The 72089-nt window shown below is 35.1% G+C and overlaps 1 long non-coding RNA gene across 2 annotated transcripts; it reads right to left on the bottom strand.

Moving 5' to 3' along the window:
- Positions 1-36207: 36207 nt before the first annotated feature.
- LOC141422559 (uncharacterized) lies at positions 36208-53296 on the bottom strand. Of its 2 annotated transcripts, XR_012447191.1 has the most exons (4): positions 51336-53296; positions 50706-50829; positions 45424-45537; positions 36208-44827 (listed from the first exon to the last, which is right to left on the bottom strand). It is a non-coding gene; the product is annotated as an uncharacterized lncRNA (long non-coding RNA). The 2 variants fall into 2 exon arrangements; XR_012447190.1 differs by having other exon boundaries at positions 50706-53296.
- Positions 53297-72089: the final 18793 nt, after the last annotated feature.

Raw genomic sequence — 72089 nt, 5'->3', positions numbered from 1 at the left:
GCCATATGACTCAATTATTTTAAATGTGTTAAAATTTGTTTATGAACCAGTATATGCCCATTTTTGTACATGTTGTATGTATACTTGAAAAGAATGTGTATTATTCTGTTGGTTATGGGGAGTGCTCTGCTTGTTGTTTAGACCAAGGATGTTTGTAATGAAAATTCCTGCTGATTTTCTATTAGTTCTTCTTAACCAAGAAGTGCTGAAATCTCCATTATACTTGCAAATTTGTTTATTTCCCCTTTCAATTCTGTCAATTTGCTTATGTCTTTTGAAATTCTGTTGTTTGATAACATACTTTTCAGATGACCCTGTTTTCTAAGCTAATTTACTTTTGTGCCATCATGTAATCCTAAGGGTTTTTTTGTTTTTGTTTTGTTTGTTTGTTTGTTTGTTTTGCTCTGAAGTATAAATGAATTTTTATGGTAGTATCGCTGCAACTACTGCTTTCTTTCCCTTCTTTTTATTAGCGTTTCCTGGTGTATCTTTTCTTATCCTGCTAATTTTCCTCTACTAATTTACATTTGACACAAGGATTTGCACATTTAATTTTTATCTACTTACTTAGAATCAGTACTTTGCAACTTGAAATATAATGTAGCTACCAGATCTTGTTTGGTTGTAACTGGTCTTCAGGACTTTAGTTGAAAAACCTGTATTTACCTGAATATCCTGTAAGAAAAGCATCATTTTTCTCTGAAAGCTTTTCATATTCATATTCTTTCCTGTTAATGCTATAATGTTTCTATGTTTGATTTTCTCTGAATTTGTCATACTAAGAGCTTACCAAACTTCTTGAATCTATAGATTTATGTCTTTTACTATATTTGAGAAATTCTTTGCTATTATTACTTCAAATATTTATATACTGAAATTTCCAAATCTTTTGGTATTCATATTACTTAAATATTAGGCCTGTTGGTATAGTCCAATTGTTTCCTGAGTTTCTGCTTATTTTCTTCTGTTCTTTGATTATATAATTTCTATTCATTTACCCTCAAATTCATTGACTTTTCGCTCTCACTTCTAGTCTGCTAGTAAGCCTATCTAATGAAGTTTTTATTTGTTTGCTTCTTTGTGGTTTTTTCCTTTTGCTTGTTTATTTTGAAGTGGGGGGGTATGTTTTTAGTACAAACTTTCCATTTGACATTTCTTTGTATTTTCTGGTTATTTTCTTAGACTTTCTTTGCATTTGTTTCAAGAATATTCACCCACCTTTACTTTGAATATTTTTACAATAGCTTCTGTAAAGACTTTGTCAGACAATTCTAAAAGTGTTAACATTTCGGCATTGGTGTTTACACTTTCTCTTTACCCATGTGAGCTGAGGTTGTCTTGGGTTCTTGTTTATAAATTATTTATGTATTTTATTCTGGACCCTTTGAATACTACCTTTTGAAGTTTGGGTCATAGTTAAATTCCAAAGAAAATGTTACAGTTTTGTCTTAACAGGCAGTTCACCCAGTTGCATTCAAGCCTCACAAGCCTTCTATGGTTTGTGGTTTTCATGTACATCCCAGTCTCCAATGCTGTTGCAGAGTTTCTCACATCTATCTTCTCTATTTGCAACCCAGAGGCCAGGGCATGGGCAGTTTTCCATCTCTTAGTTCCCTTCTCAAAATATGTGATATAATTTTGGGGATTAGATCTGTGTACATGCAGATAACAGTGAGTCCAGATGTTCTAAACTATTTTATGGAATTGCTTTACAAAGTTCCCATGTCTTGAAGATTTCCCTGCTACTCTCTGGTTTCCTAAAACTCCACCTTCACTGCCCCAGAAGCTAGCAGCTTTATACCCATGACTATACCTGCATCAAGAGCCAAGCAGAAGGAGGACAGAGAAAAGGACATTTCATTCCTACTTTCAGCTTTGCTACTGCTTGAAGAATCTTTTCCTGCTCCTGGAACTATAATCAGGACTTGGGTAGAACTTTTCCCCAAATTCTACCGTAGTGCTGATGCTTACATCCATGTTTGAGATACTTCTGTCAAGGGAGAAAAATGATCAATTCACTGTTCAGTGATGTTTCAAATTCCAGTCAGAGTCCTTGGATATCTGCCCAGCATTCTGTCAAGGTTCTTTAGCTACATTTAGTAATTTTGTAAGAGTAACAGTTTAGATTGTGCTTACTCCATTTTACTCAGAGCTATAATCCCTAAGTGATATTTGCAGTTGTTTCCCTTTGTTTTGGGTTTTTTTTTTTATTTTTATTATTTTTGTACTGAGGGTACATTGTGACATTTACAAAAGTTCTTACAATATATTATAGTTGAATTCATTCCCTCCATCATTCTTCTTTATTCCCCACTCCACCTCCATTCTTGGAAAAGTTTCAGCAGGTCTCATTTTTCCATTTTCATACATGAGTACCTAATATTTCCCCCATATTCGCCCTCCTACACCCTTTCCTTATGTCCCCCACCTCCCACTGGTACCAACCCCCAGCCAGGATGCTTATATATATCGTAGTTATGTCTAAATTAATTTCTATCAAAAGATTATCAGGAGAAATACTAGAAACAGAAAGAAAAAGAGGGAAGGAGGGGATGAAGGAAATCCAAGAAAGAGAAAGGAAGAGAGGGCTCATAGAAAAAAGTAAACATTAATCCCAAACACCTGAGTGAAGACAGATAAAGACAACATCCTTAAAATATGACATTTTTTTCTTTTGTCTGTGAAAGAAGCTGCAACATGAGAGAAGTTATAGTCCTCACCATACATAAGAAGTTATACTCCTTGCCACAAATTGGGGTAGAAATACTACTTTTTTTTTTTAAAAAAAGCTACAATTTAATGAAATGCTTATCCTGAGGGTTTGGTGGAAATATGTCTTTTTTAAAAACCTTTCAAGCAATAAAATCCCAGGGGTTATTAAATCAAAGAATGAAGCATAGCAGAGCCTCAGGGAAGGCGGACAGTTTGCAGACACAGCTTCAAAAGGGCTCCCCAGATTTTTCTTAATTTCTAATTGGCTGAGGATAGAAGAGTTTCAAATTTGAGAAAAATTCAATGTAAGTGTGAATGAGAGGATATCAAATATTTCTAAGTGTTTATACACTTAAATCTCATCCTATAATTTTATATAGAGATTAGAACATTTATTTTGAATTATTTTGATCTTAAATCATATTCAAATAGTAATATCCAAAGCCCCATTCATGCTTATGGGATCACTCTGAATAAATTTTCATTCTGACTTAATTTTCAAATTCACAACTTATCATTTGTGCACATTGTTCCTGTTCTATTGTGTCTTTCTTAGAATGGGCAAGAAAAACTAATGTCCACAGTGTTCAGCATTAGAAATTGAATAGGGATAAAGCAAGTTTTTCATTTGGTATATCATCTTTAGATGTTGTATGGTGTGGGGGCTTTTAAGAAATGGTGTTGTTGGGTATATGGTGGTTCATACTTATAATCCCAGCTACTGGGGAGGCACATATTAGGAGAATCACAGTTCAAGGCCAGTCCAGGCAAAAGGTCAGTAAGTCCCCATCTGAATCAATAAGCCAGGTCCAGTGGTGGCTATAGTACCAGTCATACCAGCTACAGGGGAAGCTTAGGAGGATCAAGGGGTCGGAAGCCTGACCACAGTAAAAACACATGACCCTATTCAAAAATAACTAAAGAAAAAAATAAGCTGTGGGTATGGCTCAAGTGGTGTGGTGCCTGCCTAGCAAGTGTGCAGCCAATCAAAAAAGAAAAAAAATGATGTTAACATGGAAACATAAAAAATATAAATCTTGTCTTGGTATTGCCACCTCTTTTCTCCACGAAATCCCCATGAAAATACATGTATAATTTTAAGTGAAAGAGAAAGGCAAATTAACCTATCATTAACTGATACTTTGGTCCCAGTATCTAAGAAGAAACAAAATTCTAGTCAGCTGGGATAAACATGTAGAAAACTCCCTTTTCCTAATTAGAAGCTAAATAGAAGCATGAATAAAAGCACGATGACTGACAGACCTAGAAGTTATCTAAGACCACACTAAAATCTCAGATTTTATCACTGATTCAACATGGACTTCTTGAAAGCCGTAACATCATTTCTGAAAGCAAACATGAGTGTATCTGCCCCAAGACTTCACTTCATATCTTAGCTCCTCAGCATCCATAAAGGATGCAGGTTTAAGTTCTTAAAACTGACTAGACTTTGCAAAGAGTAAAGACTGATTTTAAAAAAAAAAGCCAACAAAGAAGACATTCTTTCTCTTGCTGAACACACTATTTTCCATCAATCGGCCCAGTATTCTTTTATGTTTTTAAAACACAGGTGGCTAACTTATCCTTCAAGAAGTGTCACAGCATCAATTCTCAGATCCCTGCTCTTAATTGTAACTGAATGCCCCACATTTTATGGGTTTTAAATGATGTATATACCCTTGTTCCTTTTTATGGCAAATTTAATGTCATTTTTATACCAGTTTACATAATCATTTATCTTTATAACTTTGCATTTGTCCACTGTGTAAGTTTCTTATTGATGTTGTTAACAAACTCCCTCAAACTGTTTAAGAATTGCTATTATTATCATTTATTAACTGTGCAAAGTTAGAGTTTCATTGTGATATTCCCATACATGCATATAATATACTTTGATCATATTCATCTCTTCTACTACTCTTTCTTATCACCATCCTCCAAATCCCCACCTTTTTTCAACTTTCTTACAGATTTTTAAATGGGTTTCATTATGACCTTTTCATAGTGTACACAATATACTTTGATCATATTCTCCCCAAACTTTTCCCTTGGTTCACCTTCCTCCTTATATGTCAGTGTCCTTTTTTATAGATCTGCATTCCCTATGTGAGAGAAAACATGTTATATATCTTTCTGGGTCTGGTTCATTTCTGGTTCCATCCATTTTCCTGCAAATGACATAATTTTATTCATCTTTATGACTGAATAATACTCTGGAGTGTAGATATACCATAATGTCTTCATCCATTCATTGGTTGATGAGTACCTAGGCTGATTCCATGACTTGGCTATTGTGGATAGTGCTGCAATAAACATGGGTGTGCAGATATCTCTATTCTATGTTGTTACATTCCCTCAAGTTTATGTCCAGAATAGTGTAGTAGAGTCATATGGTACTTCTATGTTTCGTTTTTTGAGGAACCTCCATTGTAATTTCCTTAGTGGCTTCACTGATTTATATTCCCATCACAGTGTATGAGGATTCCTTTTTCTTCACTTCTTCACCAGCATTTTTTAAAGTGTAAAGTGAGAGAGTTTATTGAGATACAAAAGTGTAAAGTGAGAGAGTAGAAACCCCAGAGTTTGGGGGGAGTCCCAAGAGAGGGTACCCCTTGCTATTTGTTTTCTTGAGGATAGCCATTCTGGCTGGAATGAAATAGACTCTAAATGATGTTTTGATTTGCATTTCCCTGATGACTAAAGATGTGGAACAGTTCTTTATACCTTTATTTGCCATTTGTACTTCTGAAAACTGTTCAATTCATTAGCTGATTAATTCATTTGGGTTTCTTGTTCTTTGGCATTTAATTTTTTGAGCTCTTTACATATTCTAGATATTAGTCCCTTATCAGATGAATAGCTGGTAAAAATTTATTCCTATGTGTAGGCTGTCTCTTTACTCTGATAATTGTTTCCATTGATGTGCAGAAGCTTTTTAATCTGATACAATCCCATTTACCAGTCTTGCTCTTTTTTCTTGAGCTGTTGAAGTCTTATTCAGAAAGTCATTGCTTATGTCTGTATCTTAAGTGTTTGTCCTATGTTTTCCAATAGTAGTTTCAAAGTTCTGGGTATCACATTAAGGCCTTTGATCCATTTTGATTTGATTTTTTATAGGGTGAAAATAGGGATCTAGATTTGGTCTTATACATATAAATTCCCATCAACTTAATGGTTTAAAACAACACACATTTATTATCTGAAAATTCTGAATGTTAGAAATCCAAAAATCTGTCTCACTAAACTAAAATCACAGTGTCAAAAGGACTTGTCTGTTCCTTCTGGAAGTTCTGGGAAGAAGAAGGAGGATTCATTTTCTTACCTTTTCTACCTTTATGAGCCATACTTCCATTTTCAAAGTGCAGTGCTCCATCTTCTGCTTCCATGGTCACGTTCCCTTCCACCTTAGTTTTACAATGATCTTTGCAGTTACACTGATCTACCTAGATGTTTCAAGGTATTCTCCCCTATTCAAGATCCTTAACTTAATCATCCTACCTTTGCCATGTAACAGGACATATCCACAGGTTCCAGCAAGTAGAGTGTGCTAGCATTAGGTGGCCTTATTCAACCTACAACAGCAACTTTAAAGTTTGCTATCATAAGCATATTTGGAGAACTTTACTTTGTGTGCCCCTTATCAGATAATTTCTCAAAAGTTTAGGTAACATTGATTCTAGTTGTATGGGTCAGTGATATCACAAAGGGTAAATGAAAGAGTTTAACAGGGATTATTTATAAATATATGAGCAAGGTTGAGAGAAACCCATAAAAGATAGGAAAACACTCCTAGAGTAGCAATGATTCAAAGCCCTGAAACTGAATGGTCAAAAGGAAAAAGTAATTTCTGGAGCCCTAAAATACCTTTGTATTTAAGATAATAACTTCACTTTAGGAGAACAACCTCTTTAGAAGTTCTCCCTCTACATAGCTTAGTAGTGAAGAGTATATCCATTTCTATTCATCAGATAAACAAGGAGAAAACCTTAACCTTTCTCCTCCTGGCCACAGAGTGACTGAAGCCAGCTAGAAGTGAGAAGACAAGAGAGCCTGATTAATGCAACCCACTGAGTTTAGCCTCTGGGGCACCAAATAAGTTGAAGATGAGTAAAGGACAAATATGGAAGGACAAACAAAATAGCCAGTAAAATCCTATTGTTTGCACTTCACTCTTATTCTTCGTCCAAATGAAAAGTACATGTCACTAACATAGAGAACACACAGAGTCCCATCTGTTGCCATATTATCACAAAATCATGTCAAGTCAGCCATATGCCCAACAAAAACCTGAAACACATAAGATAAATCAGAAGAATGACAGAGAGTTGGAGGGAGAAATAATTGACAGAAAATATAGTTACTGCTACAGCTTTATGACAAAGTTTATAATTGTATCTTCACTTGTCACTATTGTTCTTTACCTTCTGCCAGCACCTGGACCATTTCAGAATTTTCTTGATGGGAACTCAAGCTTTTATTCCTATAAGACATGTGTTCTTAATACTACTGTCTTTACTGAACACATAATTTCCCATTGACCATTATTATCGGACACAGGAAGGCCATGAGGCATTCTAATGAGATGTCTGATATAGACACTTTTCATCTTTATGTATCAGCAACCTGATTTTCCCTGGGTGACCAAGTTTGGTCCACTTAACTATACACTGACTGTATTCTTTGCCAAAATGTCAATTTAATAGCATATGACTCTGATCCTTGGTAAGAACCTTCCTTCCATGAAGATTAGAATTTCCAATGCTACCAAAAGCTCATGAAACATTAACAGAACATTAACAAAAATTTGTTAGGTGGTTTTATTAGGTACAATAGAAAGAGAGAGCACTCTTTCTTTTTATTCCTTCATTCTTGGAAATGTGTTTTGTGGTCATTGGGAAGGCAACATCATGTATGGGTTACAACTTTTAAGCATACATCACATTTTTTAGGATAGTACTCCTACCTCAAAGAGTGAAGAAGACACAGAGGTAGAAAAATAGTATACCCTTCTGTCAACATTGTAGTTTACTTTCTTCAAGCGCTGTTCCCCCATCTTCAGTCAAGAGTCACAGTCTCTGGATCTATGAGCTGGATTAGTTCCAGGAATTGACTATGAGGCTGTATCTAATAACCTGGGCAATTCAAGTCGAATTTCTGCCCACCAGACATATACATTTTCCACACCTAAGAAACAACACCTTAACAAAGTGTATGTTTTCATCCTTAGAGATTCCATGATCAACAAATGATTGCCACAAGTCTCCATGACTCAAACAGTTATTATCACTTCATCTTTGCAGTATATTAAAATAAACTTGTCTCTGTTAAGTAGTGACATGTGGCTCCTTCCACTCTGTGATTCCAGTATTTCACTGAAGTCCCAGAGTCCAATGCCAGCACATTCTCTCCTCCTACTGTGATCTCTAGCCTGCAGAGAACAACTACAGCAGGTGGCTTTTTTTTTCTTGTCAGAACATTTCTGAATGCCCAGGTGAAGGGACTTTCTTCTCAGAAACATATTTAGTAGGTGGCTGAGTGAATTTTACATAAAGTTTCATCCCAGTGTTCACACCTCCCTAATCCTATAGACTCCTTTCACTACAATATTTTAAGAAGTCTGCTGCATTTTATTTCATTGACTCTAGACCACCATTGAGTCTAGTCCCCAATTCACCATATGTACATCATCCTTGTTAACCCAATACATTAAAATCCCAAAACTCAAGTGAAGTCAACTGTATAGGTAAATTTTGCCCAATCTAATCCTATTCTGTTCTTCCTGGTTGTCTTAACACCCTTAGACACTAAACACACATGCTACGTAGACTCCTACTACATAACTTAGCAAGGTCCTAAAACCCTCTTAGTCTACTTCCTTCCTAACCACACATTGTACTTCTCTGTCCACTCTTTCCTTTTTACCCCTTCTATTATTGATGACTCCATGGCCTTGAGCAAGTCACTCCATGTATTTGAGTCTCTCTCTCTCTCTCTCTCCCTCTCTCTCTCTCTCTCTCTCTCTCTCTCTCTCTCTCTCTCTCCCTCTCTCTCTCTCTCTCTCTCCTTTTTTTGTACTGGGACTTGAACCCAGGGCTTCATGGTTGCTAGGCAGGCCCTCTATCACTTGAGCCACTCCTCCAGCTCTTATTGCTCTGGTTATTTTGGAGATAGGGTCTCACTTTTTGCCCAGACTAGACTGCACTGACAGGTACAAGCCACCACACCCAGTTTTTTTCTATTGAGATGGAGTCCCACAAACCTTTTGCCTAGGCTAGCCTGGAACCATGATCTTCCCTCACCTTCCTGTGTAGCTTGGAATGACAGGCTTATATGACCATGCCCAGCTGTTGGTTGAGGTAGTCTTGGCTAACTTTTTCCACAGGCTGGCCTCCAACTGTGATCCTCCTGATCTCAACCTCCCAGGTGGCTAGGATTACAGGCATGAGTTACTGATGCCTGGCTGAGTCTCATCTTTTAAATGAAGGAAACAATATCTATTTAATAGGTTTGGTGCATGGAATAAATAGGCAATATAAGCAAAAATCTACCAGCACAGATTCTAGGATGTAAGAAGCACACAAAACATGGTAGCATTTTCCTCCTTTAAGTCATGTCATGTCTGAGTCATGTCCCCAAATACGAGTGAAAGTATCAATAAAAGAACAAACCCAGTACACATTGCAAAATTCTTTTACTTAGAGTTGAAATCTTAAATATTTAAAAATTAGTTTGTGTTAAATTAGACTCTCTCACATAATAGGCACTCCAAAATATTATTTGTGGAATTAAATCTTAATCCAAAATCTGAGTCTCTTTAACTATCCTTGGAGTTTATTCTCCTTCGAGCATCTATTACTGAAGAAAAAAAAATCCATAGGACTTCCAGATTTACTAGTAAAAGACAAATGCATCATAAATTGATATTTTAATTACTCATGAGTGGGATTGATGCTGAGCCTTGAGTATATTTAACAAGTTTTGTTTTTCATGAAAGCCTTCATTCCGTTGACATTGGCAATCAGATAATGGATCTTAGCTCCAGTGCAGTAATTATGTCAGACTCAGCCTGGGAGGGTAAAAGTGTTCAGTAGAGAGCAGTTGCCCTTGTTCAGAAGGAAAAAGCACAGAAAGGATAAATGATTACTTACTAAACTCATCCTACTTGGGGAAATGACAAAGTTCTTATAGAAGCATAGCAATAAAAGTACTGTTAGAAACCTACTTTTCACCTAGCGTGGAAGAATTAAATGGAAAGACAGTAAAAGTGGACCACAGAAAATTCTTTTATTCACTAGCATATTTTATTTTCCCGTTGCCTGGGAAGAAAATGTAGGCATATTGTCTCTCCACATGTTTTAATTTATACTAATACTTTCACCAATTAAGTTGTTGGGGAACACCCTTTTAAAAGCTAATGCATTTTCAACTAGCTTGCCATCTACTTGTGATGTCAATGCTAATTGTTTTAAGAACCTACAGTTCAGGGACATGACCATATGTATGTGTTGCAAGGCTATAGCCATTCTTTTGAGAAGCAACTTTCTTAATAGCAAAAAGGTGCAATGTATAAACTCATAACTTACCATAATCTATTAGAAATTCTTTTTTTCCAAATACTTCCCCAATGTGTAAAATTGAGATACAAAACCATTCCATGACATGTTCAAAAATGTATTTCTCCATTCTTATGGGAGCCTGTGGATTAGCCTTCCCACATGAATAATCCCTAGGCAGGAAGATCATTTCCTCCTACTTTTCCCACCAACTCTGTTGCAATTTGCAGGACATTATGGGAAAGTTTCCACAATATGTGGGATACTTTGTTCTCTCACTGAAATTTTGCAAACATGCATTGCCAAAGTTTGAAGCAGAACTCAAGATATTTGTTTCATTCACATGGTGAGATCTAACATAACATAACACTTCAGGAGGGGAACAGGAGCTTGCCTCCTTTTCCTAAGTCATTACAACTGACAGTATATCCCATTCATTTAGTCAAGCTGCAGAATAGAAAGGCATAACCATTAGCTACAGATATCCCTGCTGGTTTAACAGTGCTGGAGATTGCAACATCGTATCATGGTGCTGGCAGGGAGCAAAAGAAGCTGGCAAACCCATCCAAAAATGGGTTCTCCTCCTAAAAGAACTTAAGCAACAGAAGTTTGAACAATCAAAAACTATTGTTCTTATATTTTATTCCCTTGGAAGGCCTGATAGAACCAGAAGCAGGGAAATGATTACTTCTCAACAAGAACCCACTATTTATATAATGCAGGTTTTTATTTTATCAAGGAGGAAACCTATTTTTAAAACAATTTTCCTGAGGAACAATGATTCAATTTAGTGGTTAAATGCTTTCTAAGCACAAAAATATAAAAATCTCAGTTTTGTAAATCCCCAAATTTGAATAAAAAATTGTTTTTAGAAGTTTTTAAAAAACATTCATTCACTTCAAATACTTCTATCATTTTTGTTTATTTCTTCATTTTTTGCAGAATATACTATGAAATACATAAAGCATAAGAGACTGCAGAATGCATCTAAAAGGAAGTGTTCCAATACCCAACTTCAAACTATACTACAGAGCCATAGCAGTAAAAACAGCATGGTACTGGGACAAAATTCCAGTGGAACAGCATAGAGGACCCAGATATGAATCCACACAGCTATGCCCACCTAATTTCTGACAAAAGTGCCAAAAACATAAGATGGAGAAAAGACAGCCTCTTCAACAAATGTTGCTCGGAAAAGTGGTTATATGCTAGCAGAAAACTGAAACTAGATCCACGCCTATCACACTGTACTAGTATCAACTCAAAGTGAATTAAGGACCTTACTATCAGACTCAAAACCTTAAAGTTAGAACAGGAAAGAGCAGGGAATATTCTGGAAGCTATAGGTATAGGCAAGGACTTCCTCAGTAGAACTCAAGCAACTCAGCAACTAAGAGAAAGGATTGACAAATGAGACTACATGAAATGAAAAAGCTTCTGCACAACAAAAGGAATGGTCTCTAAATTGAAGAGACCACCCACAGAGTGGGAGAAAATATGTGCCAGTTATACATCAGACAAAGGACTGATAAGCAGAATATACAGGGAACTTAAGAAACTAAACTCCCAAAACTCCATGACCCAATAAAGAAATGGGCAACTGAAGTAAACAGAACTTTTTCAAAGGAAGAAGTCCAAATGGTCAAAAAACACATGAAAAAATGCTCACCATTCCCGGCCATAAAGGAAATGCAAATGAAAACCTCACTCCTGTTAGAATCACAAGAACATCAACAACAAATGTTGGTGAGGATGCAGGGGAAAAGGAACCCTCATACACTGCTGGTGGGAATGTAAACTAGTACAACCACTGTGGAAAATAATATGGAGGCTACTTAAAAAAATTAAACATAGGTCTGCCATATGATCTAGCAATACTACTCCTAGTGATATTCCTGAAGAAATGTGACTCAGGTTACTACAAAGGCACCTGCATACCTGCAAAAGTTTATTGCAGCACTATTCACAATAGCTAAGCTATAGAAACACTAAGATGCCCCACTACTGACAAATGGATTAAGAAAATGTGGTATTCATACACAATGAAATTTTTTTCAGCCACAAAGAAGAATGAAATTTTGTCATTCTCAAGAAAATGGATGGAACTAGAGAACATCATCTTAAGTGAAGTTAGCAGGGCTCAGAAGGCCAAAAATCGCATGTTCTCCCACATATGTGGATTATAGACCTAAAACAAATGCAGTATTATTGGATATGAGTCACACACAAAGGGAAGACAGCTCATAGGAGGGATAGGGAAAGGGAAGAAAATCTAAAACTTGAATGTGGTTGATGTGCTCACTGTATAAAAGCAAATATAGTAATCTTAAACTAGCAAAGGTCACTATGGGAAGGGGAGTAAGAAGTAGTAAAGAGATCTGGTAGAGGTGAATCAGTTTGGGCTGTAATATGCACATACATGGAAGCAGTGCTAGGAATCTCTGTGTATAGCTATTTTTATCTCAAACTAGCAAAAATGTCATGTTTTTCTTATATGTCTTTTCTTCAACAAAATCAGAGAACAAGAGGGTGGAACAGGTTCTGCCTGGAGGTGGGGGGATGGGGGTAAGATATACACATGTAAGTAAATGTAAAAATGATAAAATTTTAAAAAATCAAAACCTGGAAAAAAATATCTCAGAGGAAAGAAAATATAAGGAAGTGCTCAATAAAAATGGTTGATTAGTCAAATTTCAAGTCATTGCCTTGGCTCCATACATTAACTAAAACTGTGAGTCACCAAAACCTGTAGGTTATATCCCTGTTATTAAAGTGAGCACATAGACTCCCAAATGGATAGCTAGTTATGTTGAACTATAGTTGATCTAACAATGAATGGGATTAACTATTAATATGGAAGATGGATAATTCAGTTTGCATATGATAAATTTAGTGACAATTCTAGTAACATGTCCATTATCAGAGATAATAGGATTTAAAAACTAGTCCTGGCAAATTAGCACAGTCGTCTTCACTATAGGAATCCTTTTCAAAAGAGAAAAAACTTAATAAGTTCTAACATATTTTTTAATCTCAATTGTAAAGAACACCCTGAAGTCAACTCCAAATTTCTCTAAACAGTTGTATAAGACAGTTATTTCTCTTTTCTCACTTCCTCCTCAGCCATCAACCCAGCCCACTCTGTCTTTTGTATCTCTTCTTCCCCACAAATACACACACACACACACACACACACACACACACAAATTAGGTGGAAATGGCTTCCACTGAGGTTACCAAAAATAAAAATGACACTAAACATAACAAATATATTTTTAGTCCTCATCTTACTTGACTTCTAAAAAAAATATGTAGGCAACTCTGCTACTATCTCCTTGAAGCACTCATTTCCCTTGGCTTTTATAACCTGTCACAATCCTGGTTCCCCTTCAGCTCTGGCCACATTTTGTACAAATTCCACTTTCTGCTCCCCCTGGGCATTGGTGTTGGTGTTAAGTCAGGTTTTCTTTCACTATCCACTCTCTTCCTAGACAATCTCACTGAAGCTCACTCTGGTTTGAATGTGCCCTCATTTTTCCACTATTGGAAACTTAATCTCCAAAGTCATGTATTAATGATATTCAAAAGGTAGAAACTTTAGTTGGTGATCTCATGAATGGCTTAATTCAGTCATGGACTAACGGATTAATGCCATCATTGGAGTGTTTTTGTATAAAAGGCATCTCTCTGTAGACTTTTTGCTCTGCCTCTCCATGTGACACTCCACCATGTTATAATGCAGTAAGAAGGCCGACCAGTTGCTGAGCAGGTGTCAGAAACATGTTCTTGGACTTCCCAGCCTCCAAAACCATAAGCTAAATAAACTTCTATTCTTTATAAATTAACTATTCTCAGGTATTTTGTCTAAGAGGAGAAAATGAATTAAGACACCCATGCAATTTTTATGGAGATGAATCACAAACTGTGCAGTTCAGATGTCCAAATTCAGGCCACCAACTGCACTGAGAGGTTCACCTGACTGCTTTACACAATTGTATATTTAAGATATTCAGAACTGAACTCATCAGATCTCTTTTTATGATGACACTGAAATTCAGAGAAATGAAGGTGATTTGTATAATTACTATCATTAAAATTTGATGACTCTCCCAAGTATGTTTTTATTATTTTTACCTATGAGGTAGAAGAGTAGTTCCTACTCTTTTTTTAATCCAATAATGCCAAACATTATACATTTAGTGCCCTTGGAGGAAATTGCTGACCTTTAGTAATGAGCTTATTAGCAAACATTTCCAATAATTTAAGTCCTTTGTTGCTCAGCATCAGTAAGCAAAATGTAATGTTTCCAGAAAGTTAAGGTAGTCAGTTTACTCAAACTAACTTTTCCCTTTTTACTATGGTGTTCTTACTATAGTATTCTCTCTAATTTTTTGTTCAATTTAAATAGCAAAAAAAAAAGTTTAACTTTTTGTAACATTAAAATAGAAATTCTGTTCCTGGTATGAAAGTAGGACTACACAACTTTAATAATACATGTTCTGGAAAGAAAAAGTGGATTTATTGTGACTCTATTTTACTTGTCTCTGAAAAATGTTTTCATATTTGTTATTCCAAATAAACTGTAAGGATGTAACTACAAAAAATACCAATACAATAAATAATCATAAATACAATTATTCTTTTCTTGAATAGTCACCTTCACAGAGCTCTTAACACTTTCTGTAGCATAACTTCCATACAGTAAAGCTGAATAAAGTACTAATAAGCTGAAGCCAGAACTTCTTGATATAAAATAAACTTTAATGGCTGCTAAACTTTTAAGTGTCAGCTTCCCCTAGTCCTACCAGCATTTGCTGTATATAAATTATCTTACACGAACCTTCTGTCACCTAAATTTTTAAAATATATAATTAAAATAATATAGACTATTTGGATAAACCTGTGAAAATGACAGCTGATCCTGTTTTAAGAAACGTGACACTCTGTCTCACAAGAAGTCGCACAATACTGAGACCTAATGATGGTTTTACAACTGTTTTCCAGCATATTTTTACATTGCATGCATTTTCACTTCCAGCCATGAATCCAGTACTTAACAAGACAAAATTAATAATTCAGCTGAACATGTTTAACCAGGTATGCAATCACATGCTAACTCCCCAGATGAATGAGCTTTCTTTTATTTTCTACATGGATTTTAAGTCATCTGATACTATGACCAAAGCAACTGAAATTGCAATGCACCAAAAAGTACGTGCCACATGTACCTCTCAAAAGTGTTTTCCTTCCATTTTCAAGAAACAGAGAAGAAGGAAGAGTTTGGGGAGGAGGATGGCAAGCTGACACTCCATGCATAACTTGATCCATTGTATTTTCTTATTACAGCACATATGGCTGGTACCATACTGATCTGAGATCCCCCAACACATAGGAATAAGCAGAAAAAGTGAGGAATTAAGTGTTAGGCTTCACTTTGAGTTTCCCCAACTTCTGAGATTTTTCTCTAAGAGTATTATTTAAAAGTTGTTAATTTCCTTTTATAACAGTTTTTTTTAATGGAAGACATTCCTCATAGAAGTGTAAAGGAGATGGCGTGATAGACTGCAGAGGTTCTAAAGATGCGTAAATACTTATTTGTGGACTTTTTGAAGTCCACAGATTATGCATCAAAGACTTTAAGCACATTGTTGATCCCACTGACTAGTTTTATTTTGGACTATTAGAATCTCCCTTTAAAACACAAATTGACTATTTCTATTTGCCTAGTAGATTATAATGATTCTACCAAAGCTATTTTTTGTGTATAAATATTTAGGACATATTTTGACAAGACAAAATAAAACTCTTTAAGTAAAGCTCTTCCTCAGAATAGACAAATCAAACTAAAAACAAAAAAAAGCACATACACCTGTAGTGACCTAGCATAATATTTTGCACCATTAGATTTTCTCCAGTCTCTCAGAATATCAGGTCACTAGACAGCTTTCTCATCTGTGGTTTAAAAAACAAAAAAAAAAAAGAAAGAAAGGGAAAAAAAAAAAAAACAGTTTTGGACTCCTTCCCTGGAAAAGTTTTAAGCAGCAAAGCTCCTCTTAAGGGAGTGATGTTATTCAAAAGTCAGTTGCCTTTGAGACAATGTGCAGCTTAAAGAACACGTTGTCAAGATTAACTCAAAATGGATCAAGGATCTTAATATCAGACCCCAAACTCTTAAGCTGATACAGGAAAGAGTAGGAAATACTCTGGAGTTAGTAGGTATAGGTAAGAACTTTCTCAATGAAACCCCAGCAGCACAGCAACTAAGAGATAGCATAGATAAATGGGACCTCATAAAGCTAAAAAGCTTCTGTTCATCAAAAGAAATGGCCTCTAAACTGAAGAGAACACCCACAGAGTGGGAGAAAATATTTGCCAACTATACATCAGACAAAGGACTGATAACCAGAATATATAGGGAACTTAAAAAACTAAATCCTCCCAAAACTAATGAACCTATAAAGAAATGGGCAAGTGAACTAAACAGAACTTTCTCAAAAGAAGAAATTCAAATGGCCAGAAAACACATGAAAAAAGGCTCACCATCTCTAGCAATAAAGGAAATGCAAATTAAAACCACGCTAAGATTCCACCTCACCCCTGTTAGAATAGCCATCATCAACAACACCACCAACAACAGGTGTTGGCGAGGATGCGGGGAAAAAGGAACCCTCTTACACTGATGATGGGAATGTAGACTAGTACAACCACTCTGGAAAAAAATTTGGAGGCTACTTAAAAAGCTAGACATCGATCTACCATTTGATCCAGAAATACCACTCTTGGGGATATACCCAAAAGACTGTTACTCCAGAGGCACCTGCACACCCATGTTTATTGTGGCACTATTCACAATAGCCAAGTTATGGAAACAGCCAAGATACCCCACCACTGACGAATGGATTAAGAAAATGTGGTATCTATACACAATGGAATTTTATGCAGCCATCAAGAAGAACGAAATGTTATCATTTGCTGGTAAATGGATGGAATTGGAGAACATCATTCTGAGTGAGGTTAGCCTGGCCCAAAAGACCAAAAATCGTATGTTCTCCCTCATATGTGGACATTAGATCAAGGGCAAACACAACAATGGGATTGGACTTTGAGCACATGATAAAAGCGAGAGCACACAAGGGAGGGGTGAGGATAGGTAAGACACCTAAAAAATTAGCTAGCATTTGTTGCCCTTAACGCAGAGAAACTAAAGCAGATACCTTAAAGCAACTGAGGCCAATAGGAAAAGGGTACCAGGAACTAGAGAAAAGGTTAGATCAAGAAGAATTAACCTAGAAGGTAACACCCACGCACAGGAAATCAATGTGAGTCAATGCCCTGTATAGCTATCCTTATCTCAACCAGCAAAATCCCTTGTTCCTTCCTATTATTGCTTATACTCTCTCTACAACAAAATTAGAAATAAGGGCAAAATAGTTTCTGCTGGGTATTGAGGGGGTGGGTGGAGAGGGAGGGGGCCAAGTGGGTGGTAAGGGAGGGGGTGGGGGCAGGGGGGAGAAATGACCCAAGCCTTGTATGCACATATGAATAATAAAAGAAAAAGAGGAAAAAAAAATAAAGAACACGTTGTGACCAAGTTTGACAAGCTCCACAATCTTAAAATGCAAAACCCACTACATATATAACACTAAGCTTTTCTCTTTATTAAGCATGGATATCAGAAGAAAAATGTATTTTCAATAACTTATTTAGAAGTTAAAAGAGATGATCTTATTCACCTTAGAATAATGTAAGTGAATAACTAACCCTTACCTATAATGTACACAAACCAATTATCTTTCTCTGCTTTAATATATTTAAATAAAGGGAATTTATAATTTTATAAGAAATATATTTCACATTAAAAACCTCTCTCTCTTGCATTTTGCACAGTAACTATATAATAGATATGGTATGAAAACTCAAATGGAAAGTAGTTTAAAGATCTCAGTGCAGAGTAACCACTCTAAATAATTTATTTCTCACTCATTTACATTTTTCATGAGTTCTATATAATATTCTGTATAATATAATTCCTATGCCTGGCTAACTTGGCATAGGAATTTCAGGGAACCTCAACATAGAGGAATAAGCACTGAATTGTAAGGAATACTCTAGAAGCAATACTTACTCAGGTTATAAAAGACCTTGTAACTGCTAAGGAGAGTAAAATACTCAGAAGGAAGTGATTTAAGGCTATTCTTTATGTGAAAAGATTTCCAGTTGTATACTTCATGTATCTCCAGATGGAAGTTGCACAGAGGAATGAAGAAGAAATTCAAATCTGATTCAGAAGTGCTAGTTTTGACCATAACCCAAACTTTGGTTATAAGCGAGATTGTCCCGAACCAAACTTACCCTCTTATTAAACAGAGAAAGTACATTTTAAAAGCATATCTGAAGTTGGAGGATGTGACTCAAGTAGTAGAGCACTTGCCCAGCAACCACAAGACCATCAGTTCAAACTCCAGTACAATAAATAAATAAATAAAGCATATCTGCACCCCTGCTTTTAAATGGGGTCAACAGTATATCAACCTTCACAAAGAAAATACATATGGATGAAATTTCCTAATATCATTTAAAAATAATTAAGGGGAGGAAATACTTGTGATAGGAAGTAGTTGGAATTTTCTTGAAAACAACCCATTTGTAAATAACTAGACACACTTAATGAGCTTAAAATGTGGGTGTGCTGGCCATCTCACTTTTGGGTTAATAAACTTTTTATTAGTAGAACCTGAAGGGTATACATTCCTCAGATCTAGTGACAGCACTACTCTCCTTCAAGAAAGTACCCTTTCTTGGATGAAGCATTGACTACTTCTACTATATCCTCTGTTGCTGGAGAGCCCTAGGAAACAAGAGGTGGCAGGAGAAGGACCATAGGAAAAAAAACACTATAATGTGACTATCTTTCTCATGAGTTGACTCACATTTAGAAATAATTGGTATAAGAGAAATTACTTGAATTTATATTTTAAATCAAAGTAAAATTCTTTTTCTAGTGTTTTTGGATGATTTTTAAATTTATCCATTCTGTCAGGATAACACATAATCATTGGGAAATAGTTCAGGGATTTAAACACTGACACAGGAAAAAAAAGACCACAGGCTTTTGCTTACTTCTGTGCCAACAATATTCTGCCATGTGCTAGTGACTGTAGGCAACATTTTTTAGTATAGGGCCCAAGGAGTTTACCAAACAAAAGCTCACTAAAAAAAAGAAAGAAAATATAATGGATTCCAAGTACCAAGCATCTATAATATAATTCTTTATTTAGAATACATTAGATATCAAATTTTCCATACTCATACAGAAATACACACACACAAAAAAAAACCCACTTTGCAGGTCAGAAGGTACATCTGCAATAGTAATTGTTTGGGATAATACTTAGAAATAATTTGACATTTTACCTAATTTAATGCAACTTAAATCTTTTGACAATGCACACACATGTGAATAAATTAATAAAAAAACTTTTGAAATAATCAACTGTCCATTCCCAAGCAAGCACTGGATGTACTGAGTTCAGTTTTTTATAACTATAAGAAAAGCAAATGCACTTGAAAAGGAGAGCTTTGAAATATAGAAAGTAAGGTAAGTTATGGTTCAAAGCATGAAGAACAAGAATCAAAGCAAAGATTGAGTTTTCTGGTAAAAAAGAGATTAACCTGGTCAAAGTAAGGTGAGTGAAACCTAAGCTGACTATAAAACCTTTAACACTGAACAGAAAAGGTAGAGAATAAGGCAATGGGGGAAGGTTATAAGTTTTGAGTTCAGATATGCTATGATGGAATGGTTGTACAAGAATTATTAGTGTAGTAGTAAAAATATTAGAATGGATTAGAGTAGAGGCACTCAAAGAAGGAAAATGAACTGAAATATTGCTATAGAATTACAAGTTTAGGTTGATTAAGAACTGAAACAGTCTCCAAACAAGTCAAAGGCCATATATCACCAACTAATAGGGAGACATCAAAGCATGGTGATATAGGAACAGCATGGATTGAGATGTACGTTGAGTCTTCACTTTGTTATTTATTAATTCTGTGACCATATTCAAATCACATAATCCCTTCAAAGTCTTAATGTCCTTATCTATAAAATAGGTACAAAGACAGCACATAGAGTTATTCTGAGGAATAAATGAAAAGACATAAGTAGTAGTTTTTATTAAAATACCATATATTAATGAAATATAGATTTTTATAATTTTTCAACTTGACAAAAAAATATTTTTAAGTGACCCTTATTTGCTGACCCTAAAGCATATACTCTAAGGAAAGAACTGATGCTTGGGACCCCTTTTGGTGAATACTTTTAACCATCACTCGCAAAGATATTTTCTCTTCTCCCTCTTGCTTAGTCTTTTGCAAACAAATGACTGAGGAGAGAGCAAAAACTTGGCAGGACAAAGTCTTTAAAAAGAGATGGAATTTAAGGATGATCTGTAACACTAACACGAACAATGAAGAAAACTAAATTTCTAATATTGATTAGTTTTTCCTTCAAGAGCTTCAAGTGTTTATGTATTTTTTTATAAAGGTTATAGATGTTGGTTGAATTATTTTCTCTGTACACAACTATTTTCATGTAAATAAGTGTCTGAACATATACAAAGTAGCCTACTAGGAAAGCCAAGTTCCAGCATATCTTTCCTGTTGCCAGCATGTATCCCCCAATAAGTATTGGGGGACCAATACTTCAAGGTTCTACAGCTTCAACAGACAACTATTTTTACCTGAAAGGCACATAGCCACATTTCCAAGTCTGTGTGTTCTAGAAACCAATGCAGTAGTCTTCCAAAAACATAAATGGAAAAGGTGGATTTCACTGTGTCAACATTTCTATCTGAAAGACACAGTAGTATTCTCTCACAGAACTGATAGTTCATTCTTACCTGAATTTCAAGGAAAAGAGGAGAGAGAAAAGATGATATTGTGTGGGACAGTGCCTTATACTTGCTTAGAATCAAATCGGTTTGAAATTTTTAACTCGGATTGTACATTCAACTTCAGGATTTTAGTGCATACTTTCATGAGTTACAGTTAGGTAGCTACTAAAAGAACTGAAATACAAAATAATCTTATTACAGTCCCCTGGTACCCCTTCGCCTATTCCCAGCCCCAGCCAGCCATTATAATAATAGTTATCCCAATAGATTTCCCCCTTTCTGAATATCACGAAGAAGGAATAATACAATTTTTTTATTATTGTATCTGGCTTTTCTCACTTGCTTTGGGATTTATCTATGTTGTTGCATAAATCAGTAATTTGTTCCCTTTTTGTTGTTGAATACTTCATTGTATGAATATGGTACAGTTTATACGTTGAGCAGTGGATGAACATTTAAATCAGAGAGTTACGAATAAAGTATATAAATGTTCACAGAGTGTTGTTTAAACATGTTTTCATGTCTCTTAGGTAAATGCCTTTGGTAAGTCAAATAGCAAGTATAAATTTAATTTTATGGGAAATCCAAAGTGTCTATAACACTTTGCATTCCCATCAGCAATGCATGAGAGTTCTAATTACTCACATGACTGCCAGCACTTGGTGTCATACTTTAAAACAAAATCCTTTCACCTTCCTAATGGACATATTGTGGTATCTCACTACAGTTTGTTTGCATTTGCCAACTGACTAATGATTTTGGACATTTATTCATGTGCTTCTCTGCTTTGATGAACCATTCTAATTATTTGCCTGTTTTTATTACAGTACTATTGCTATTAGTATTACTATTACTAAAAATTACTAAGTTGTGAGAGTTCTTATATACAAGAATTGTGAACACAAGTCCACTCCAAAAACATTTTGAAACATTTCTCTATTTTCATTTTCTTAACATATTTTTGAACAGCAAAATTTTAAATTTTAATGAAATTGAAATTATAACTTTTTATGGTATCTGTTTTTTGCCTTACCCAAGATCACAAAGATTTTTTTCATTATGTTTTTTTCTAGAAATTTTGTGGTTTAGGTTTGTACCTTTAGATGTAAGACAGATTTCTAGTTAACTTTTATAAATGAGGTGAGGAATAGGCCAACTTTAATTTCCAGAACTCTATAGGGTCTAGTACCATATACTGAAAAGACTATCTTTTCTCTATTGCATTATCTTACACCTATATCTGTAAGCAATTAACCATATATGTTAAGGTCTATTCCTGAAGTCTCCATCATGTTCCCTTGATCTATGTCTGAACTTTCACCAAAACCATGCTTGTTTATTTCTATAGTGTTACAGCTAGATCTTAAAGTAGAAAGTCTGAGTTATTCATTTTCTTATTGAAAACTGCTTCCACTGTTCTAGGTCCTTTGCTTCTTTACATGGTTTTAGAATCAACTCGTTGATCTCTACACAAACCACTGTCCAAGTTTTGGTTGGTACTACAGAAAGTTTGAGAGAAAAGGTATCTTAATATTGTCTTCCATCTATGAACATGGTATAGCTTTCCATTTATTTCAGTGTTCATTGATTTTTCTAAACTATATTGTAATTTTCAGCATGGAAAAATAGAATTTTTTATTTTATACACAAAATTAGTTTCATGATTGCCAAAATTATTATAAATGGCACTGCTATTATAAATTTTAATTTCTGACTTTTCCTTGTTAGTAAATAGAAATACAATAAGTTTTTACAAACTGATATCTTGCTAAGTTCATGTATTAGTTTTGTAGGGTTTTTAAATTTTTATAATTGGGTTTTTCTTTGTGGATAAGTTTTCAAATAGGAATAGCTTTATTTCTTCTTGTGTAGGGTTTTTTTTTTTTTAATCTCTTTGACTTGCCTGATTGGACTAGCTAAGAAGTCCAGTATTATGTTAAGTAGGAGTGACAAGAATTGTCATCCTTGACTTCTTTCTCAACTTAAAGGTAAAGAATTCAGTTTCTTACCATAGAGTTTCATATTCATTGCAGTTTTTCAAAAATTTCTTCAAAGACTGATGATGTTTTCTTCTATTCTAGATTCCTGAAGGTGTTATTATGAGTGTATACTCAATTTAGTCAAATGGTGTTTCTGCATTGATTGAGATCAGACTATTTTTCCAGATGTTGATATAATAAATTAATTTTTTTTATTCTTAATAAGCCTGCTTCTTACTGGATCACCACATATCACATGACTATATTTAATTTTCAAGTTTTGTTAAGAACATCTATGCCTGTGTTGATAAGGAATACACCTTGTATTTTGCTTTCTTGTTATACCTTTTACAAGTATTGTTTTCAGGATAATGCTGACCTTATGATATGAATTATCTGTGATGTGTTCTTATTCCCATTACTGGTAATTAATATCTTTTCTCTCTGTTTCTTGGTAAGTTTATCTAGTCTTAAAATATTTTTTGGACTTTCACACAAAACTAGGTTTGGGGGTTATTGGCTTTATTATTTTCCAGTTGTTGTCTTCATTGTTTTCTTCCTCCTGCTTTGATTTGCTCTTCTTTTCCTAGCTTCTTTAGTTGAAAATTTCGTACTGTTTTAAAATTGCTCTTGATTTCTAATCCAACTGTTTAGTGCTATAAATTTCCCTCTTATCACTGCTTTGGCTCTATCCCATATATTTTATACGTTGTTTTCATTTTCATTAAGCTCAAAATATTTCCTAATTTCCCTTGTGACTTCCTCTTTGACATGGAGTTACTTAGAAGGATATGTTTGATTTTCAAATAGTTGGGGGATTTTCTATGTATCATCCTCTTACTGATTTCTAGTTAAATTCCACTGTGGTTAGATAACTTACTCTGTGCAATTTCAACCATTTTTAAATGAGTCAACGTTTATTTTGTGTCCCAGAATAGTTTCTATAAATACTGTTGTAAAGGATGCATATTCTGCTGTTATTGGATGCTGTGTATAAAAATGTCACTAAGCCAAGGAGTTGAATAGTGTTATTGATGTCTTCTATCTCCTTACTGATTCCTATTTGCTTTTTGTATCAATTATTGAGTGAAGAGTGTTGATATTTACAAATGAGTTGAGGATTGGTTGATTTTTTTTTCCTTAAGTCTATTAGCTTCATGTATTTGGTTTTCATTGTATTTCTTTTTCAATTGTTTAAGTACTAAATTATTTATATCTTCATGTTTAAGGTTGATTTAAATAACATATAGCTGAGTGTTGCTTTTTCAATAATCATTTCAGTGGGCTATTTAGTTGATTTGTTTTTAGTGTAATTAATGATATGGTTAATTTTAAATCTTCCATCTGCTTAATTATATTTCGTTTGTCCAAATTGTTCTTTGTTTCCTTTTCTTTTTCTTCTTGTTTCTTTGGATTGTGCACTTACATTTATAATTTCATTTAACCTTCACTATTGGATTATTTACAAGACTTCTCTTTTTAGAGGTGGCCATAGAATTCAAAATATACATTTGAACTTATTACAGGCTATTTTAAGTAATATTATACCATTTCATAGTTAGTATAAGAAGTATACAGCAATGTACTTCAAATCCTCTTCCCATCCTTTATTTTGTAAAATATTTTATTTTTACATATTTTATGCATACCACAATATACTTTTATCCTTATTACTGTAGGTGATAAATTCTCTTTTAAATTATTTAAATATTTCTTAAATCTATTAAATTTGTTCAGTTTTTTACCATTACCTCTACTCTTTTTTTCAGTTTATAAATCCAATTTTTCATTTTCTGTCATATTCTTAGAGAACTTCTACATTTTATGTATTATTGGAATATTGGCAATAAATTCTCTGAAAATTATCTTGTCTGAAAAGCTTATACCCATGCTTCTGGATTTCAGCCTGACTATGACCTTGCCCTTCCAGAAAGCCTATCCTTTTAAGTAGGATATCTAGAAAGGCGTTTGGTGGTGTGATCTTGAGGCAGAAACATGAATCATGTGAGAAAGCAATACCATACATTATGTTAAAGACAAAACTTTCTAGTGTAGAGAACAGCAAGTACAAACTCATGAAGTGATAGGACACTAGTGTGTTTGAGAGGAAGTGTAGAAGAGCAAAAATTCAGGCCAAGAGAGATAATAGAACAGGCAAGATCACTCAGAATCCTAGGGTAGATCATGTAGGGTTTGGAAGGTCACAGAAGGTTTTGAGTTCTAGTCTGAAACTCTGCAGTGCTACGAGAAGGCACAAGCTAAAATTGCCTGGCTACTTTGTAGAAAAGAGAACATAGGGTGGAAAAGCAGAAGCCAGGAGACCAATTGGGGGTCTATTAAAATGCTCAGGAGAGCCCTGGGGTATAGCTCAGGTGACAGAGCACCTGTGTAGCAAGCACAAGGCCATGACTTCAAACACCAATAACAAACCACACACACACACACACACACACACCCCATTGGCTCTCATACCTGTAATCCTAGCTACTTGTGAGACTGAGATGAGAGGACCACAGTTCCAGGACACCAGGACAAGATAATTTGTGAGACCTCATCTCAATAGAAAAGATCTGGGAATGGTAGCAAGCACTGAGAACAGAAAGTTTAAAATAGGGGGATCACAGTCCAGGCCCACCTAGGCAAAAAGCAAGACCACCCCAATCTCCAAAATAGAAAAAAAAATGGGGGGGCTAGAGGCATGGATCAAGCAGTAGAGCACCTACCTAGTAAGCATGAATCTCTGAGTTTAAACCCTAGTTTAAAAAAAAAATAAAGGAAAGCGTCATTGACAGTGTAGCTCAGGAAATAGCAATAAAGAGTATAAGAAGTGGTCCGGTTCTCATAATTTGAAGGTAGAGATGAAAAACTTCTACCTTCAGAATATTTGCATTTGCATGAGGTTTGTGGGAAAAATCAAAGAATAATGTCAAACATTTGGCTCAAGTCTCACCTCCCACCAGAGGCCTCACTTGATTCCTCAAGTCTGCATTAGGTGATACTCCAGGATCCTACTCTTTGGACAGTACAGATCAGCCATCCTCTTGTGTGTGCCTGTTAACTTTCTGTAATCCAGTTTTAGACTGAAAGCCATTCCAGGCTACAGAATTTTTACATCTTGCTCATGATTATAACCCCAGAACTGAGCACATTACTCTGAAGACACTAAAAAGCATTTATTGAATGAATTTCTAAGATTTTTATAATGTTTTCAGTTGGCATCTGAGAAATTTTATCTTGTACTTATATTACACTCAACCCATTTGTTTTATAATATAATTTTATTATATCTTATTTTCATAAATTTGACCACTTTTGATGTCCATTTTTATCCTTTCCTCTTCATTTTCTGAACTGTTAATTTTTTATAACTTGAGTCAAATATTTTTATTTATTTATTTGTATTGTTGCAATGGGTGGAGGTACAATGTGGAATTTACAAAAGTTCTTAAGATATATCATACTTGAATTTACCCCCTCCACCATTCTTCTTTATCCCCCTCTCCCTTCATTCCTGGAATAGTTTCAACAGGTCTCATTTTTCCATTTACATACATGTGTACACAATATTTGCATCATATTCACCGTCCCATACCTTTTCCCCATCTCCTTTCTCCTCCCACTGTTACCAACCCCCCAAATGGACCTATTCCACCCTCCTGTTCTCTGATTTTGTAAAAAAAAAAAGAAAAGAAAAGAAAAAAAATGACATTTTATTTATTTAAGATAGCTAAAGATACTTTCTTTGTGGCATTTCCATGTATATGTGTATTATAACCCAAATAGGTTTATCGCCTCTATTTTTCTTCTTTCTACCTTAGTCCTCTTCTTATGGTGGTTTCAACAGATTTAAAAATTCTATATTCATTCTTGTATAGCAAGTACATCAACCATATTCACCTTCTTAACTTCCTTCTTTTACCCTCCTCCTCTCATATGTGACCTCCCCTTTGCATGACTTGTTTTTCATAATACTACTGCATTTGTATTAAATCTATATTCTACATGAGAGAAAACATGCAGCTTTTAGCCTTCTGAATCTGACTAACTTTACTTAAAAGATTATATTTTTCCAGTTCTATCCATTTACCTGCAAATGACCAAATTTAATTCTTCTTTGTGGCAAATAAAATCACATTCCATATACATTTCTTCATCAGTAGTGGGGCATCTTGGCTGTTTCCATAGCTTAGCTATTGTGAATAATGCTGCAATAAACATGGGGGTGCAGGTGCCCTTGTTGTAATCTATCTTACATTCCTTTGAGTATATTGCTAAGAGTGGAATTGCTGGATCATATGGGAGTTCTATTTTGTGTTTTTTGAGGAGCCTCCATACTTTTTTCCAAAGTGGTTGTACTAATTTACACTCCCACCAGTGGTGTACAAAGGTTTCTTTTCTCCATATCCTCACCAACATTTGTTGTTGTTTGTGTTCTTGATGATAGCCATTCTTACAGGAATGAAGTGGAATCTTAGCATGGTTTTGATTTGCATTTCCTTTTTGACCAGAGATGTTGAGCATTTCTTTATGTGTTTTTTAGTCATTTGGACTTCTCCCTTTGAAAAAGCTCTGTTAAGTTCATTTGCCCACTTCCTTATCAGATCACTGATTTTTGGAGAGTTTAGCATTTTGAACTCACTATATATTCTGGTTATTAATCCCTTGTCAGATGTATAACTGACAAAGATTTTCTCCCATTCTGCGAGCAGCCTCTTCAACTTCTTTTTTTTAATTTTTTTTTTTAATTCACATGTGCATAAATTATTTGGGTCATTTCTCTCCTCTGCCTCCCTCCCCCACCCTCTTCCCCCTTCCCCCCTCCCCCACACTCTTCCCCCTTCCCCCCTCAGTTACAGTCAGGTTGTGTTCTGCCTTTATCACTAGTTTTGTTGAAGAAAAGAAACAAGCCTAATAAGGAAGACAAAGTGTTTTTGCTAGTTGAGTTGAGAATAGCTATACAGAAATATTCTTAGCATTGCTTTCATGTACATGTGTTATGACCCATGTTGATTCATCTCTAACTGATCTTTACACTGGTGACAGATCCCCTTCTCATGATAACCTCTGTTGCTTTAAGGTTTCTGTATTAGTTCCTCTGGAGTGGGGACATCAAACGCTTTCATATTTTGGGTTTTCTACCTATTTCTATATCACCAAAATGTGCTCTCCCCTTATCATGTGATCCAAGTCCAACCACATTGCTGCATTTGCTCTAGATCTAAAGTCTGCATATGAGAGAGAACATATGATTTTTGGTCTTCTGAGCTTGGCTGACCTCACTCAGAATGATGTTCTCTAGTTCCATCCATTTACCTGCAAATGATAAGATTTCATTCTTCTTCATGGCTGAGTAAAATTCCATTGTGTACAAGTACCACATTTGCTTGATCCATTCTTCAGTAGTGGGGCATCTTGGTTGTTTCCATAACTTGGCGATTGTGAATAGCACCACAATAAACATGGGTGTGCAGATGCCTCTGGAGTAATCTGTGTTGTATTTCTTTGGGTATAACTCCAGGAGTGGGATTGCTGGATCATATGGCAGATCTATGTTTAGATTTTTAAGGAGTCTCCAAATTTTTTTCCAGAGTGGTTGTACCAGCTTGCATTCCCACCAGCAGTGTTTTGGTTTCTTTTTCCCCACATCCTAGCCAACACCTGCTGGTGGTGGTATTTTTTATAATGGCCATTCCAACAGGGATGAGGTGGAATCTTAGTGTGTTTTTTTTTTTCATTTTTCTTTTATTATTCATATGTGCATACAAGGCTTGGTTCATTTCTCCCCCTGCCCCCACCCCCTCCCTTACCACCCACTTGGCCCCCTCCCTCTCCCCCGCCTCAATACCCAGCAGAAACTATTTTTCCCTTATTTCTAATTTTGTTGTAGAGAGAGTATAAGCAATAATAGGAAGGAACAAGGGTTTTTGCTGGTTGAGATAAGGATAGCTATACAGGGCATTGACTCAGTGTGGTTTTGATTTGCATTTCCTTTATGGCTAGAGATGGTGAGCATTTTTTCATGTGTTTTTTTGCCATTTGAATTTCTTCTTTTGAGAAAGTTCTATTAAGTTCAGTTGCCCATTTTTTAATTGGTCCATTAATTTTAGGAGAGTTTAGTTTCTTAAGTTCCCTGTATATTCTCTGGTTATCAGTCCCTTGTCTGATGTATTGGTGGCAAATATTTTCTCCCACTCTGTGGGTGGTCTCTTCTGTTTACAGACCATTTCTTTTTTTTGTGCAGAAGCTTTTTAATTTTATGAAGTCCCATTTGTCCATCCTTTCTCTTAGTTGCCGGGCTGCTGGGGTTCTATTGAGAAAGTCCTTGTCTATACCTATTAGTTCCAAAGTGTTTCCTGCTCCTTCCTTTAGTAAATTCAGAGTTTCAGGTCTGATATTTAGGTCCTTGATCCATTTTGAGTTGATACTAGTACAGGGTGATAGACATGGATCTAGTTTCAGTTTCTTGCAGATGGATAACCACATTTCCCAGCAACATTTGTTGAAGAGGCTGCCTTTTCTCCATTGTATGTTTGTGGCACCTTTGTCAAAAATGAGGTGGGTATAGTTGTGTGGATTCATATCTGGATCATCTATTCTGTTCCACTGGTCTTCAGGTCTGTTTTTATGCCAGTACCATGCTGTTTTTATTGCTATTGCTTTGTAATATAGTTTGAAGTCGGGTATTGTGATACCTTCAGCATTGCTTTTTTTGCTGAATATTGCCTTGGCTATTCACAGTCTCTTGTGTTTCCAAATGAACTTTAGAGTAGATTTTTCAATCTCTGTGATGAAAGTCATTGGGATTTTGATGGGAATTACATTAAACGTGTAGATTGCTTTTGGTAGTATAGCCATTTTTACTATTTTGATTCTACCAATCCATGAACATGGGAGATCTTTCCATCTTCTGTAATCTTCCTCGATCTCTTTCTTCAGGAGTTTGTAGTTCTCCTTATAGAGTTCATCACATCTTTTGTTAAATTTACTTTTAGATATTTGATTTTTTTTGAGGCTATTATGAATGGAATTGTTTTCTTATATTCCTTCTCAGTTTGTTCATTGTTGGTGTATAGAAAAGCTAATGTTTTTTGTAAGTTGATTTTGTATCCTGCCTCCCTACTGTAGCTGTTTATGGTGTCTAAGAGTTTTTGGGTAGAGTTTTTTGGGTCTTTAAGGTATAGGATCATATCATCTGCATATAAGGATATTTTGACAGTTTCTTTACCTATTTGTATTCCTTTTATTTCTTCTTCTTGCCTAATTGCTCTGGCTAGGAATTCCAATACTATGTTGAATAGGAGTGGGGATAGTGGGCACACTTGTCTCGTTGGGGGAATGGTTTCAGTTTTTCACCGTTAAGTATGATGTTAGCTGTAGGTTTGTCATATATAGCCTTTAGAATGTTGAGGTACATTCCTTCTATTCCTAGTTTTCTTAGAGCTTTTAACATGAAGTGATGTTGGATCTCATCAAAGACTTCTGCATCTATTGAGATGATCGAGTGGTTTTTGTCTTTGTTCTATTGATGTGCTGTATTACATTTATAGATTTGTGTATGTTGAACCATGTCTTTGCTTCTATTGATGTGCTGTATTACATTTATAGATTTGCGTATGTTGAACCATCCCTGTATCCATGGGATGAAGCCCACTTGGTCATGGTGTCTGATCTTTCTGATGTGTTGTTGGATTCGGTTTGCCATTATTTTCTTGAGGATTTTTGCATCAATGTTCATTAAGGAAATTGGCCTATAATTCTCCTTCAGCTTCTTCAACTTAGTGAATATTTCTTCTGTGTGTAGAAGCTTTTTAATTTCATGTAGTCCCATTTGTCAAACCTTTCTCTTAGTTGCTGAGCTGTATGAGTTCTATTGAGGAAGTCATTGCCTATGCCTATTAATTCCAATGCACTCCCTGCTCTTTTCTGCACTAGCTTCAAAGTTTCAGATCTTATATAAAGGTCTTTAATCCACTTTTAGTCGATACTTGTACAGGGTGAAAGACGGATGTAGTTTCAGTTTTTTGCATGCAGATATCTAGTTTTCCCAGCACCATTTGTTGAAAGGATTGTCTTTTCTCCATCATGTATTTTTGGCACCTTTCTCAAAAATCAGATGAGCATAGCTGGGTGGATTCATATCTGGGTCTTCTATTCTGTTCCATTGGTCCTCATATCTGTTTTTGTTCCAGTACCATGCTGTTTTTATTGCTATGGCTCTACAGTATAATTCGAAGTCATATATTATGATACCTCCAGTGTTGCTCTTTTTACCCAGTATTGCCTTGGCTATTCATGGTCTTTTCTGCTTCCAAATGAACTTTAGGGTGGACTTTTCAATCATTGTGATGCATGCCATTGGAATTTTGATGGGAATTTCATTAAACATATTGATTACTTTGGGCAATATAGCTGTTTAAAATATTGATTCTACCAATCCATGAGCACAGGAGATCTTTCCATCTTCTGTAATCTTCTTTGATTTCTTTCTTCAATAGTTTAGTTTTCCTTGCAGAAGTCTTTGACATCCTTTGTTAAGTTTATCCCTAGTTATCTTATTTTTTGAGGCTATTTTGAATGGAATTATTTTCCTATAGTCTTTCTCAGTCTGTTCATTATTGGTGTATAGAAAGACGATTGATTTTGTATACTATTACTTTACTGAAGCTGTTTGTGGTATCTAGGAGTTTTTTGATGGAATTTTTTGGGTCTTTTAGGTATAAGATCATGTCATCTGCAAATAGGGATAGTTTGACTACTTCTTTTCCAATTTGTATTCCTTTCATTTCTTCTTCCTATCTTATTGCTCTGTCTAGGAATTCTAAGGCTATGTTGAATAGGAGTGGGGATAGTGGGCACCCTTGTTTTGTTCCTGACTTTAGGGGAAATGGTTTCAGTTTTTCCCCATTTAGTATGATGTTGGCCATAGGTTTGTCATATGTCCCTTTATTATGTTGAGGTACATTCCTTCTATTCCTAGTTTCATCACAGCATTTATCATGAAAGTATGTTGAGTTTTGTCAAAGGTTTTTTTATGCATCTATTGAGAAGATCATGTCTTTGCTTCTATTAATACGTTGTATTACATGTAATGCCATTTGCATATAATTTGCATATGTTGAACCATTTCTGCAATGAATCAAATATTTTTAAAGTATAGATATTAACTCAGCAATATTCCTTGTTTGCTATTTGCATTTTAATGTAAGCATTTTTGATAGACAGAAATACCTTTCTTTTTTCATTTTTATGAAGTCAAATATATTGATCATCTCCCCTAAGCCTTCTTTAGAAGTCCTTTTACATCTACAGAGCAAGCACATATAATTAATATCATCTTTTAAGCTTTTATGTTTCAATTTTTTTCTAGTTATCCATTTCTCCCCCAGGGATTTATTTTGTATATGATAGAAAAGGATTTGCTAAACTGATCTTTCTCTAAAAATGCAGAACACATGAAAAGGACAGTGAGTTTTAACCTAAAAATCCTCCTTAATAACCTCTCAAGGCCATAAGTTGTGTATTCTGTGTGATATTTTTTAAATGTTAAGTAATGTCCTTGTCATTTCAGAAACAATAACAGCTGTCCCTGCTGGTAATACTAAAATATGAGATAATGACATTCTTTATTTTAAAAGATGTATCAATGTACTTCAGATATTTATTTGAATTGGTTAAATTTTTACTACTGAAAATTCTTGAATTTAAAAGCAAATTGTAACTTGGTCTTTCCAACTATCCTTTCCAGTAGCCAAGGGCTACCAAACTGATATAGCTGAAAATAAAGTTTTTATTTTGATGTAACCATTCTTTGGAACAAGGAAATTTCCAGGCATCCTTTAGGGTTCAGAAAAGACTGTGCTCATTCTACCTGTGACTTAAATAAGACACAATTTAATTAACTAATAGCATAGCACTAGTCTACTGACATGCTCTTGATTTAGCACAGCCACAAATAATTGAACAAACTTTCTTAACTTTTTTATGCTTGTCAAAAATTCAACATAAAAGAACAAAGTAATAGTGAAAAATAAAAACATATAAAAAAGAAAAATTTTCAAACTTTCAAAACTAATAAATTTTAGGGTAAAGGTTGACTTCTGTATCAAATATGGATTTTTTTCATAGTTCAGGGCCCTAAGTCCCTAGGGTAACAGAAATCTCAAATACAACATATTTTCTTTTACTAGCATTTTCTATTTCTAATCCTGTTGAATTTCTGTTCTAATAAAAATATGGAGATTTATAAAGCTAGTTTATAAGATCAGATAGTTTTCATGTGCCAAAATATTTCAAACTCCAGTTTTGCTTTTAAAAAAAAATCAAATCCATAATCAACTTATCCTAATTTTTATCAAAATGAAAACATTTACTGAGGAAGGGAAATGACTAAGAAATATGCTGGAATTTCACCTTTGTCGCTTTCACTTAAATCAAGTAAAAGAGCATCCATGTGGCTTTCAAAGGTACAAATAAAACATGTTAAGAATTTTAGCTGACTTCCTAATGACTGGATTTGTTCTTACAGAATATTAACTTTTGAACCATAAATCTACCTTCCATGTTAGAGACTTGGCATCAGGGCATTCAGCAAAGGTTTAAATGGTCCCGCTCAGAGGATATCCTTTGGTAAAGGACCTGAAGAATGTTGAATGACCATCAAGTGACCAAGTAAATCATCTGAGAATTCCATCATGTACATTTCATGAGTGTGCACATTTTTGCACTTGGTTCTGATTCCCCAAGAGCAAAGAAGGGCTTAAGAAATGAAGACTTGTATTTCATCTACAAAATGATAAAATACAAAATTTTTTAGTTAAATAATCTTTTGAAACACTTAATTTGAAATATTTAAACAAAAATAAAAATGATATATACAAAGGGATCACTTATGCAATACTTTAAGAATCCCCTTGTTATTTAAATCAAAAACAGCATAATTCATGAGCATAGGCTACAGACTATACATGATGTCACCAGAGTGCATCAGGTGTTTTTGCTGAATACTTATTTTTTCATGCTTGGCCTAGAAAACAACAGTTCTTTTCCTTGCCAAGTTTGAGCATTTGGCTTTAAAATCTTGATTACATTTGGGTCATCAATGGGGACTATGGCAGTGAAAGTAAAACTGTGTTATGGTGCATTTTAAGTGGTTTATTTAAATGCTTCTTCTGGTAAGCTAATAATAGCTTTGGATCTACAAAACGAATCCTTTTAGCAGTAATTTTTTAAAATGTGCACAAGTGTCCAGAATTCTGATCACCTGCATAACATCTGAGTGTAATGACAATTTTAAACCACTTTTAACTGCCAAAGTCCAGGTTCCCTTGTCACTCTAGAGCTGAAACACTTAGGATAAATTGGAGGGACTCTAATAACTTTAAATCATTGTGTCCTGCACATGCTCAGAACCGGTCACTTTCAAATTTGAGAGCATATAAAAATTTGAAGAGCTTCAATTATTTTAAATCACCATGTGCAGCCTAGAGAGAGATTTTAAATTGTTGTAGTGCCTCACATTTTTTTAAGCACTTCAGTTTGGAAGTGAGTCAAGCAGCATTCCCGTCTGGAAGCTCAAGACATACTGGACTGGTTTGACTCCTTAGAACTAGAAATATACACCTCAAAATCAAAGGACGTGTTTTTTAAATCACAATTTTAAAAGGAGGGGATCTTCAAAAAGCCATAGAAACACTCTTTTCCAATTAGGAAACAGCAAAGTAAAAAATGTGGTGATTCTTAGGCCAGACCAGGGAATAAAGTTGCAAATGGTATTTTGCAAGCAAGCAAAAAATAAAAAGTCTTCCTTAAACTTAAGGCAATGCAATAGATAAAAGAGACAAAAGCTATACAAATGCAAGAAGGATCTGAAAAGACAGCACACAAATTCATACACTCTTACAGCCGAATTTTAATAGTAAAGGCATTTCCTTCACCTAGCTTTTCTTTGCCTTAATTTGCCCAGCAAAGCTAACTTTCTGGTTCCCTCATGGATGAATGATTGTACAGCCTTATGTTTTACCAACACTCTTGTGCCACTTTCTGTATATTCTCTTTGTTAGATTGTGGGAGAGGGTGAGCACTTTGACATTTTACACGGCTCAGAGTTCACTTTCAACATCCAAATCCTTAAAGAACCAAAAAATTATATCAGCACAATCAGGCTATTTAAAGATGGCCTTTCTTCAGCATTTTCCATCTTTTCATCTAAGAAAAAAGTTACAGTCTCCCTTGTTGCCTTTGGGTTTTCACGTATTTTAGGCTTGGCACTGCCCAGAGAGCAGGACACTCTTCATAATTCTGCGTCAGTGAAAACATAATGTCCTATAGTTAGTAGGGGAAAAAAGGGTAAAGGAAAAAAATGAAAGAAAAAGAGCCCGAAGGCACTGGAATAATTAAGCAAATGCAGTGACAGCTGTGGCAGGTCTTAGGCAGAACTGGCTCCACTGAGCTGAATTAATGACATCAACAGCCCAGTATCTCCATTAACACTTGATCATTAATTATTACCCTCTGACAGTAAGAGCCTAAACCTTCTTAGGAGTGGCCTGTTATTAATCTACCTTACCTGCCCTCCACACTGACACCTCAGCACAGTTAGTGGAGCTGGTTTTCATTTCTTGTTTTTTTTAAACTTCAACTATTGCTTAATTTACTTGGATAAACAGTGGTGACCATCAGATTATAAAGTCTGCTTTGGATTACTGGGTTTCATGTTCTTTCATCTAAGACAGGGAGGGAACCTACCTGGAATTGCACTGATGATTCTTTGTCAAGTTTAGAAGGGTCAAGAGACATAGTTTACCTGAAGAAATGCACAAGGCAGCAAAGAAGTAAATCATTCACCACGGTCCCCTTACCTGGCCCCAAGGGGACAAGAACTCCTCAGATTTCCTCAGAGTCCCATCCTTAGGACCAGGATATGATGAGTGGACAAAAGTGTCAAAAACTTGTTCAATTAAAATGTTAACCCCAAAAACAGAGTTAAATTTTAGGTATATATGTACCTAAAATATTTCCCTCATCGAATTTGGATTACCCTAAAAAAAAATCACATTAAGTTTTACAATGAAAATTTCTTATATTTTGCCTTTTAAAAATTAAAGATTCATCTTATAAATATAGCTGAATGTTTCCAGACAAACTTTAACATTTAAACTTTAATGCAAGAGTGCTACTATTAATATATACACACAGAGAAAGAGAGAGATTGAGAATATAAAATTACAGGATTAGTAAATTAAATAATCAATGAGTCTGCTAATGTCTACCAATATCTCAGTTTCCTCTTCAACAAGATTTGTTCTTACCACTTAGCAGTGTGACTCACTCACTGGTGAGGGAGAAAAAGATAGGAAATGCAAACACAAGCTCATGTGTGAAGCTCTCTGCAGCAGACCTTACAGTATCAGAGTGATAATTAACCTTCACCAAAGAAGACTTCATAAAAGCCTAATACATTAATTTGCTGATTGTTCTTTTCCTGTTAGAGACATAATCCAGAGATCAGTTGCCAGTCATAAACATAGACACAATGTAACTTAATAGAGTATCTGCTCCAGCTAATGGTCCTAAGGGCACTGAGAGAATCCCAGAGCTTCTAGGACTATGTAGTATATTTCCCAACCTGCAGAGAAAATTTGTTTGTGAGGGAACAATACTAGAATCAGATCAAACCAATTTTCTGTCAATTCTGTCTTCTGTAGGGCAGACCTGATACTGGCCCCAGTATTGGTGAGCAGTTGTTCTAACATGATTAAGAGAAATAAATAAATCCAGATTAATATATATCCCACTCACTAACTATACACCACTTATTATATCAATGGAACCCAATGTTTTCTATCCCCCCTTTGCTATCCTAACCCTCAAAAAGAGCCTTTCTCCCACATAAGGACGAATCTCTGCCCTCCTACCAGATTTACAATGCCTTGCAGGTTAGTCCTCTACAAGGATCCTCCTGGTTCCTTTGGTCCATGGGTGTGATTCAGTAGGTCTCTTTGTTGGAAACAGTTATTTAGGAATCATCATTATTCAGATATCACAACATGTAGAATGAAGCCTTTGATTAATACCAGTACTTGACTTTCCAATAAAATAAAATTATAAAATGAAAGACATAGTGATTTAACTCTATGAATTCTAGTGCTCTCATCTGGGAAAGTACTAGAAAAAAATAAACAGCACAGCTCCCTGAAAGTATAAAGTTGAGACATTTGTTGAGAGATATATGTTTGTGTAGCTAACACCGGCATAGTGAAGGAAAAAGCTAGAAAGAAGAATAAGTAACCAGGAATAAATTCCATTTCATAAAAATTAAAACAAAATCTTGAAGTATGCTCAATTGTTTTCAATAACTTTCTCATAACTTCACTCTTGTCTTCTCTTTTAATGTCACTCTAAATAGTTTCAAATTATGTAAATAATATAATTCTGAATTCATTTTTCCCTTTTGCTTGTCTCCATAATTGTAATGTTTTGTTGTCTTGGATTCTTAAACCTGTCCTATCAAATTTCCTCTAGCTGGTTGTAGAAATTGTAAACTTTCTACCTGATATCATTTGTTTTAATTTTTCCATCATGGTCCTGGCTCATAAATCACCCTGAGTCACTCCAGTTCACATCAGAATCTCCATAAATACTGGCTTCCGACAATTCTCCTACCGTATATAATCAACTCATATTTGAAAACACTTAGCAAAGAGGAAATTAACGAACACAGAGCATTAATTTGCTATCTTCATGATACTTATAACAAAAGGAACCATATTTTCTATGTGTGAGCCTTATAGAAAAAAGCCGCTATATTAAACACTCCTATTATAGTTCCTTATTAAATATTTTCCTGAATTTTCTTCATCTTATACTTCACTCACAATTGACTCTTTAAAGAATTAAAATCTTGCATTTTTATTACCTCTTGTTTTACATTTAGCAAAAGATTACAGAGCAGATATTGTTTGACATTGAATTTCTGTTAACCATGTCCTCCACTGGAGCATAGTTGTACACATTGTTTCAGAGCTAACATAATGGGGAATATTTTCAAAGAGGGCTGTGTTTCAAGCCAGATGGTTTATCTGCTGAAACAATTCTCCCAGTAGAGAAATAGTGGCTGCACAGTTGCAGTAGTGTTCATAAGCCTAGTGCAGTCGATTCATTTGGCACCCACATTTTGGAGTCAAACAAAAGTGTGGTTTGTGTGAATCTCAGACTGAGATGTTCATAAGTGAAAAAGAGTTTTCTGCAATTGCACATTGTGCTTTATTGTAAAGGCAATGGTGTGTTTATATCATAAACACAATATGTAAGTATGATATAATTTTTGAATATATATATATATATATAAATAGTTTCACACATATGATTCAAAGGGGCAATGTTAGCATAATTGCTTCCGAGATGATCATAGTCTGGTTCAAAAAGAATCAAATTACCTGTGTGGAAAGAAAATGTACCAACAAAATTCAGCCCTACTATGTCTACTAAGATTTAAAGAAAAAAAGATTAAACATTTATCTTGGACTTTTGGCAAAAATCAGCTGTTACCTATAAGCAATCAAGGTTACACCAAGTGGTCTGTCGATACCGCCACATATGGCTCTTCCTCCCTTCTCATACAGCTCTGGATTTAAAATCTTGATTAAAATCTCTTGATTTTCAAGGGCATCTTAAGGGAGGCCTTAATGGCTCACAGAATTGTCCTCTCTAGCCAACAGTGACCTACAGAGGTGTTGTGTTGCATGTTGGGAATCTCATTCTCCCTTGTCATAGGAACAGTCACTGCCCACACTATAAAAATAAAACAGAAGAGTTAGAGGATTCCAACAGGGGTTTACCAAGTCCTAAATCGTCTCAAGCATGTAGAGGGATGGGAAAATCCCTGAGATTCCAGAGATTTAAAAAAAGTAGCTCAGGGAAGTTTCTAAATAAAGAAATTCTTGGGTATGTTGGGGAAGTTGGCAGCAGCCTTACAGTTCTATTCCTTAGAGACAATTTTTGCTTGAGTTAGCAAGCGAGCAAGTAAAGAATGTATGTGCATGGATGTGCCCTTTTGTGTTGCAAGAGCACAATGAACTCTAATGACTATTTGGAAAGTAAGATATCATAAAATACATTATTCTCCCCCTAATCACCTTTATGTCCTGTATACCCTGTAGTTCATTCATTTTACTTAAACAAACTATGTTATCCACTTGAAAAAAGATGGAGAAGGAAAAGGACTTTTAAAATAAAACCATGAAAATAAGATTAGATCTCTGAATCCACAAAGTGAGTTGATACTTCTACACACACACACACACACACACACACACACTTTATGCCCCCATAACAACTCCAGTGCAAGAGAAAAAATAAAGGGAAATACTAGAAACTCAACATCTTGAAATTAACAGGTTACCTGCAAAACCCCAGGACTCTGTAAATATCCATATATTAGCTTGGAAGGCCATCAAGAATGAAAAATTCAGATCAGAAATTTTTCAATCCAAATTAATCTGTATATTGAATCCAAACAAATGTTAAAGACACATGCCAAGATGAAAATCTTTATGTTATTGTTTTCAAAACAGTACTTGTGGGCAAATAAAAATGAAAAACATAAACACCTGCTAATTACCTGCATCATTTGGAGGCTACCCAAGATATTTCAACACTATTTTCTCCTTGGTCTCATACATGCTGCATCTTGATCTTTTTGAGTGAAGACTCGGCAACATGACACTTAGTGTAGATATTGGTTATGCTCAAATGGACATAATTATGGGACTTTTCTAAGTGACTGTTTTGGGGGTAATTCTCATTTTTCTGCTCCTTTTTTTTGAATCAGTTCATGAATGATGCTATTGACTATCAGGAAGCTTGTGGGACATGGTGGTACAGATCTGATTGCATTCTTAACAGAACTTTTGTGACTATTTGGTGGATGATCAGATATTATGTATCTTAAAAGAAAGAAGAATCCCATCAGGGGAGATATTTAATTCATCAAGTCTCTATGTGTAATTAAGTCCACATATCTTTAAATATACACATATCCTGAATACCAGGAGAACTGCCAAGTGCTTCAGCACATCATTGGGATGGTTCACTTGTTTGCTCTTGACATTCATATCACTTCAAATGACTTTACCAAGCAGAAACCAGAGTGTATTTGGTAAATAGTGTCATCAGATATATATATATATATATATATATATATATATATAAATCCAGGAAAAGAGCTGAAAAACTCTCAAGGGCAAATTGAAACCAATTCACATATTTGTAGCATCACAAGCAAATTGAGTATTTCCAAAAGTGAACAAATGTAATCACTCATGAGGCCAAGTTAAGTCACTACATATCTCTTAGAAGATCATTTCTAAAAGTTTACATATAACAATGTGAACTACAATTAAGATTTATAAATGATATATATAAATGGAGAAAAAAAAGACTAGTGACTTGGTAAATTAATGTATTTGCAATATAATTTTCCCTAAAGAAAGAGCTCATATTTTCAAAATGGAAAAATCCCAAAATTTCTTCAGCTATAAAAATTTAAAGAATATTCGGGGAATCAGGAAACAAATGAAAGCAGAGGGATTCTTCACAATTATTTGGATAAGAGGCCTAGGTAAACTTTTTTTTCTTCACATATTACCAACTTTTTTTTTCTTTTCTTTTTAGGTTCTAGGGATTGAACCTAGAACATTATCGTGCATTACTGTGTTTTAGTTACACTGATTTTTTTTTTTTTTTGGCAGCACTGGGGTTTAAACTTAGAGCCTCACACTTGCTAAGCAGGCACTCTACCACTTTGAGCCACTCCACCAGCCCTTTTTTGTGTTTGGTATTTTCAACATAGGGTCTCGCAAACTCTTTGCCCCAGCTGGCCTTGAACTGCAATCTTCATGATTTCTGCCTCCCAAGTTGGCAGGATTAGAGGTGTGAACCACGGAGTCCAGCTAATTGCAATGATTTTCAAAGTAAGATCCTCAATCCCTGCTCACATAAGGATTTTGGTTGCATGGTCCTTGAGTTATATATGTATACTTTATAAATACATTACATATATGTATATATATTATATATGTATATATGTGTATATAAATGTATGTCTAAAGAAATTCTGCATATATGTGTGTGTGTGTCTATGTGTTCCTTCTTTTCTTGTGATGCTGAGGATCAAATCCAGGCCTCACACATGCTAGGTAAGCACTCTACCCTTGAGCCACATTCCCAGTCCTTACTTTAGTATATTGTCACTCAATACTATGAGTCACACATGCCAGTATTCACAGTTATGCAGGTAACACAAATGGGAGACTCATGATTTGAAGCCAGCCTGGGCAAAAAGTTAGTGAGACCCTATATCAACAAATAAGCCAGGCATCATGGCTCATATCTGTAATCCCAGCTAGGAAAGAGGAAGAGGTAAGAGGATCATAGTCTAAGGCCAGCCTTGGGCAAAAAGTGGTAAACTTTATCAGAAAAATAAACTATAACAAAAAGTGCTGGGGCGCTGGCTCATGTGTTACAGACAAGAACCTGAATTCAAACCCCAGTACTGGCCCCACCCATGAAAAAGAAAAAAACTCTGAGTCAATTTATCACAGGTTAAAAGTGAAGTTATAAGCAAAATAATAGAGAGAGAGGGAGAGGAAGAAGAGAGGTTGAGGAGAGGACTAACCAAGTTTTTAGTATTGGAATGATTTTTAGAATGTGCTAGTTATATGTTCTGAATATGTTCTGTGGGTACCTCCCAGTAAAAGAAAAAGCTACCATGTTTTCTACCCTATATACTATCTGTGATACCCTTCCAATATCATAATTTCAGAACCAGCCTGGTTTCCAACAGGGATGCCTCCAGGCTGTATGGGTCTGCCAGTGTCTTTCTAGTCTGTGATTTAGTACTGCACTAGCCAAGTGTGCAAAACTAGTCATGACCTGAGCCATGCTTGTGCATGTGGGCTGAAGTTTCCAGGTGGCCTACATGCTTTATGACTATGCCTGGCCTCAAAATAAAAACAAATTGACAATCCCTCACCCCACCCAGGTCAGTGCCAATTTTAAAATAAAATGTCTAGTGGTGATTTTTGCCAATGCAAACTGCCAGACTCTCAACCCCCTTTACCTACTAAGCAGACAAACCAGCAAAAGCAATGTCGACCTTGCTAGCTTCCCCAAGAATGTTTTAGAAGGCACTCCAAATACCATGTTTATTCTATGACAGCTTTTGTGTGTGTGTGTGTGTGTGTGTGTGTGTGTGTGTGTGTGTGTGTGTGTGTGTTCATTAGGAAACAAAAGATCTTAATAGCTAAAGAAAGTGGTCATTCTTCCCTGGGTACTTCCCAGGATCATCTAAAATCATTTTCCATAGATAACACACTGGCTTGATTATCAAAAGAGATGCAGAAGTGTAAGAATTTCTTTCTTGCATCTACTATATCAGGGGTAGGTTTAGGTTTCCTACTACTTCCCCAGGGAGCAAACACCTGCCTCGGTGATTCTTGAGAGAGACTTCTCTTCCTTTTTCCTTTCCAACTTATAAATAACAGCAACTCTTGGCCAAGGTGTAATTTTTTAAAATGTTGATTTAGGCCATGTTTGGCTGTATCCACTCCTGTTATTCCTTGGCAAGCGTGATCAATCCCTGCCAGAATAAAGTGCAAGTGATTTTTGCATTGCTCTGGTCAAAAGCACTTCTTCCTCTTCAAGACTACCAGTTCAAGAAAGATTGCTACATACCACGTATTCAAAAAGAAAAGAAAAAAAATCCAAAGTCATCAATTCCTATTTCTTTAAGGTTACAGACAAGCTGAGCTGACAAATGAAGCCTTTTCCAGTCTTACTGAGCTGCCCAAAATGACTAGTTACCAAGTTAGCAAGAAGACATCTTTTATGTTCATCACCAGGCCTTTGTGTCACTTATGCACACACCTCAGAACTATCTGTATTTCATCAACAATTTTCTTCATGTATTATTTAATAAACTGCTTAGAGCATACCTAATTGCAAACATTTATTATAGAATTCACCCCTAGAAATGTGTGGCAAACACTAAATGGTTTGCTACCTAAAGTTTTAATGAGTATAATACCTCCAGCCCATAAGCTTCAAGAACGTTATCCTTAATTATGTAACATGGGTATTTTACTGATATCTGTTAACTGCTCAAGCAGCTGTGGTTTTCTGCTTTTTTGCACAGCTCAGGAGGAGCAGTGAGTTCAGTTTCCCCTTTTTGGGGGGTTGCAAAATCCATGCCCCAAACAGGTGTGTGCAATCACGAACCACAGTGATGAACCCAAACTGCTGCCTTTCTAAAAATTCCACCAGCCAGTGACACACGCTGATCAAGGTTGCACAACCTTGTTTTCCACCGGTTATTTTGATGATTCATTCCCCCATGGGGAGGTGAATTTCAGCCATTGTTTCTTTGCTCCTGCTTCTGATAATTAGAGGAATCACTTCCTCATTTTGATTATTTCTCTTTCTTGTTCTTGCTCTTCCTCTGTCCCTCTTTCTTTTTTTAAAGTGAATTCTGAGCTTTTCAAAAGTGTTGCCTGAACTGACTGTTCTCTTCTTTATGGACAAGAATTAGGACAGTAAAGCCGAGATAGAGAGATAGAGATAGAGAGAGAGAGAGAACTCTTCAAGTTCTTACTTCACTAAGGTAGATTCTGCCTAGATGACATGTAAGTATAAAGTAATCATTCATTAAAAATATAAGAACTCAAACCAGTAAACCAGGCTGTCCACTTCCAAGGTGACTTTGGAAAACTGCACGTGGATGCTATGGATTGCTCAAGCGTTTTTTGTGGAATTGACATCAAAGCCTCCTGCATATTGTATTAAATGGCAAATGTGTGTCCTCTTTGAGGGACAGTTTTGTTTTTATAAATACGTGACGTTTATCCAGAGCCAAGTTTGATGATAAGTTAGTCAAATTTTCCTTTAAATAAAAACAAGTTAAATCATAAAATTTATTATCTGTGAGGAATGAAAAAAGAAATCCAAAGAAAATTTCAAAAAAGGAGACGCAAACAACTTTTCAACAGTGGCAATGTAATCTTCCCAATGTGACTATTCTGAATTAAAAAAAAATTCTTTATGCTTGCTAAAATTATATAATAATTTTACCCCCATTTTGTTTTTTTCAAGAAAATGCAGCAACTCTATTTTTCTTTATTAAACAATTGAAAAATACAATAAGAATATGCTACAGAAATTACTTTCCTAATTAATGCCACCTAAATAGGCACAAAAGCACATCAGTTCACTTCACATTGCTCTAGCAATATGGATTTTCTTTGTACTAGAAAGTATGCTCATAATAACAGTCCAAGCTATGGAATATGGCAGTGCAAATATTACAGCCTACTTTACCACTTACTGTCTGTCACCTTGAGCAGGTGACTAGATCTCCAAGAACGTCAACTTTCTCCTCTGTTCAATGTGAAAAGTAATACAGGCCTTACACAGTATAAGGATTAAAAAACCACAGGCAGAATACCGAGCATATAATAGATGCCTAAAACGTGGCATTTTTCTGACCAGTTATCATGACATACCAATGTTCTCTACTGGAGTGTGAGCACCGGAAGACAAATACCCTGTCTCAGCCATGTCTGTTATTCAGCATCCAGTATAGTGTCTGGTCCATAGTAAGGCTTAACAATTGCTTGTTGAACTAGGTTGAATAGATCTAAAATTTAAAATTGGGGATAAAATATATGATTATAAGTGAGTTTATTGTAAAATTACTCTAGGAGCAGTGTGATTTGATTTAGCTCATAATATACCCCAGGTTCACTGGCAATCAAAAAAATATATAATCATTATACATCTTAAAGCTAGCTTTTTCATGTCCTCTTTGGTGCTTTAAGAAGTTCATTTGTTATTAATATAAAATTATTTCATTACAAGTAATCACAAACGAGCTTTGATGAGGTAACTGTAGGGCGATTGAGCGGATAATATAGCAGAAGTCATGGACTAGCTTCAGATGGGCAGGTGGTGGGAGGAGAACTTTGGATAGGAAGAACATTAAGCCACTACTTCTATAATTCTTGGTAGCTGCAGGGGTGTGGCCTCCATAAGGGTGGCAGAGCACTGAAGCAAAGTCACACTTCCCCAAACACAGAGTCACTGGGGTGAAATCTCCTCAACCTGCCGTAGATACAAACCTAATGCTCGGCCCTCACAAATCACCCATGCTAAGTGACTCTCACTTGTACTGTGCACTTAAGGCATTACACAAAGAAATTAACACTTGATCATTTTTTTCCTTCTTTTTCCTACCTTCAGGCTACAATTTTTCAGAATTCAGATGACTGAAAAGAAAATATTTCAGATGAGACAATCAGGCACAGCAGACACAAGTTGTCCTTTGTGAATCCAAAGCAATTGCCATACCTGCAATAAATGCAAAGGTAGAAAGATGGGTTGTCTCTTTCAAATAATATCATAATAAGAGAAGGTTATAACTACCCTATGACAACCAACAATCAAGTCTACTGAACCTTGTTATATCTCCAGTCTACATCAAAATCAGAAGAGGAAATTTCTAAGGGAACAAGTCCATAATCCAAGAAGAATTGATAATGCTCATAAAGGCCTTTCAGGCCAAACAATAAAAGTGCAACATGCACAAGTATTTTAACTCTTCACCATTGGTGAAATTCCTCCTCGAAGTATTCACTGCTGAACAATGCTCATTTTACTTCTTCTGAAGCACCTGGTTATAAAGCACTTAAACAGCACCTTCAGTTTACATACAGGTACACTTCACAAAACGTTGCTTTGTCATGGCACTTAGAGAAGTTAGATAATCGTGTTTAGGAGAATTACAAAAAAGGAACAGAAACTTTGGAGTTTTTTTTTTTAATCTTAGGTTGGAATCCCATGACCCAAGATTTTGCAAGTCCCAAAAGACAGCTCAGGCAATGAAGAGTCTTATGATACATTACTCTGAAATCTCTTAGTAGCAAAACCCTTGATTCATAAAGGAAAATAAGAATACAAATAAAATGGAATCTTAGATGAAATCAGGCACGTTCACAGTGCTATGGTTGTAGACAAAATGGAATCTTAGAATTAAATAGCAAAAGGAGGAATATACAGGCTAGGTGGCCTAACAGTTCATCATACCTAATCTCCCATGTCATCATTCCTTTCCCCTGACCATTTTGATATTTGCCTTGAATACCATTCATTTTTCAGAGGATTGTCATAGTTGGAATCTTAAGGGTTGGAAATGAGGAAGGAGTGTGGTGGTAACCCTGGTAGACTCATCAGCCTGGCCTTAAAAATCTACTGTTCTCTAATTGTATTACTGAGATCCTAATCACCAGCCCTCCCAAAATAAAATCTCCCATTGTTTATCCAATGGAATAAACAGTTCCATTTTTTTTGTTACTCAAGCCAAAAACTTTGATGCATTATTAACTTCCCTTTCTCTCTCATACCTCATATCTAGTCAATTAATAAATCCTGCTGACTCTGCCTTCAAAATATATCCAAATTTGACCATTCTTCATTACTTCCTCAACCAACAACTTGGCCAAAGTCACTATTACTTCTGTTGCAGATTGTTGAAGAAGGTCTTCGTGGGTATCCTTGTCCACCTCCAGTCCACCCCTAATAGAGCAGGCAGCTTGACCCTCAGATTGACTCAATCTGAGTCTATCTATGCCTTCTGAAATTACTCAGAGGAAAAGCCAATGTCCTTTCTGTGACTTTAAAGTCTTACATTATCTGTCCCAGACACAGCACCACACACATTACCTCTCTGAACTCAATTACTCTCCCTTCTCTCTGCTCCAGGCACATACACCATGGTACAATTCCAAGAACAGAACAGATCCTTCTTTGCCATTGCGCAAAATGTACCCCTTGCTTGGAATCACCTCCTAGGTGACCAGTGTACCCTCATTGTCTTTTTCTCTAGCCTGTTACCTTTTCACTGGAGGCTTCACTTACCATTCTAGCTAAGATGACATTATCTTTCCCTGGCACCTTTTATTCCAAGCCTGCACTACTGTTTTAGTGTTAACACAATTTCTATGTAATAAGTCATACTATGTTTCCTTTATTTGTACTGGTTATTGTCTGTCATCCACAGGAGAATATAAATTCCTCCATGGCAGGGATTTTTAAGGGTTTTTTTGTTTGCTTGTTTTCTCATTTCTGCTATATACTCAGAATAGTTCCCGACATGTGCCAGATTTTCAGTGCATATTTATGAATGAATAAATGACCCTTCAGGCATTGCATCATTTGCAGAATGCATCAATCCATTATTTATAATTGATTTTTATTAATGTGGTGTCAAGATTATAACTTTGAAATAAACTATTTTTATCCATCTCTTTTCTAGAGGAATTCTGTTGCATGGTGCTTTACCTAGGGGAAGAGGCTCATCAGAATTTTTTTTTAACTTAGGTCACAAGGATTAAATGATATATGTTTTAAAGTATTTTTAATGTAAAGTAATAAAAAGGTAAAATCATTTTCAAATAATGGAATCTATAACTAAAAGAACCTAGAGTTGATTGAAAATTCATTACAAAAATCTGAGAACTAGGTAAGCTAGGTACATTAATTTAAAAAGTAAATAACTTTCTTTATAGAAATAATAACACATATAGAAAATGCAGGGGAAATTCTTTTGAGAGTCAAAAAATAGATGAAATATTATAGGTAAAAATATTGAGAATGATGTAAAAGCTGCATGAATAAAATATTAAAATGTTATTAAGAAAGGCAAAGTAACCGAAATAATCAGAAAGATCTGTCTTCATTACATTATTCAAAAAATAGTCTTAGTACTCTTCAAAGAGTAGGATACCACACTAGGTTCCAGGGATTCAACAGTGAACAATTTTTGTGATTTCTCAAAGGCACTGAGAGTTCATTCCCTCCTAAACCAAACTCATAATGCTGTTCCTCCAAATACAGTGATATCCCTGTGATTCCATAGCTAACAATGGCTGTGTACACGAAGCAGGATACAGAGTGATTTTTGACACTACTTTTCTACTTACCATGCAAATCAAAGCAATTTTTTTTTACCATGCTAACCAGCCCTATTGACTTTCTCTCTTAAACATTTTTGGAATATGTCTGTACTCTATCTCCACTACCTGCAACTGAACTTCAACCATCATTGTCTCTCTCTAAATCATCATGGTGATAAGGCTCTCAGGACCATCTGCCCCATTTTCAAACAGATCTGCCAGGCGAGACGGGGAGGGGAGAAGAATGTGATCCTTTCCAAAAGAAAACTTTTCAAGGATTCTTCATCATTCTGATCTTACTCAAACATCAGTCCCTTGGGGAAGATATTCATGAGTACAAACAGGTTCTCTTAGTACCATGTACTATTCTAGCTTGCTCCCTGACTCAGCTGACATTTTGTTGTATGATAATTTAATAATTTTCTGACAGTCAACTATAGGCTCCATAAATATAGAGACAGTATATTTTGGTTCTTCTTCTATTTCTAAATACTCGCTCTGTAAAATATGCACCCACACACATATACATGCACCCACACACACACACATATACACACACAATAATGGAACTAAAGAACACATGGACATCTTTGGCATGTGGCTTTCAGTACACAGCCACAGCACTGTGCAACCCATTGCTCTGCACGTCCACTGGTATAAGCAACGTCTTTCAAAATCCAAGGCAATGCTTCTTCTCATTACCTGCCCTAAATCTCAAAGCAAAAGAAACTGAATGGTTGAGTATTGTGTTGATTCAGACATTGGAAAGGAACTCTGCTCCCACTGAGTGGCAAATGCACGATTAGGTAAGGGAAAAAAGACAAATCCTTGCTCTCGTGAGTCATTCGACATCTTGTCAAACCCTTATGCTCAGACAGTGTGACTGCAAGAGATTCTTGCAAAATAAGTATAATTTCCCAAAAGTGTCTAACATTTCTCTTCTATTCATGTTTCAATTCATAGCTCTGGAGGTACTCACAAATGGACAGTACTTTACATGAGAATTTTTCACATGAATCAACTCATAAATCAACTCATTAGTTTGAAGTACAGAGAAACAGGAACCTCTCTCTATAATACGCTATTAAAACATTTTAGAGGAATTTTGAAATGTACATCAAAATTTAAAGTCTCATACTCTGGTAAGGGGGGTATATGCTTCCTATTTGGTTCTGTCACTTCCTTGCTATGTGATCTTAGGCAAGTTCTTTTCTTTTTATTTATTAGCCTATTATAGTTGTATTAGGGTTACATTGTGACCTTTACAAAAGTGCTTACAATTTATCTTAGTTAGATTCGCCCCCTCTAGCTTTCTCCTTTATCCCCTTCTTCCTTTTCTTAAAACAGTTTCAACAGATCTCACTGTTCCATTTTCATCCATGAATACACAGTACTTCCACCATATCTTTTGGGCAAGTTTCTTAACCTCAGTGCCTTGATGCCTCGATTTCCTCCTCTGTGAAATGATGATAATAATAATAGTACCTATTTCATTCATCCTGAAGTTGTGAGAACTAGCCAGGTTACTGCCTGTAAAGCGCTTATCACAGAGACTGGCCCAGAGTAATAATATGTGACAACTAACTACTAGACATCACCATCTTCTTTGTCCTTCCACAGCTAAGATGCCCCACTACTGATGAACAGATGAAGAAAATGTGGTATTCATATACAATGAAATTTTATTCAGCTACAAAGAAGAATGAAATTTTGTCATTTGCAGGTAAATGGATGGAACTGGAGAACATCATCTTAAGTGAAATTAGCCAGGTTCAGAAGGCCAAAAGCTGCATGTTTTCTCTCACATGTGGAATAGAGACCTAATACAAATAGCATAATATTATGAAAAACAGGTCACACTAAGGGGAGGTCATATATGAGAGGGGAGCGTCAAAAAAGGAAGTTAAGAAGTGAATATGGTTGATGTACTCTTTATACAAGAGGAATATAGAATTTTTAAACCTGTTGAAACCAACATAAGGACGGGACTAAGGTAGAAAGAAGAAAAAACAGAATAGATGAACCAATTTGGGTTATAATACACATATATGTGGGAATGTCAAAGAGACTCCCTGTGTAGCTATCTTAAATAAACAAAAATGTCATGCATGTTGTAAATGGAAAAATTCTATCTGTTGAAACTATTCCAAGAATGGGAGGAAAGTGGATAAAGGAAAATGTTGGAGAGGATGAATTCAAGTTTGACATATTTGATATATTGTAAGAACTTTCATAAATGCTACAATGTATCCCCACCTAGCACAACAATAAAATGATAATAATAAGATATACCATATATGCTTATAGAAAAAGATGCTCATTATAGACTATTTCAAATAAAGATATTTCCAGAAAAAATCTGTGGCATAATTTTATTTTAGTACTATCTACAGTACATATGTGTGAATATTACGTGCTTATACATAGTTAAAATAGAAAATTTCCACAATGATATACAAAATCTATTAAAAGTGGCTACATGCAAGATAGCTGAATTAGGAGAAGAATTTTATTAGTCACTTTATATTCTTTTATGCTATCTGAATTTTTAACATAAGCACTTACCAATTTTATTTTTTGATATTTTAAAATGTTTTTGCCAATTTCAGATTCTGGAGTTATTGATGTTCTCCAATCCTAGGACTTGTCTTTTTGACACATCACATAATTTCCCATTCTCCTCTGCAGTCTGGTTGAAATTGGAAGTAACATGTCACTCTTGAGACAATAGAGTTTAGAGGTTGTTTGTTATCACATACTCTTATCTTTTTGTGACCTGGCAACTCTGGAAGTCATATGATGCTACAGATGTGACTATCGAATAAAACACTACAGTTTCTTAAAATAATTTAAGAAATGCTGTATATACTTTTCTTTTACACCTTCCACTCCTTATGGGAACTTCTATTATATTTTTGTGTCTTAAGTGGATATCAAAATGGAATGCACTATTGAAAAGTTCCAATAAGTATTTATTAATGATTCTATTCATTGTTTTCCTTCCATATTTCCACACATGGAATATTATCATTTAACTTGGAAAGTCCATGGCATACTATTGAAATGTTTGACAAGTATTTTACTTTCCATGTTTGAAAAAAGATAAGAAAAGAAAGAAAAAATGTAGATAACCATAGAGCATTTTTCAAGAATGAGATGCATTTAGATTGCTTGATATTTTTCTAAATTGCAAACCTCCATGTGCAGCATGCATCCAATAAGTAAGCTTCAAGGATCTATTTGTACAGGAGCTTGGAACATATAGACAACTAAGACTCAGAGCCAGATCTTGTCATATCCCCAACCTAATGAAAGGGAAACCTGGAAAGAAATAACCAAAAAAGATAGCATGGAGTAATAAAACTGGATGAAGTAAGTTGCTATTCCTTATGATTTAGGGAACTGTCAAAAAGAGATTTTTAACCACTATGCAGGAGTTTAAGCCACATATGCTAGAAATTTAGTTTTGATATTTGACAATACCCCAAACAAAGGTTTGAACATTTCCAGTTTTTATTGAATAGGATAAACTGAATATTTTTGAGCTATGTTTGCCCATATTTTCTCATAAAGATGTACTTCTGTTTAATTTGGCTCTATCTATAGTTAAATATAAGTATTTGCACTGCTGTTTGAATTATTTGATTGCTTCTCATTAGGGATTGGTAAATAGTGGTTTAGTATTTTAAACACATGAAATTCAGTCCAAAATCAGATTTATGTCAGTCTGGTAATTTAATTGAAAGCAACGGCTACAGCTAGAGAGCTAGAGGTGTGATTGGATTGCATATTGAGCGGTAAACAGTGGAATGATGCTTACACAGCATGTTTGCCTCTTATCATGTTTCACCAGTCAAGGTATAGGTAGAAAAACTACAGGTTAAAATTGCACAACAAAATAAACATAAATTACATGAAACCTGATATTCGACATGTGTTTTTCCCAGTTACCTCCTTTAACAAAATCTTTCCTGCTCACCTGAACTGAGCTAACTGTCCCCCCAACAATACCACAAAACTTTAGTTGTTATTTTCTGTGAAGCACATGAAATCTCAGCAGGTGAAAGCTAAAATTTGTTAAGTGTATGTAAGTTTAATGTCGTGCATTGTTTAATGTCCTGATTGTTGGACCATCCTGTTTATTATATGGTCTTAATCTTGTAAATATTTAGTATCACCTGGTATGGTCATCTATGTCAATGGTTTCCACCTCATTTCAAAGACTACTAAGTCATATTTTTCTGATCACTCACATTCCTATCTGGTCACACTGTTGTTATAGATCTGTTCTTTATTTTTCCTTCATGGTATTCTCTTTCTTAGACTCCCAGGATTTCTAACAGAACACATAAATGTTTTCTGGTCAGCCATTTAATATGAATTGTGTTTTTTTATGTCTCAAAAACAGCCTCCTAATTTTATTGTCCCTACTAATTAGATCTCTGAATCATTCTTCATAACTAGAACATATTTATATCCTTAACCCAGAAGTAGGACAATCTACTTCTTGGATATTATTCTAACAAAGAAAAATCAAAGGTAGATAAAGGCATCATTGGTAAGTGTGAAACACTGGAAACAAACTAAGTACCCAATAAGACAGTATGGTAAAACATAATATTATACAGTCATTGAAAATCATGTTCCTGAAGATTGATAAATGATATAAGAAAGTATTCCCTATGTGTTATTAAATAGCAAAAATAGATCATATTTAAAATGTTTATAATCAGTATGATCCCAAGTTTATAAACATATGTGCAAAGAAGACAGAAGCATATACAACAAAGTATTAACACTTGTGATTTCTGGAAAATAAGAGAATAAACTCTTAATTTTATCTTATACTTATTCTAAATTTCGTAATTTCCTCTTTGGATAGGTAATTTAAATTCTAATACTGACTTTGTACATCTTTCTCCAGTGTTTTACTAAGTCTAACCAGTAAGTGCCATAATTTCTTAAGTAAAATGAAGCAACTCATTCCATAAGGCTCAACCACTATTTAACTCAGAAAGGAAAATTATCTTCAAATACTCACACTCATCCAGGTCAGAAAATAAGAATTACTCAGAACCCTGACGTTGACACTAAAATGTGTCTATCCCACACAAGGCAGTCAAATGCTGACTCTTCAACTGCAATGGCCCTGTCAGTTCCTGTTGATTCAGATCCTCTTTGGGCTTGCTGTTCTAGTCAAATTTAACTGTTAAAAAAAAAAGATATCTGCTTTAGTTTCTCTGCGTTAAGGGCAACAAATGCTAGCTAATTTTTTAGGTGCCTTACCTATCCTCACCCCTCCCTTGTGTGCTCTCGCTTTTATCATGTACTCAAAGTCCAATCCCATTGTTGTGTTTGCCCTTGATCTAATGTCCACATATGAGGGAGAACATATGATTTTTGGTCTTAGAGAAACTAAAGCAGATACCTTAAAAGCAACTGAGGCCAATAGGAAACGGGGACCAGGAACTAGAGAAAAGGTTAGATCAAAAAGAATTAACCTAGAAGGTAACACACACGCACAGGAAATTAATGTGAGTCAACTCCCTGTATAGCTATCCTTATCTCAACCAGCAAAAACCCTTGTTCCTTCCTATTATTGCTTATACTCTCTCTACAACAAAATTAGAAATAAGGGCAAAATAGTTTCTGCTGGGTACTGAGGGGGTGGGGGGGAGAGGGAGGGGGCAGAGTGGGTGGTAAGGGAGGGGGTGGGGCAGGGGGGAGAAATGACCCAAGCCTTGTATGCACATATGAATAATAAAATAATAATTAAAAAAAGCTACATATGAACCTACACTTTGCATTAATACCCTTTGGCTAGAGTGGGACACTACAGGTGAAGATGTGGACTCTTGGCATCACAATCATCCCTCAAATGTAGGGTCTCCTTCTAGACCTAATGTGCTCCAGTCCTTGGTGCCCAGACTTCTAAGTTATGTGAGCTGATCTATTTCAAGTACAAAATAAGGAACCTGTACAGTTAAAAACTTAATTTTGTTAATTTCCACTCTCACCATTATTTTATGTAAAAGATGAAATTTTAACATGAAAAGTAAAAAGGTCATGATTTCAAAATAAAATAATCAGCTTCTCAAGAAAAAATGATGTTTTAGCCACACACTAAAACATGCAACACCATCCAATGAAAATATTATCACCAAACAAAGGTGATCACAAACATTTTTTTGTTCCCCCAGAGCTGACATATTCCATTATGTAAAAAGCCACTTAAAAACATTTCACTTTTCCAGAGGGTAAAAAAAAAAGAGTCAGCAATATACCTAAGAATATTTATTGCCCATGCCTATCATTACAGACTTGGGGGTCTATTTAGACAAATTGCTTACTATACAACCCATCTCATTGTCCACTCAGATTCTTTGCTAGATACCAGAATGTCCTTGATCTTGATAGAAACCTCTAGCCAAGGTAAGCACCAATGCTGAAATAAACTTACTATCATACAGATAAACATGGATGTATGAAAAATCAAGGAATGTAGAAGAAAGGTTTTCCTGACCATTAATACACATACATTTTATCTGCCCCTGGCAAGGCACACCAAATAATCCTAAAAGACCAAAATCTAAATTCTAAACTTCACTTCTATAAGAAGCAACAAAGTCTGCTTATAAGGAACTTAGAGAATTTTCTTTCTCAATTGCCTTCATTATCCAAAGCCACCCAAATCATCCAAGATGCTTTTCTAGGCAAATCCTGGCTTACTCATCATGGCCTACACATGATGGAAACACAAATTAATCTCTCCCTTTTGTTTGCTTCAATATCATCATGCAGTAGTTTGAAAGCAATGAAAGTTTTAACAAGAATCAAGGAGCAAAAAATGAAGGTAAAATAAAATAGAATCCCTGCAGACATTTGGTTTCAGCTAATGGGTTTTAGGTAGTACTTAGACAAGGGTCAACATTCATAATCATGTTTTCTTCATAGTTTCTTAATCCAAATTCAAAAGTAGTGGTTTCTTTTATGAATATTTTATCAGACAAGAATAAATGCAACATTTTATTTGGATTACACCACTCAGTGAAAGGGGGAAATAGAGAAAGGCCAATAAATCTTAAAGAGTTAATTATTTATACAAAGAAAATTTACTTGCTATGCTGTGACTTGTTTTATTGGTACACTGCAGTTCAATTTAGATTAAGAAGCAGAAAGATTATTGTTTCCCAACAGAGACATATCATAAATAAATACAGCAGAGAATTTTTTGTGTGTTTGTGCCAAACCATCCCTAAATATTCAGAATAAAGAGAAAAATGCATTCCTAAAATTCTTTGTTTTAGACTCTTGAGGTAACAATTCTCTACACTTAACAAAAATTTGGTATTGGGGCTAATGAAGAGAGGAACTGATTAGAAGTGATACAAATTAGACTGTCCAGAAAAAGCTGGGCATAACTGGCTTTCTAGTAGACCCTGTCAGATTCCAGACATCTTCACAGCTGCCGAATAAAGCAAGGCCTCTCTCTACACCTCCATCTGTAATTCCTAACTTTTAACTAATCTCAAGGCATCATGACAATCATCCTGACAGGAACATGGGAGGATTGTGCTTCCTATCTTTGCACTGTTTGTATAGAAATGGGTATCTAGTTCTGTCCAATGTGTGGTGCACATAAGTGAATGTATCCCCTTTTTAGATGGGGAAAATTTCATTTTTAATTCAGGTCCTTTAAGAACTCTTTCTTCCCCTTTTATGAAGTCTGGAAATGTTTAAGAAGGTGGTTGCTCCTTTAGTATGATGCCCAAGTAATTACAAAGAACAGAATCCCCCTGTTGATCAATTACAGACCAGGAGTATGAGGGAGAAGGAAACCTTGTTCTTTATACATGGGCCCTTTGAAGGTTTTCCTTACATAGCATAACCTGGCTGATTTTTTTTTACTGAGACATAAAAAATTTCTAAATTTTTTTCTTAATTATAATGATGTGACAGTAAAAGCAAATTAAATAAAGATGTGAAGTACACTGTCTAGGAAGTAACCACTTGACATCTGGTACAGAATATATTAGAAAGCAAAGAGAAAATATAGAGAGATTTTTGAGAAAAAAACATGAGAAACATGCATCCTAAAAATACTAGTGAGCAAGGAAAAGTACATGAAATTTTAAAAATGTCAAGATTATTCTCTCTGTTCTAAACCTAAAACTTAGCACCATGTACAAACTTAAAAAACAATACCAGGTACAATGGCACACACCTGTAGTTCTAGCTACAAGAGGCTGAGACTAGAGGATCAATTGAGCAGAGGAGTTCAAGACCACCCTGAAAACACTGTAAGATCCCATCTCAAGATGTTAATGATGATGATAAAAAAGTTCAGTATTTAGTCAATTAATATATTAATTTATATTTTTTCTCATCAATTGGTCCCTCCATACCAAACAGACAGGCTCTGGGAAGAAGACAAGATATTTGTCTGATATGTGTCTGAATGACAAAATCTTTGAATAAAAGTGAAATGTTGACACTCAAATCTGATATGAATTTTTCAAAATACAAAGCCAGAGAGAAAAGGCACCAAGAACACATGATATCACCTGCAGCTGCAACTTCCAAATGAAAAGTGAAAAAGGAACAAATGTGGTCTCATTACTTTCCATAGAGGGAAAGATTCCTTACCACACAATGCTGATTATACCAGATTATCAAACGCTTTATAAATTCTGGAAACTACAGAATATGTATATATATACAGAACAGAGGCAAATGACCACTATACAGGTATGCCTCACCTTCAGAGGTTCATGTGTTATAGAAAAACTTGGGGAAACCAAATTGTAGAGTCAAAGAAACTTCCCATTTTAAGGTTTCTTAGACTGAAATTATTTTTACTGGTTGCAATTTATTTGTCTTGTAATTCTTAATTCTCATTTTTAAAAATTAGCTACATTTGAGCCTTTGTTAAATTTTAGCCTTTTGATACAAGAAGTCAGATGGCATGATTACATTAATACCTGTTTGAGTTCAAAGTTTTCCATTGTTCCAAACAGAAAGGAGGAAACTTATACTTAGTCCCTGGTTAATAAAAACTTAGAACCATGGCCATAACTAAGAATTATTGAAAGTGTGCAGAAGCTTCTATTTTCAAGACCTATGGGAAAACTTTCATTTATATCCAAAATGTGAGGGAACATCCAAAAATCCTTAAGCTGTCATCCAGAGATGGTATGGCCAATGCATACCAGCAATGATTGTCCTCATAGAACACGCAGCAACAATAACATTTATGCTGATGTTGATCTGCTGAGTGAAGCTAGAATAATTTGTGCAATTATGGAACTCTAAATTTCCCCCAAGTTTTTTCCTAATTCCACAGTGAATTGAGTTAAAGTTGTTCTATAAAAGTATACAAGTTCCTTAGGTAAAGTTCAAGAGTAGATAGTACCCTTCTCTCAATTCATATTTCTTTATGCACCCTTTTCCAATTGGCCAGAAGCAAGAACTGGTGTGTAAACCATAGAAGGGTCATGGATATACCTCACAGACTTTAAGGATTCATAAAGCTGACTAGTCAATAAAAGTAATCCATGTACTTAGAATCATTAAATTTCACTTTCTGGATTATAATGTAGTAGTCATGTGATGCTTTGTAGATAGATCTTGGCTAAAATTAATCAAATCTCTGTGAATTAATACCAACACTTTGTTCAGTTCATTTGGACAGAATACGAACTCAATAGAGGATGTATGCTCTCTAGTTACATGGCCCCAGTATCCTTATACTCAGTAATGCTGCTACAGAACATACCCCTGATCTTGGACAATTCTCTGCATTGTTTCTGAAGTAGTCCCAGTATGGACACAGTGACCGGCTCTGCATGTATATACACATTATACGTACTTGTCAATCTACTTCATACATGTTGTTTGATATGTACCTCACATGTATTATATATATATATACATATTGGAATAATATGTCATGCATGACAGAGAGATCAATAAGAGAAAGAAGGAATAAGGACATTATACACCTATTATGTGGGAGGGTCTTTGAACACTTTACACATTATCACACTTGACACAACTGTGTAGGTATTATGTCTGTTACACAGACAAGAAAACTAAAGCCCAGAGTGTTTTGTAGCCTGTGCTGAGTTGTCAAGTTGCTATATAATGAGTAGAGCTTCAATGGATCTGGCTCTAAAGTCTGTGTTTCAATCTCGCTTGTCCCCACACCAAAACTCATTCTCCCTTTCCAGTCAACTGGCTACTGTCCAGCCATCAGTGAGTCTCATTGCAACAGGCCCATTTACAGGATTCACACTTTCACATCAGGTTTTTCCTCCAAGTTGGATAAACTTCTTCCTCCTTAACTAATCAAAAGCCATTTTCTACATGAAGTCTCACTTCCCTCTCTCAATGTGAATTGCACAACTTGGTTTCTGTGAGTATATTAGTTTGGGGAATGTCCTTTCTTATATTGCTTCTAATTAGATTATTACTTCAAGTGACATTATAAATTCTTGTATTTTAGTTTTCCTTGAATTCCATTGCCCTTTTTCTCCTCACTGTTGATAGGTCGTAAGTATAAAAATGCTTCACTGCATTGGAAATGCTATCATTTCATTATTTTATAATAAATTAATAGACAATGTCATGTGCTAAAAAAAAAAGTTGTGTTGAACTGTGAATCAAGAGGCTCAGTTGACATTCCATGTCATAAATAAGCTGTACCATTTGAGACAAGTAGTTCAGTACATCTCACTTTTTGCAGCTGTAAAAGAATGGAATCAGACTAGACAACACATAAACAGAATGCTTCTCCTTATGTTTTAAATTGTGTTTCTGAAAAGAAAAATTATAACTGTAGTCATATGGTTTTGTAGCCAAGTTTACCAATATTTTTCTCTATCTGGAAACAAGTCTCCCTTTGTGTCTTCTACCTAATTGATAAGGTCCAGCAGATGTGGTATGTCAAATATAGACATTAACAAAAAGTTCTTTTCAAATTATAGCCAGTTTCCCAAAGCAAAATCCCACCCACTCATCCAGATATATTTAACACATGTGTTTCTGTAAACATGATTTATTAGTGAAAATCACAGTGTTCCCTGTTCTGAAACTCAGACTACCACCTGTGCATAATACACCAGGAGTAAAATAATATGTCCACATGTAAAACTTGGGTGAAAGTCAATTCCATCTCTCCAACCATACTGTATTTCCTTATATTGCAGTTTTTATTTAGTTTTCTCTTAAGTTGTTCACATGTATTGAAGGTAGAACATGGACTCAAATTGTTTAAATGAAGACTTTATGAGGTTTATTGTTTATCTAAGGAATACACAGGCATTAATGTAAGGTTGCATATTGCAGGTAAACCTCAAAATTGAAACAGCACAAATAAATACCATGAGAAGTATAACAATAGTTGCAATGGAATATAGCATTCATTACAAGCCATTTTTTGCTTTCATACTTACTCCCTTTAATTCATCATTCCATTTACTCATTTGAATATGAAGTTACAAAATATCTACTATGGATCAGAACCAAGCTTACTCCTTAGTTTGAATTTTATCATATGAGATTAAGTGTTTTACTTCTAAAACATACTATATGAAGGTTTAAAAAATATAAGTAACCTAAAGAATTAAATGTGCAGGGTAAGCACATTTAATGTTTAACTTTGTGTGCTTAATAACACATAAAGTTTATTATGTGCTTAATAACTTTATGTTCCTAATAACTTTATGTTTAACTTAAAGAAAAATGTTCCCCAAAAGTCAGGAAAAAAAGAAAGAAAAGTATGGAGAGTAAGGAACATGTGAGCTTCATCTAGCTAGGAGAAAATCATGGTTGATCAAATGGATGAGGTCTAGGAATGATGGGAAAAAAACTCCATTATTGCCTTTACTACTATACACTGTTTGAAAGATACTCATAAAGGCAAAGAGTAAGTTTTCTAATACAGTAGAACAATTTTCTTGCCTTTCTATTTTTTTCTTTTGCAGTAATGGGATTGAACCCCGCACTCTACCACTTGAGTCACACTCCTAGCATTTTGTTTTCTAGATATGGTCTCACTAACTTTGCCCTGCTGACCTTGAACTCACAGTGATCCTCCTGCCTGGGCCTCCAGAGTAGCTGGGATGATAGGTATGCCCACCCCCAGGCAGTGAAATAGCAATCAAATCCAACCCACCAGATTTATGTTTCCCTGTATTATCTCTGATGCCACACCTAATATGACCACATCTTGATACAAACATAGATTCCAACTGACAAATTATTCAAATACTAATAGATACTCCACCGAGATATCATTACCTTTCTTAACCAGCTCAATTGCCTGACATTTCGTGTTTTGGAGACTCAAGCAGAGTTGGACATTTTGATATTATTGAGTTTAAAATGTATACATTATATTATGAACATTAATGCCTTGGGTAAGCAATAGTTTTCTAGTTCTTACCTTTTCTGTGGTCTTTAGTCTTCTTGTCTTAACAAGATCTCCCAATAAATAAGTGCCTAGAATTAACTCGCATGGCACATGGGAGCCCCAAACATTTCTCAGAAAAAGAAAGCAATAAAGAAATAGAAGGAATTTGTAGATGTGTTGGCTTATTTTTCTCAGTTTACTTGGGGAGGGGCTGTTGGTTTTATCTTTCTCTAACTGAACTTAACAAAGTTAATGGCAGCTCACTCGCTTGAGTATCTCCTCTGTATCAAGCATTCTATAGGGCACTTCACATAATTCAGTTAATTTTCTTTTTCAACTACCCTCTGATGTGAATAGTATAGAAGAGGCAGTATTACTTTATTTCATTTTATTTATCTTAATTTATAGATGAGGAAAAAGCTGAGAGTTCAAATTACACACTGGGTTGCCTAGCTCTTACAGGTTATGACAGGTATGTGAGCACTGTGCCCAACTCCCAGACCCGTGCTCCCTGTGCTCTGAGGCTCTCTTTTTCCAAGACATCCACCTGGATGTTTTACTTACAATTGTTTCACTTAGTTGGAGCATGAGGCTGGAGAAACCAAGACTATGTGTTTGATTCCCTTAGGTCAGTTCACTTAATAGCAAAGGAGACCTCTGCTCAAATTGCACTAAGTAATGTGTTCCTTTGGTCATTCAAGGAACCAGTGGCCCAATATAAAATTTTATCACTGATGGCCAAACACTTCAAGGTGAATTTAGGACCAAGTGTGCTCACTGTTCTCACATAGGAGGTATTAAGAATATGGGCAATAATAGTGTGCATCCCTATGAGAGCTGTTTTCTGGAACATAGTAATTTTTTTTTTTTTTTTTAGTTTAGCTGGGATTCTAAAACAACAGCAAGGCAATGATCATATGATTGGGGCCCCTCCCTAGGACTCTGATTACATGAAATAAAGTTCCTTTTGTGACTTCTACCATGTGGATTTTTTAAAAGGAGGCACCATCCTGTCAAGTTATGTAAATAATTCAAAACTTCCTCTTGTGCATCCCTCCCTGCTCTTTGTCAGTCACCCAACAATTTGCAAAAATAACCGAGGGAAATGTTTTGGGTGGGCTTTTGAAGATATTTTTAGCTAAGCTGGTGGAGGTTTAAAATATAAGTATGTGAGTGTCTGCCATTTAGAGAAATCACCTGCTCACACAGTTCCGTGGAGAAGTAGAATGTTTTAATGTGTGTCATTCAGTATAACATGTGGACTGCATTAAGTCAGGTTATTGCAGGTCATGCCACGTGACACAGCTGAGCCACATATAATCACCAGCAATACAACTCTCTCAATGCAACATAAATTTAAACAGGAGTAGGATTTTTTCCCCTTAAAAAGAGGGAACAGCTGCTGTAGATAACAAAATGCCTAGTCTACCCCCACACTGAGTGAGGTTTGTGCTTTGACATGATCTGCATTACTTGTAGGTAGTTCAGTACATCCATATTTAGGGGAAACTCTAAACGTGAACAATGGTACATAGAATACATTCTCTAAGTAGCACAAACCTCGTTTTTTTTAATAGTATAATTTATAATTTTCTCACTAATGAAGAAGAAGCATTTTAAAGTATAGCCTTAAAAATTAGATAGTAGGGACAATTTTTGGCTTACGTCAGCTGACTTTTGAGCCAGTAGGCCATATATTTAGTATTCTTATTTAGGCTAAAGATAAAACACTATGCAAGTTTGGCATTAAAAAGGCCTCCCCCGAAAAATAAAATGTTGAATTATGATAAAACAAGAAATGGGAGAAAGTAGAATGATGTGCTGCTGAAACCAACACTTGATTTCCAAGAAAAGCCAATACATATGGCATCACTAGCAAGCTCTACAGTCCTAAGAACTTCAGGGGGTTGTTGGAGTTGGTTGTTTGCATGTTTGTTTACCCTTTCTCCCTGAAACAGAATGTAGTTTGAATTGTCTTGATTTGGGTTACCACTTTTGACATTCAGATTTAACTTCTCATGAAAATTTTTTAAGACCTTCCAAGTAGAAAGAGAGCAAATCTCTTCAATAACTCCATCCAGCTCTAGTCACTCCCACTCTGATGGAACAATCCCACCCAAGCAACACTTACATCCCTATCTCTGCACAGCTATAATTCATAGGTGCTAGCTTATAAATCTATTTAAGAACAAATGTCTTTTGATAAGAATATGGAAATATTTTTGTAAAGTCTCTTCATTCATCAATATATATGAATCCATTTCATTGAACCCAATTTTGGACAGTATAAAAGCAACTTAAGTATATCATTAAGAAAGCAAAATTTAAGCTTCAGAAACCATTTTAAGGGCTTTTAAAAAAAAAAGTAAGTTAGATATCCAACTCTGTAGGACAGAGTCAATGAGTGTATTGTATGAATATCCAGCATTTATTGACTGTTTAGTATTTGCTAAGCATTTTACCTCCTGACCTAATGTTATCCATGAGAAAATTTAAACAAAAACAAAACTTGCAGAGATTAAGACATTCATATAGACAGTATATGAGAGTTTTCTTTGTATGCTCAAGCTAAACCTGTTTTCCCTGCAACTCATATTCCGCCCTTCTGGTCTTTAAATGATCATATAATATCCCCACAAATAAAATGAAAACGTCTCATGGACAATGATTTTCTAATTTATTTCTTCTAACCTTCACATGCCTGGTTGTATGTTTGACACAAAGTAGGCATATCATGTTTATTCAATCTAAGTGCATTCTGAGTGTCTTCCCCACTCAGCTATGAACTATAAGAGAAGCAATTGAGGTTCCTGGAAACAGAACTAGATTTGCAAAAGACCTGAGTTTCAGATTCAGCTTTGCTTCTCTTTTGTTGTATGATACATCATTTTTGGTTTTTTTGTTTGTTTGTTTGTTTCCTCATCTGAAAAACTGAGATATATAAAATGTGTTTCCCAAAGATAAAATAGTGTTACATACCTTTGAATCTTTTCTATAAAATCTCTCTATAAAAAGGCAGGAAAATTTAGCTAACAAACTCCAAAGAATCTGATAGTTTTCCTGGGTCTAGGTATCATTCATTCATTCATGCCTCTTTTTAGCAGGCATTTTGTGGAGTATGGGTATATAGTGGTAAGAAAAATAGACTACCTCTGCTCTCACAGTATTTAGATCAAATGGAAGTCCAGCTGATATATCTGAAAATCACTTGAATATTTCCTTAGTAAAATATATCTATAATTTCTATTTTTCCAAAAGGAACTTCCAGAAGTCAACACCCATCAGATGTGTGATCCGAATAACTGGAATTCCTTATAAAGTAACAAGAGTAAAAATTATACATGACACCAGATATACAGTTGCCCACGCATTTCTGAAGTATTACTAGTTATGAGTAGAGCACTTGAGTATAATAGGGACTATCCTAAAATCGTGCACACTTTCTCAGTGTGAACATACTGGGTTCAAAGTTTCCTAGTATAGATGGAGTACTGCAATTTGGGTACTCATTTAACAAGGTAACAATAGGGCCAATGTGTACTTGGCTTTGCCCATCTCCATTGTATTATTTAAGGTCAAATGAAAATAAAGCAAAACATTTTGACACCGATATAGCATTAAACATTCTGAAGAACTGATTTCTCAATAATGAAAAAAGTTATTATTATTTACAGGATTCATCATCCTAACTATGACATTAATATCAATAAGTCTCAAACTTGGCGCATCTTAAAACTGTATTCATGTCAAACTACACTTACATTCTATAGAGTTGTACTTTTATTTCTCACAAAGAACTATGATGTGTGTAATGATAATAATGCCATACCATCCAATAGGAAATGTAAAGAACAGGTTTTTCGAAGAAAGGAAAGAGTTTACTGGCAATGGACATCAACAAACTGCCCAGCTGGCTGAAGACATATCATGCCTGGCAATAGAATAGATAAAACCTTTCCATGGCAGACTTTCAAGGATCTATCATTGATGGCCGCACTCTCTGTCCTCTCTTGTCTTCTTTTAAAATGCCAGTTGTGTATGGATGAGGCACATGTTTCTTCTGCCAGTGCCTGCTCAAGCAGACAGTTTACTAATTTGTAGCTCAGTAAACCTTTCACTGCACTGAGCACCTTGAGGTTAGCACATCTCTAATCATTATTTGATAACAGAAATCTGCAAGCATCACATTCCTAGTAACAAGAACATTGTATCTTAGCAACCAGCCTTGATATTCAAACAATTTCATTAAAGCGTAGCACCTCTTAGCAGGTGGGTGAGTGAGGGTGTTGATAAACATTTATAACATGATCAGCCATTGTGTTTGCCAACACTATAATCAGCATGACAAATTTATGAATTTGTTTACAAGCTCCTAGATAGCCAATCTATGTAGGTAAACTATATTTCAGACTGGTTAGAAGATCCAAATATCAGATCCTTCTTTGAAATGGAGAATTTCTTCAGAAACCTATCAATTTACTCCTTTCAATAGAAAGACATCATTAATATTTCCATTGTGGTTCAATCTTCAAATAGGAGGGTTGAATTTAAATGCCTCAGGAGCAAAGACTGAGTAAAAAGTTCAGCCACATTGAAATTCATGAAGATCATGATATAAGGTTGGATTTTTTTTTCTTCCTCAGATGGACAGGGCTAGCTAATGTATCTTTAGTGCCCACTGATCCAGTTCATGAATGACTTAAAGAAAACAAATATTGTAAAACTCCCATTTCTAAAAAGAAAGAATTTGTCAGCCAAAATTTACTACAAATTTTAAAATTATTATAAATACATTTATATCAACATTCATTTAAGGAATTACTGATCTGTCACCATAATGAACTGATCCAAGTACCTATTTACTACTTCAACCCAAGTTCTATCTATTGTGTTTGAATTTGTCTGAAATTTAACATTTCATTTTAGATAGATTTTAATCTTTTTCCTGTGAATGGTGGGAAATATAATTTCTTTCTTCCCACCAACCTCATGCTCTTCAAAACTGAAAAGACTTCCAATCTGGAAAAAGTACTGCCACAGCACATCTCTCTCTTCAATTATATAACACAGTCCTAATATTACTATAAGGTCCCAAACCTGTGGTTGTTTAAGCGCTACCAAGTATAAAAGTTCACTAAGGCATGCCCTGGCAAATAGATAGAAGAAAAACAAGAACTTTTATTCTTTCTGAAGTTTGAACCTTGAACACATAGTTACAACAGGGCCTCTGGGCCCCTCATCCTTGAACAAGCTATTAATCTACCTGAAATAGGTGAACTTCAGTGAAGCATTATCAAATAGGTAACAAGTTCCCTTTCAAATTAAAACCAGCCATGATGAAAAACAAGTTTGTTGACCTTGCTTGTTCACCATGAACCATGACACATCAGTTAATAACTACCACCTGGGCAACTTCAAGCTTCAACAACTAGCATTACAATTTTAGAAATATTCAGAGACAAAAATATAGAGTACAGCCTGAAAGACAAACAGCTTTATATTCATATATTATTGGAGGGAAGGGAGAAGGAGGGGTAGGAAGAAAGAAAGGAAGGAAGGAAGGAAAGAAGGAAGGAAGGAAGGAAGGAAGGAAGGTAGGAAGGAAAGAAGGAAGGTAGGAAGGAAGGAAGGAAGAAAAAACTAAAAACTTCAAAAGTTGTAGTCAGAAAGGATCACGATTTGGGAGCTACTCTGAAAAGACAACAAAAGCTCTGTGAATTATTGTGAATGATACCAGGTAGGTGTAGGACAGTTGGACAACAGTGGGATGGAAAGAACAAAGCAGTATTTGCCATGTCTATTAGGTCAGCTATTTTAATAATTATTCCTCCTGATTTCTGAAGTTTTGCATTGTCTATTTCTTGTATTTTGACTATATGTGTAACAAATCTTTTGTCTGAAGAAGAGAGTAATTCAGTCTCTGAGGTGGAAAGGGAGAGACAGACAGTGACCAAGTGGAAATGAGTTGGAATAGACTTATATATTGGACAAGTCCTTAAACCTCCTTTTCCATGCACTATTAACTTCCGGTTGTTTATTAGTTCCTTATATGCTTTACGTACTCATGTATGTAAATGGAACGAGACTTGTTGGAACTATTCCAGCTATAGGAGTAAGGGGTTAAAGGAGAATGATGGATGAGATGAATTCAACTATGATATATTTTAAGAACTTTTATAAATGTCACAATGTACCCCCAGTACAACAATAATTTTTTTTAAATAAAAAATGTAAACTTGATAAAAACAGTCACTTCTCATTAGATGTTTAAAAGTGAAGTTTGGGGCAAAAACCAGTGTGTTCCTGAATATGTACATGTGTGTGAGAGTGAGAGAGAGAGAAAAAAAAGAAAAAGGAGAAGGCGAAAGGAGGAAGGAAGGAAGGAAGGAAAGGAAGGAAGGAAGGAAGGAAGGAAGGAAGGAAGGAAGGAAGGAAGGAAGGAGAGGAGAGGAGAGGAGAGGAGACATGGAGACAGAGTAAATGTATGAGTAAGTATGGGCAAGAGAGACTGTTACTAGTTTATTTTTACTTATATAAATCATCAGATAATTCTGTCTCATTTTTATGAGACAGCTATAAAAAGTCCCACGGTTTAATGTTTGACAGGCTACTTCTTATATTGTTAATTTGTGGCCATTAAAATACTGGATTTCTAAGAATAAATAATTAAGCATAACTAAGGTAACTTTTCCAGAAGTAAAAGAGATTTCCTCTATACTATTTTGCCTTATGCATGGTTTTGCATGGTACTGGATTATCTTCCAGCTAAATCAAAAACTATATAGATAAATCAACACCTCATTCCCCAGTAACACTAGCTAGCAAAGACTTTTTGAACTACCTTGCTTTGCTTATGCTTGACAGTTGAGGAAAGGCATAGTGTAACCCTAAGAGGCTCACCTCAGAGAGTTGGGCTATCATTAACATTCAAAGTTTGGTCAAAACCATCATGTGTATAAATGGAAAAATGAGACTTGTTGAAACTATTCTAGGTATAGGGGTAGGAAGTTAAAACCACCTACCATCAGGTGGTACATACTCAAAATACAGAATTTATCTGACATGACAACAAATACATTTTATACTCTAGGTACTCAAATACATAGTTTTGTTTTTGTTTTTGCTTTGGGGTGGTGTTTTGTTTTGTTTTGCTTTGCTTTGGTTCATTTTGTTTTAGGTGGTGTTGGAGATTGAACCTAGAAACTAGCACATGCACTATATCACTGAGATAAAGCCCCAGCACCTGCCAGAATATTTTTAATTAAAAACATAGCTCATATCACTCAGAATATCAAAAGCTGTGCATATTCTGAAAAGGAAAACTGTGGTAGGAACTGTGATTTCACTGGTGAATTGTCACCAATGTAAAGAGACTGCTGTGGCCCTGCCCAAAGAGCTAACTTCCCAGCTATTCACTGAGTAGTTTTCTGTTAGCAAAAGATGAGGATCTGGAAATTCCACTGAGTTCACAGTGGTTAGAATTTGTGTGATACTTTTTCATCTGCAGGTATCAAGGTGCAGGATAAACATTAACTCACATATCCTGTTAGTTTCACAAACATGTAAAGCTTGGAAACTCCAGTTTGGGGTCAAAATTCTTCCCTGATTCCATTTTTTCTCCATTTCCCAAGACAAGAATAAAACTTGCATTTTCCAAGAAATTTGACTATACATAAAAAGCTAAAATTCTAATGAGAGTAGATTTCCCACTCTTAATCCACTCTCTTTTTTAGACTGACAATCAAATTACAATTTTATTCATTATTGATTCATCTGGCAGAATTGAAGAAAAGATATTTCTTTTTAAAAAATATAACAAATCTTTATTAAAATATAAAAATAATTTTCAAGGAAATATTTATAATTGTATTGTAAATGTTCTGGTCTTCTAAAGCTAAGTAAACCATCAACAAATTTAATCTGTTTTAAGTATGCCAGGCCACTATTATGGTCATTTAGGATTGAATGGTGCTGAAATATAGCTCTGATATATAGAAGCTATTTGCCTCCTGAATAAATAGCTAAGATCACAATTTCTTTTTGGATTTAAGACAGAGTCTTTCTATGTATCTCATGCTGGGACTGCAGTGTGTGCCACCATACACAGTTTAAGATTACAATTTCTTTTTCCATGTTTGTATCTAATTTTGTAAGCTTTTTAATTTTTGTACATTTTAATAGCAAATATGAGTTGTACAAAAGGGTTTCATTGTGATATTTCCATACATGCCTGCAATGTACTTTGATCAAATTTATAACCTCTACTACACTTTCACTCTCCCCTCCTCATTTTACTTTTTTTTTTTTTTTTTTTTTTTTGGTGAGACTGGGCTTTGTGCTTGCAAAGTAGGTGCTCTACTTCTTGAACTGTCCCTCCAGTCCATTTTGCTCTGGTTATTCTTGGAGATAGGGTCATGTGAACTATTTGCCTGGGCTAGCCTTCAACCATGATCCTCCCAATCACAGCCTCCTAAGCAGCTATGATTATAGGTGTGAGCTTAAATCCCAGTCCTACCAAATAAATAAATAAATAAATATTTTAAAAAAGATTAACCATCATGGTTCCCAATAGCAAAAAGAAATCATCTGCAAGATTATCGACCTTATCAATTACACTTTAGATCATGGATTACACTTGACAGTTATTTCTTTGCCACACATCATATAATCCTTCAAATTGCAAGAGTTTATGGGCAAGAAACATAAAATAATACCGTGAAACTCTTCTCACATAGGCTTCTAGACCATCAATAAAAAACAACCATGGTCCAGTCAGGATGAAAACCTCACAGACCCAAAAGCACAATTGTAACTCAATGGCAAGTTAAGTCACTATCTAAATCTGCTATTAGCAATGTGTCTTTGGATTATCAGCACCGACTTCACCTGGGTACTTGGTTAGAAATCCAGAATCTCAGGTGCCATCCAGAGTAGCCTGGTCAGTATCTGCATCTTAACAAGATCCCCAGATGGTCCTTATGAGCATTGAAATTTGAGATGTACTGAACCAAAAACGAAGAAGGAAGGGAAGGAGGGAGAGGAGGAATGGAAGGAGGAAGGGAAATATGAAAGGATGAAGGAGGAAGAATTTTTTCTATATTCCCCATTTCTATACATTCTCTCACCACCACAATAAACTTATCAAAGTAGGTATAAGGACCAGTTTTAAAGCTATGAAAACCTGCTTTATCTGATGTATAGGAATGCTGACAATGGTATTTATGACTGGAAATTGTTTTCCTTTCTAACACTCCCTGCTGGTCATGCAGTGGTTCTTTAGAAATCTCTGTGAGCAGACATGGTGACCTTGATCTATGACATTCCTCCCTTTATAACCTATTATTGCCAAAGCAGCAATTGACAGAAAAATCAGGCCAGAAGCTCATCCCAGAATTATGGAAGGGGTAATCTTTTGGGGAAATGGTTGCTCTACAAAGAGCAGATAAATGCCTCTTCCCTCAGCTTTCCTGTCCTCCCAGGTATGTCTTGACTTGAAATTTAAAGCATTATAAGGAAAAAGCTAATTTTTTGTATATTCTTTACATTAGTAAACCTATTGAATAACTAGAAGGGAGGTTTTTGTCTTATTATAAAACTAATATGAACTTTAATGAGAATTCCAAATCCGATTGGATTTTAAAACTCTTAAAACACTGTTTTTTAGTATTTTAAAAAGCCATTATCTTTTAGGAGTCAATGAAAGAAAGGAAGAAAACAGCCCTTTTCTTACTGTTTTTATGTCCATTTTGAGCATGGAATATTGTATATCCTGAAATAGGAAAGAATTCTAAGAAATTAGAATGTTTAGTTCCCCCAGACACAAACATACCTCATATTATCTTCTAGTTGACATAATTATATGTCATAGAATGTATTTAGTTTTTTTAAAATTACCAGATTATTTGAAAATCTGAACCCGTTCTTGTATACCACTGCAGAATAATTAGTAGTAGAAAAGATATTACTTAGAATATGAATACTAAAATCCCTTCAGTATTAGAATTAATGTGATGAAAATATAATTTTTGACCATTTACTTCTACAATGCTGGTGTTCATTTTAGAACCCCTGAAAGGATTTTCAAATTGTTTTAATTGATAAATGACAAAGGATATACTCAGCAATTCTCCCAGTTGTCTTTAAATTACTATTTATAAACATTTTATATGTTGCTATAAAGCAACTATAAGCTAAATGTGGAAGAATTCAACCCCAAATCTTTAAATTAAGAGAATATTCTTCATATCATAGTAATTCCTAGATACATATCAGAAAGCTTTCACTGTGAATTCTATTTTGTGCACATTCTAAGTTTCACATTAAACTCTAAGCATCAACTATGATTATTGCTATTGCTGACATCTTTGTATTAATGAGCCTCTGAGATTGTATGCAAAGCTCTGAAAACTTCACCCAGGGTATCATCAAATTAGGCAAGCCTGATTTTTCTGTGTTTACTAACTAATGCACATCATCTCTAAACTTAAAAGTATACACCTGGCTGGGCAGTCATGCCCAGTTTTCACAATTTGTCATCCTTTTTAATGACTTTTTTTAATACCCTATTTCTTAATTTTACATGAATATCCTTTACCTGAGAAAGTGAAAGAAAAATGGTAATACTCGTTTAAAATTAACTTCTTACTTTTCCCTCATGCAGTGTATCTAAAGAAGCAAAACTTATTGAATCAAGTTTAATGACATAATAAATTCTTCCTTTCCAACCCTGCTATGGCTTAATTCACTAGTGCACTTTAAGCTTTGCCTTTAGTGTCTGATGGGTCATTAGTCTGTATGTAATCCAGCAACCATACTCCTCAGAGTCTAAACCCAATCAGCAAGCACGAAATCAGTAGTTTCTGAAATATGACTTGTAGGTCAAGTGTCCTCAAAAAGAGTGCCCAGGGCATTCTAGATGGAGAATAGGGCATGGCAAGCAACAAATGAGGACAGAATTTGATGCCAAAATTCCTTAAAGACTTCATTCATTCTAACTCACTAAGCAACTATTCTTCAAGTGATTTGACTTCTACTTTTAATGTTTGCTAGCAGTAATTCATGCAATAAAATAGTTCGATATGTACCAATGGGCTTAGCACACATGTCATCAAGTCGAACATATTCTAATCACATATTTGCCCTAAAGAATCTTTGCCTAACATGCAAAATCAAAAGAAAAACAAAAAAGCAGTCCTTGGAATTACTATCAGTCATCATGCTAATTATTGTACGTCAACCTCACATATGAAATATGCTCTCTGCTGGACCAAATATGTATACTTTCATTGATAGCATCATCTGTGGTAAAAAATAGAAACAGAAATAATAAATAGTTTTCACAAATTTCATATCAAATTAGGGAAAGCCATTTTTCCACCATATAAATATAAAATCTACTTAGATATGATATATTATGGCATTCATTTATTTATTCAAATGATACTACATAGTAGAAACAGAGATAAAGTTTACAGCCACTACCATCAAGGATGATAATTTTAGATATGTGATATAATAGTGTGCTTTGGCCGATATCA

Source organism: Castor canadensis, chromosome 4 (genome assembly GCF_047511655.1).
Source record: "Castor canadensis chromosome 4, mCasCan1.hap1v2, whole genome shotgun sequence".
Classification (NCBI taxonomy): domain Eukaryota; kingdom Metazoa; phylum Chordata; class Mammalia; order Rodentia; family Castoridae; genus Castor; species Castor canadensis.
Note: the sequence above shows the minus strand (reverse complement) of the source record. Positions and strands in the feature narration are given on the sequence as shown.